Raw genomic sequence first — 71666 nt, forward strand, 5'->3', positions numbered from 1 at the left:
GGGAAACACAGCACTATCCAGGCAATAGCCAACACTTCCTCATGGGACCAGCATTTCTAGTAGGGCAACTAAATTGAGAGAATATCCAGAGTGTGTGTGTGGGGAGCAGGGGGGATATGTATCCAAATCCATTCTCTGTGACGTGGGGCACGTTATTTAATCAGCTCTAAATCTGTTCCCCCGTGTGTTAAAATGGGGATAACAATACCTCCTTTCGGATACTGTAGCACCTCGCACAATGGGGTCCTGCTCCATGCCTGAGGCCTTTAGGCCCTTCTGCAGCAAAACAATAAATTAAAAGGGTACCCAGTTGTGTTTTGCTTAGTTAGTCCTCCACGGGCGGTCTGTATGAAAGGCCTGGAGCTCTCAGTCTACCCCGTCCCAGTCCACCCCATCAGAGCCCAGGAAGAGACAACCTGGAACGATGTGGAGTTATTTCTTTAATACAAATGAAGCTTTTTCTACAGGCTCTGCTTACAGGCCCCGCGTTTGGGACATTGAGCTATGTGAGGCAGGAAGGAAAGTGGGGCAGAGATGAGGTGAGCTGGTGCCGAAGGGATGAGCAGCGCTAAATGAAGCGATGGGGGGGGAGTCTAAAGGTACAACATTTGAATATGTGTCATTTAAGCTGGGACAATCTTGGCTGGTTTGTGTCTCACCTTCTGGGGGCAGCTCAGCAGGAGAAAGCTCTGATGAAGTCATGGTAATTGATCTTGTTCTCCCCATGCGAACACAGGCTGATCAGCTGGAAAAGAAACGGCAGCATGAGGAGAGCAGAGAAGTACAGTCACATTTCTCTAAAGGGTAACTCCAGTGAGCAGCTCCTGTGGGATAGGACAAAGGGCCTCGTTCTTCCCTATAGGGGAGCAACCCACCTACAGGAGAGGAAAACTTTCCCTTATAATAGCCCCATTCACTCAGGAGTAACCTGCCCCATGAAGTTTCAACCCAGCGTCCTCCTCATTCTAGCAGGAAGAAGCCAAATGTTCCCCGCCCTTTGCCTACAGACTTCAGGGGATCCACAAGAACTGAGAGGGACCCACATGGGTGCCCCTTGCTCTGTTGTCCAGACACAGCAGGTTCCACTGACAGCTCCTACGGAACTGTTTCCCTGTGGCAGCAGCTCCCAGCCACTGCCTAAAGGCAGCAGAGGGAACTGGCGTCGGCTATATTACCATCCCTGGGAGCTTTCACGGGGGGAGGTAGAGTTTTTAATGGTGTCTTCTCTTCAACACCTTGGGATTATCATAATTCCTTTGAAAGATTTACTCACCCTTCATCACCTCGTTTGCACGGTCACTTGTGTGATGGATGCATATTTGGTTAATTATTTCTGTTTTGGAGGTAAGAATTAGCTGCTGCTGCTCGGTGCCTATTTTTAGCCTGTGGCTCTGGTATCTAGACTAGGGATCTAGGCACTTTATGTATTACACAGCTAGACTGGAGGGGCGGTCCTGGGGCTAAGGCCCTGGCTTGGGACTCAAAGCTGGGTTTAATTCCTGGCCTTGGCCGGGGTGACCTGGGGCATGTTAGTTAATCTGCTCTGAATCTCAGTTCCCCCATGTGTTAAAATGGGGATAACAGTCCCTCCTTTCTCCCATTATATCGGGTATGGTAGGAAGAGTCTCCTGCAGAATCTAATGCAGCAGGGCCCTGGTGATGAAATAACCTTGTTGCCTTTGTAATACCAAAGAAACAAGTCTTGCTCAAATGCATTGTTTTAAATCGGCTTGATCCCTTGGCTACCATCCAGTCTAATTTTCGCCAATTTTATTAAGAAAATGGGGGACATAGTCCCCAGGTTTTATACATTTCTTCAGATGGAGAAGTTTTCTGCACTTACAACTCTAACAGTTTATACTGAGGAAACCCAAGTTACCATTCATGTTCAACTATGTTTGGTTTCTTCTCTCACACACGTCGTTCTCGGTCCTGTTTCCTACAAGGCAGACTGTGATCTCTGCTGGCTTCTGCTCATGGCCCCATAGCTGTATTGCCATTGACCCTTATTAGCTAAGCCCATAAGGTTATCCAGCCTTAGCGAAAGCCTGAGGTGAAGATGGTGGAGATGCCATGCAGGCTTGGGCTTACTGTACCTTCTCGGCAATTCAGCTGGGATGTGGTACGCAAAGGCAATTGGTGATCAGAAGCTGCCCTGCAGGAAGCATGACTGTGGTGCCCACGACAACATAACCGTGGAGGGAGGCTAGTTACTTGGCTACCAGTGCTATCTTGGGGCCTACATGGAATTGGATTCCCACCTCCATCCCCCAGCTTCTGTTTAACCCACACAGGGGTGAAGTGGTTTTCACCTCAGGGTTTGAAGGAATTTCTCCCACCTCTTGCTAGTCCCACTGCCAGACTGTATGTGTGGGTCTCCTCTGCCTCTGGGGCCCTGAGCAGGAATGCTCCAGGAGGAGGGGGGATAGCACACAGTCTAGTTCATGGCATTGCCTGGGGATGGGGCACTGCCAGCAATGGGGCTTGGCTGCCTTCTATAAATGGACAGGGCAGCTCCTTTGGAAGAGCTAAGGCAAGAGAGAGAGGACAGTGCTGTTTGCAATATTACGTGGCTCCCAGGTCAACGTTTCAGCTAAAAGCCAAACTCCGCACATGCTAACCATGCTGCCTCCTGACCTTGTTAACTAGGGCATTGCTGACCGGCAGGTTGAATCGGTTGCAGAGGGCAAAGAACTCTGCCTTCTCGAGGAATCCGGAGCCGTCCTTGTCGTGGTGAAGGAACGCCTCCCGCATGCTGCTGTTACTTAAGTAGTTATGGTGCTTCAGCTGCTCTTGAACCTGCTTCACTAGCTCCTCCAGTTCCTGCCTGCCTGTCCCCGCGGCTAATTGGCTGTGGAGGAAGGAAAGGAGGAAATGACTGCATGCAGAAGTCACGCTTGACACAGCTGAGCTAAGTCCTTCTCTCATGTGTTCCATCAACTAAAATCTATGGGGGCCAGTCATGTTCCTGGGTTGGCCAGCTGTTCTTCCTGAATATATACAGGCAGTCCTTGGACTTACGACACAACTGGTTCCTGAATATCGCGTCTTAAGTCGAAAACATCGTAACTTGAATTTCCCATAGGAATGATGCTGGATCGAGCATTGTAAAGTCAAAACAGATGTCATAGTCAAAACACAATGACAATTTATAAACGTAAGGGCCGTTCATCGTAACTCCAATGTCGTAAAGTCAAGGACTGCCTGTAGTAGGCTTCTAAAGACACACTCCTTTTGAAGAACAAGGCCATCTGCTTGGTGGACAGGACATTGGGCTGGAAGGCAGGGGCCAAAAAGCCTCTGCCCAGCTCTGCCCCTTCCCCCTTTGCCTCTGTTTCTCTTCACTCCTTTTGTCTGTCTGGTCTATTTTGTGTAAGCTCTTTGGAGCAGGGACTGTCTCCTTCTGTGTGGTCATACAGAGCCAAGTGGCCCTATTCTCAGCCTATTCTCAGCTGCCATAAAAATCAGTAGCTGGAGCCCACAACAGCTCGGTGTGGCGATGGATGCCCTCACCCCAGGGAGAGGGGAGGGGAGGTCATATAAAATAAGGCTGAACAAAGCACTAGACAATAGGGTAGGGTCCCGTCCTTCACAGGCCAAGGAATGGCCCAAATGACCTACTAGCAATGGTAAGAGAACCGTCAGGTAGGCTTCTCGTAGCCAGAGTGCGACAAGAGGCGGCTGCTGGTACTGTGAGCAGTCACTATTACCGAGCGCCGCCATCCTCCACAGAAGAAGGATGACTTAACTGCTCCGAAGCAGGGCTGAAGAGAAATCTTTGCTACAGGCCTCAGGGCGGCGCCAATGCTCTTTAAGGAAGATTTCAGGCTCGTGGGCTGTAGTAGCCCCAGCTCAGCAGTTCTTATATAAGCAGCCTTAGTGGTACCTTGCATACACTGAATTCCTTCTCTCTGTGCCCAAGGAGGGGTTCCCAGAGTGGAACAATCAGCTGATCAGTCATTAGCCAGCAGTGGCCAGAGTAAGAGGCTAGAGCATGGTACCATTGGTTAATGATGGTCTATGTAAGATTGCACTAGAATGCACAGCACTAGGGCAGCTACTGCAAATAAATACTAGCCAGTTGACCAGCTAAAAGCTGAATGACTTATTAAGCCCAGCTCTCGCTGCCTCTCATGTGCTCGCCATTGAAACCTACCTCTCAGCTGCCTGCGCTGCCCTTCGGCGAGGGGCAAAGTGATCCCGCAGAGACTGCAGCGTTGCTGCAGGGAAACTCTCGACTTTGCTTTCCATGTAGTTCAAGACGTACTCGTCAGCATCGTTGATGATAAACCTGTGGCCAAATACTGGGCAAGCAACAGCAAACCAAGTGTTACTTCCGTGTGTGGGCGAGTCAGGTTACTGACACAGGAGAAGACAAGATTCCTGCCCTGAGGAACTTGCAATGTCAGAGCCAAATCAGAGCAGTTCACACAGTTTTTTATTGTCTTGGTGTAGGAAAAGATCTCTATGAATTCCATGGGCGTTTTGCCTATGTCAGGAGCCACTGAGTAAAGGCTTCAGGATTGGGCCCAGAGGAATTATACATTTAACACTGTCTACTTTCTAACATGCTTTAGGATCAGGGTTATTTTCCTCCATGGATGAACTGATGGCCCAGGCTCCAGGATTTCATGTGGCCCAGGGCTCCAGCATTAACCCTTAGAATGCTGGCATACCTCAGAACACCAACTGCACAAATGCTACGGAAAATATAGTGCTCTCTCTCTATGTATGGTAGAGACCAGATCACCAGCTAAATGAATGGAACTACACCATTTTCCACCACCTGCTGCATTTTACACTTGATCCAGAACTAACAGTTTGTAGGTGGAGGATGTTGTGTGCAATATCTGTGCAAAAAGGAAGAGTTTGTCTACACTTACTGGGAGATCGAAGCATGGCGATCGATGCATCAGCAGTCGATTTAGCGGGTCTAGTGAAGACCCGCTAAATCAACCGCAGATCGCTCTCCCCGTCGACTCCTGTACTCCATCTGAACGAGAAGCACAAGAGGAGTCAACAGGAGAGCGCCTCCCGTCGACATCACGTAGTGTGGACCCCGTAGAAAGCAGATCTAAGTATGTCGACTTCAGCTATGTTATTCATGTAGCTGAAGTTGTGTAACTTAGATCTATCCCCCCGTAGTGCATCAGAAAACTCATTTAAAACAATGAGCCTGCTCTAAAGAACAGATGCTCTAACGGCTCCATCGAGTTCCAGATCTACCTTCAACTGTGGCACCAATGGTGAGGTCCGCTGGCTCGTAGTAAACGGGGTTATCTGTAGTGGAGCCTGGCTTGGGGACTTTAGTTTTTCCTAAGTATTTGCCTCCAATGATGCCTGAATTGCGGACAGGCGGCTCATAGATGCCGATCATGTCAGTGGAGAGGAAATAGGAGAGAATGAACCGGCGCTTTCTCTCCTCGGGGTTTGGCGATTCCTAGAGAAGGGAAGGACCGGAGTGGGTTGTGTGGTCAGGAAACACATATTTGGACATTCAGGGTTAGCTGCTTTCCTTGGATACTCACAGATTACTCCTATACACCCCCAAGCAGCCAAGGACTGAACCTAGAGCTTTCTTTTTTACGCCTGTCTAAACACCTACAGTACTTGGTTCGAGCCCCTGCCTGAAGAAGGCAAGAGGAGTAACCAGCCTGCTGCACTGTAATAAAACCACAGACTACGTTCAACATCGGGATATCAGTGGCTCATTGGACTACTCCCAGCCCAAACTATTGCTCAGCATGCCTAACCATGGCAGAATCTGGTCCAGAACTACCAAACTCACTCATTACATCCACGTCTACAGCACTCCAGGAGCAAGGCATATCTTGTATGAAGTGACTCATCCCACAAAGAATGATTAGCTGTAGAATTAAAGTCTGTATCTCCGTGAGGTCTGGGCCGATTCCAGCTCCTAACCACAAGACGAAACCCTCTGAGCACTCCACTGGGTTTATGTGCTTAGATTAAAATTAGCTTTGATCTGAGCACTAAATTATGGCCTTCGGGAACGAATACAGCCAACGCGAGAGAACAGCCACAGCACGCCCCTTAGAATGTGGGAGGGGCAGACATCAGCTGACCCAAGGGTAGCATGGGAACAACCACTACATCGCAGAGGCCATGCACATGGCAGCCTCAAAGCTGCTGCTGTGTGAAGAACACAGCTCTCAGCTGGGCTCCCTCGCCAGCTTCCCAGCCTGCAAATTGCCCGACAGTCCTGATGTAATGATCCACAGCTGGCTTCTAAAGCTGGGATTAGCCCCGGGGAGGAGGGGGCAGCGTGCACAGGTGCTGGCAGGTGTTACTGGAAGAAGATGATGTAACGGGGCATGGACATGGGGCGAGGATGGATGACAGTCAGGTTCAAGCGGCAATACTCCTCATATGAGCATTGATCCAACACCTACTGAAGTTAAGGGGAGTCTTTCCCTTGACTTCAATGGGGGTGTGGTGCAGGACCATGTAATATTGTCTGGTCCTGCTTTTATTCTGCCTTACTATATTACTGCTTGTCTTAAAGGCCATACTGGAACATGTGACCATCCTCAAACAGAGGGCTGTTCGCTGGTGGCTGCTGAAGACCTTTCTTGTAGTGTTAGCTCCCTCCACTGCTATCTTTTGTTAACTGAGAACACACCAGTCCCCCAACCCTTCTGATTTGGAGGGTGTAACCAGGTAGCGCTTACTCATGTACCAAGCTCTCACCAGTGCAACCTGATAGCGCAGCACCTTGTGGTCATTCTCTAGCATCTTAATAAAGTTTTTCCTGGGGGGATGCGGCAGTAGAGAGAAGCAGTTCTGCAGGGAGTCTTCGAGGAAGCCGTAACCGTTGTAGGGAGGAATGATCTGCACACACAAAAGACAGGAGGCACATGTGGTTACAACTAACAAAAAGACAGTGGTCAGGAAGCGGCTCCAGGCAACCATTCTCTGCAGCGCGAATTGTGCCAGTTCTGAATACCTTCCCCGCGGGCAGTGCTGTTTTCCCCAAAGCTGAGCCATGATACCCTGGACTGTACATGTAAATCAGCAGGCCTCCCATGACTTCGGTTACAGCAGCTGACCCTGTGTTTTACATACTCTGAAAAGAGGCTCTGGAAGAACAAATCTGAGTTTAAGGCCAGAGGGACCAGCAGGTCATCCAGTCTGACCAATCTCCACTCAACCCCCGCAGCCACCCCCTCCCCAAGCCAACAACCAGCATTAGATCAAAGTATACCAGCCCACAATGGGACAGGCAGAGAGGTGCACCAATCCCCGGAAGCCCCTGCCTTGTCAGGAAAGTGAGGGCATTGCAGGGTTTCAGGTTTATTGTCTTGACTTCAAATCAAATGTGCTCCAGCCAAAATATGTTTGTTTTTCTAGTTCCAAAGCCTGCAAATTCAGCCTCAAGCTCGAGGCTAAAGCTGGGTTCTTTCCTTTCCAAATATCAGGTCCAGGAGTTTTGCAGGCCTGGGGATACCCATGCAACCCTATAATCTTCAAGGGGGTTCACAGCTGTAACTGATTGAAGCCAACTAATCCATTCTGTTGACAATACAGATCCTGTGACTTAAGCTCCTAAATCACTTAGGCCTAATGGGAGTTAGTCTCCTAACTATCTTTGAGGATCTGGGCATTAGCCATCTTGGCAAATGTTACCTATAATCACATTTCAGAGCACAACTGCTCTGTAATATGGTAGCCACCCCGAGAGCAGAGAACATGGCCAAACTGACTCACCAACTCAACTTGAACACCCCGCAGTTTGGAGGTAACCAAGCAACGCAGATGTTTCCTACATGAGCTGTGATGTTAAGCCTTTTCCCACTCCTGGAATGGCATCCCAATGAAAGTATTAGCCTCTCTGGAACTGCCATAGTGGAACAGATCAATGGTCCATCTACTCCTATATCCTCTCCCCATGACTGGCCAGAACTGGACATTCCAGAGGAAGACATAGGCCCCTTCTGCAATAATGTGCCTACTTGTGTGCAAGTCTACAGTGTACAGGGGCTACAAATGTCTCCTTACTTCAGCTACTCACCCAACCCCCTGAAGCCAGAGGGGTGATAGCCCCAGTACTTTTTAACCGTATGTACTCTCCTTGGCCAAAAGCCTGAGCTGTTTGTTCAGTTTTCATGGAGTCTTTAGTCAAGAAGTTAGTAGGACTCCACTCCCATAGAAATGTAGGTCTGGAAGGAACCTCGAGTCCAAACCCCAGCACCAAGGCAGGACCAAGGAAACATAGACCTCCCTGACAGGCATTTATCCAACCTGTTCCGAAAAACCTCCAGCGATGGGGACACACGAATAATTCCTGCTCTGAGTCAGGGCTGCAGAATTTGGCTCTGAGTAGGGACCTGTGGCAACTTATTAATATCAATATCTAATGAGGTTTATTGGTTTTTAAATCTCAGTACTCAAAGCAAATTGCACAAGTCCACTCATCACTGTGGAAAAGGCACCAGGCGCGTTCCAGAGCATTAGAGGATGCATTTTGCTTTCCAGCTGCCATGTCATTCAGCAGTGGAATTAACCTTAGAAGTAGAGAGTTTTCCAGTAATTCACTGCTATATAGGTTAAGACTCACAGCCCTACTGCCCTGGCTGACACACACTAGACTTTCCCTCTGGCGTCCCCTTAATCTGACTCTCTTGAGCAACACCACAACATTAGGAGAAAGTATTTCTAAAAGGCTTACAATAATGGTACTTAGGAGTCCGAAGGGTCTTTGCCTTGTACAGACTGTTGGGTTTCTCCCCCCCTCACCCCGCCCTGTGAATTTTCTCCCAGGACCTGTGGCACTTCCTCTGGTGGCTTCTTCTTTACATCCACTGGCTGGAAGTCAGTGATGCCAAACTTCTCGTAATAAAACTGTCTTGTGAACTCATCACAGTCGTAGATGAAGAAACTGCGCCCCAGGAGGGTGACGGGCTTGCCAACAGCGAAATCTTTGGCAGTGTACCACTCCAGCACCTCCTGATTGGAGATCTCCAGCACGCAGCGGGGGAAGGTTTCTGGGGAAGATCAGGGGTAGAAAAGGCAGCTCAGTGAGCTAGATGTCGTCTTTATTACTGCATACAAAGCAAGAGATGAGAAAAGCCTGTCTGTATGTGAAAGGTATAAACAGCTTCAGGGGGCCGGTGGTGGAATGCCTGAGATGTCGCACTTGCTTTGGCAAAGCGGCAGCAAAAGGTTAAATGTTTTAAAACCAACAGAGATTGTTTCTGTTGGAAAGAAATTGTAAACTCAAGAAAGGTTCCTGGGATTAATTACATAGACGGTATATTTATAATATGAGACACGCATGCCCTGCGTGCATCCACCCATCTATGCTCATGCACACACACAATTCCTACTAACAGAAAACAGGTAAAACCCCAAGCACAGACTCTTACTCATCTTGTCCACAAAGCTTTTGGGCAAGTGCTGGCGTCTGATCAGCACTGGGAAAGGGTCTCTGCCATCGTTGCGCTCATGGAGTTCCCGAACCTCCACCGTGTCGTCCGCCAGGTAGTAATGGATGATGAAAGGCCGGTTCTCACCAAACATGTTCTCGGTGTCGTCCCATATGGCATAGAAGCGAAGGACCTGCAGGTGTTGGAGAGCAAAGCAAGGCCCATGAACCCAACATGACACTAAAACATGCCCTGTCTGGATTAGGCCAGTGCAATTTGCGGGCTGTGTATGCAGAAGGATCCTGCCCTGAGCACAGGGGTGCCAGTCTGCCTGTGTTAAGCACTGGTGAGACTGGCCTTGAAATCCTGCACTCATTTCTGGGTTCTGGTCAGCAAGTCATTGAGGGAGGCAGTTCAGAGAAGAGAAGCAGAAATGGTTCAGCAGCAGGAGGTTTTGACTAAGAGAACCAAACAGAACTAGCTAGGCTAGGCAGCAGCTGAGGGGAGAGAAGACCCAACCACAAATATCTGAAACACTACGGAGGAACAGAAATTATTCAGGTAGTTCAGAAGAAATTTCATCAAAGGAAATATTGGGGAAAATGCCCTAGCACTGAGATGTATCAGTCCCCAAGGGCAGCACTGGGACATTGATATCTAGGCTCAACAAAGTACTAGAGAATAACAAAAAATGCCCTAGCACTGAGATGTATCAGTCCCCAAGGGCAGCGCTGGGACATTGATAACTAGGCTGGACAAAGTACTAGGGAATAACAATCTAGTACTGGTACAATGAGGTGGACTAGCTGATCCAACAGGGCTCGAACTGCGACCACTTCATAACAGAACTTCCTTCCACCCCAGATCACAGGGAGACACAGGTGGCAGGCATCTTGCTCTCAACCATCAGGCTGCCTAAACGCCATAGCTACTCTCAGGTGGGGCTGTGGTTTATTTGCCCCAGAGGTCAAAATAATCACACAGCGATGGATGTTTGCAATGCACCATCATTACCCACTGAGGTAGCAGCTAGCTGCAGAGCTGGGTTATAATGTGCCTTTCATGACAGATGTGAAATCAGGAGTCTTCAGATGCCAAACAGTCACTGCCCCTGATGCACTCAGGCAAGTGGCTGGTTACCCTACCTGGACATAAGGCTTTCTGGAGCAAGAAAGAGAGAGAGGAGGATCTAGAGTGCAACAAAGCCCATTGCCAACTGTGTCCACATATCTATTCAGGGGACACCATCATAGGGCCTAATCACATCAGCCACACTATCAGAGGCTCGTTCACCTGCACATCTACCAATGTGATATATGCCATCATGTGCCAGCAATGCCCCTCTGCCATGTACATTGGCCAAACTGGACAGTCTCTGCATAAAAGAATAAATGGACACAAATCAGACGTCAAGAATTATAACATTCAAAAACCAGTCGGAGAACACTTCAATCTCTTTGGTCACTCGATTACAGACCTAAAAGTGGCAATTCTTCAACTAAAAAACAGACACACACAGAGAACAACCTAACCCAAGGAAAGGCACCTGTGCCCCACTCACCTGCTTGTCAAAGGTCAGAAACTGTTTGAGCTGGTCAAAGTTCGATGGTGTGACGTACATGCGCATGGGCATCTTCCGGAGCTCCGTGTACGGGTCGAAAATCATTTTCTCAGGAGGGTTCAGCTCAATTCCTTGGCTCTCCAGAAATACCTGGGGAAGTGTCTGGGCCATTAATGCTGCGATGGGTTCTTAAGGTCAGGAGGCAAGGAAAGCTCTGGGCTAGGTTTGGGAGGGTATCAGCAAGAGCCTGTAAGCTCACTGTTAGCAGTTGCACCTAGAGGCCCCAATCCCAGTATGCTAGGTGCTGCACAATAATCATAGACTTATCGACTTTAAGGTCAGAAGGGATCATTGTGATCATATCATCATAATTAATAAAGGTTTTTAACTGTCAGTTGCCTCTTTGTTTCCACGGACCTTTCAGACCTCTCTGCAAGCCAGATCTTGAAGTCCTGCCTCAGGTTAGACTCGGGCAAACCTCCCATTGGCTCCACTGCTGGGAGTTTTGCCGGAGTAAAGACTGAAGAAGGACTTCAGGTCTTGTCCCTTTATGTTTCTATTACAAATCAAGAGGGCATGGCTCTCTTTTTTGGTTTAATTTGTGATGCCCCTGGAAGGCGCCAGCTCTGGAAAGCAGAGCCCTATTTCTATACTCACGGCACTCACCCGAGAGAGCCACTGAAGCCAGTGGGACTGCTCGCCTGCCTATGTCACCAAGATTTGGCCCAGAAAACATGCAGCTTGGGAAGCAGCAGCACAAGCTTCCCCATCAGGGAACTGACCCCTGAGCTGGAGAGATCACCACAAGGCCTTAGAAGGAAGGGTCAGGCTGCATGGCTTAGTAGTTCTGGCCCTGAGGATGCCAATTTATGCTAAATATAGTTGCAGGTTTGAAATGGGAACTGGACGGCATCATCAACTCATTTCATATAAGCCACCAAACAACTCTAGAGTAACTTCAGGGACTGGATCTACAGCTGGGATAAACAGGCATAACCCCACGGACTTCAATGGTCATTCAGTTCCAGTTTGCACCAGCTCTATAAAAGAGATCAGTCTACATAACGGGTTCTCAATGTGTTGGCAGAACCCTGCGGGGTGGGAGTGTCAGAAATGGGTGTCAGGGGGTCATGAGTGATCACCTCACCTGCCCCATGGTCTTATGTGGAGTGGGGCCCCAGTATGGAAGAGGATCACCTCACCTGCCCCATGGTCTTATGTGGAGTGGGGCCCCAGTATGGAAGAGGCTGAGAATCCCTGATCTTACTTTTGTGTGCTGGGATTAGTGGGCTGGGAACAGAGCAGGGATTCTAGTGAGCTTTGCCCATCGCTAACTCCTAGGATTCTCTTAGTCGGCTAGTTCCCTGCATCCCTGATGCACCTGTGTGAATGGGTCACAGTCGACTATGCGGAAAGTCTTGCCATAGATGGTGATGTTCATGCCCCGATTCAGGTCTTTCCAGTGGTAATGGTCCCCGCGGTCATTCTTGGGAATCCGCTGGCGTTTGATGAGCTTGCCCTGAGGAATACCAGAGTTCTCCACGATGGGCTCCATGATGGACATGCTGTCGTCCTCCAAGTAGTAAAAAATACCCACTTGGCGGATCCGGAAATGCTCTTCTGTGGATATGGGAACATCTTCCTGGAAATAGGCATCAAACTTTAACACCTGTAATGTGGGGAAGGACCCCGGAAGGAGAGAAGGAACTCACATTAGTGACGGCATTAATCAAAGATCTTGTTAACGTTTGCCATCTGCTTTGACAACATGGGTCACTGGGATTAGTATTTATCATGCCATCGAGGGCCCCAGAGTCTGACCACAGACTGCCTGCAAGAGCCTCAGGGGAGCTCTCATTGCTGGTGGTTTTTCTAGAGCCCAATACTTTGTAAATTTTTCCCTTGTCTGAGGCACCCAGGGACCGAGTGTAAGTGGCTCGAATAAACATAGCTCCTGCCCCCACGAAGGATCTCCAAGCCCTTTACAGCCAGGGGCCGCGGCTGGCACATTGCTGAGCTCTCCAGTTCCCATTGGCGTAGCTTCCTGACATACACGAGCTTCTTTAATATGCTCATCCCCTCAGAGTCAGTGTGGTTGCCGAGCTCCCAATAGGGGAAGCCATTCTCTCGTTCTCTGGCTCCACTACTGATGAGGTTTCCTGTGCTCTACTGGATTTGAGAATCTGCCTCATTCTCCTGCAGTTGCATTTGCCCTGCAGGCTGACAGCAAGAGCCAGCCTGTGCGTGGGGAGGTGGTGGCGAGGGAGGGTCAGGGCACAAAGTGACTGCCCTGGCTTGGGCACCCTGCCCAAGTGCAGCCACAATCACAGTTCCTGTGCTTGGGCAAAGCACAAGGAACGTTTCCTCCATGAGACTCCAGGCTGCAAGGGGTGTAGAGTAGCTAGGGCCATGGACCTGTCTGCCTCTCCACACCAGCCCACAGAGCTGTCCAGGCATGCTATGGGGAGCAGATGGTGCCACCCTAAAAGCTGGCACAGCCTATGCATTCCCCGTTGCGCTCTCCGAGCTCAGAGAGGGATTGCAACTTGCTGGGGCATGATCCCTCCCAAGCTGTGCAAAGGGTGGTGCTGCAGGTTCCTTAAGGACACAGTCTGGCTCGAAGCAGACACGCTGACGACGACTAATGCAGGAAGTCTATATGGGGCAGTACAGGCTTTAGGACGCTGTGGTGATGAGCACGGTATAAACTCCCAGATGACAGCTCGACAAACAGGAGATGCCCCCTTTGCATGGGACCTTTAGGTGCCCGGCTCTGTTGCAGTTCCAGCATAATTTTGCAAGGAGAACATGAGAGGGTGGGACTTACCAGGGGATGGTTGTAAAGTGAAGCATCTAGAGTTCATCCGAGTTCTCTTTTAAACTACTGGATATGTCCTTGCGTAGCTCGAGGGGAATGCTTTATAATGTTTACTTACTGTAATCCTCTTCGCAAGCAAAGAAAGCCTCTTTCAATCCAGACATCAGTTGTCTATGACTAAGGACTACGGCAGCTGGAAAATACATTCTATACTGTCTGTGTCCCCGCACCCTGGCGTTCACAGCTCACAGCCCTGGGTTTGGCTAGCAATGCTCCTGAACTAAGGCTTTCTGTACCTTTTTGTCGAAAGCCACATGTGCTGGAATGAAGTCGGAAGGTGGGGCCTGCTTGGCTTGCCCGTAGGTCAGCGTGGGTCTCTTGTTGGACAGTTCATCTAATTCAGCCTGGGACAGCTGGTTCACGTAGAGTCGCTCCCTGCCTATCCCCATCGTCGGTAGCCGCAAACAGGCAAAGCCATTCCTATAGCCCAGTGTCTGGGAGCGATGGAAAGCCGATTTCTAAGGAAAGCAATTCAACCATTAAATACAATCTGGCACCAGCTAGATCTTGATATATGAAGCAAATTCTTTCACCAAAAAACAGCTCAAGGTGTCAAATATCCTGAAAAACGACAGTGCATTTTATTGTAATTTCTCGCAACAATTATTAATTTAACCTTTCCTGGTCCCACTTAGCCAAAGGAGGTTGCAGAGAGAACAGGTGTTTTGGGGAGCTGGCACTGGATTGGAAATCAGGAGATCAGTGTCGATAGATCCTCCTGCTCCAAAAGCTCATGCCAATCTAAAGGAGAATCTCAATTTGTTCTTAGCAGGATAGAGCCTCTGACACACTGTTGAGCCATTCTCATTCCATGCTATAGAAGGAGGTGGGAACCAGCACATTACAATGCATGGAAAGAAAACGCCTTCCGCACCCCGAATTTGCAACCAGTTCAGCCTTGAGCACGTGAACAAACAGCCCAGTGGTTAAGACTCTAATCCTATTTATAATCCCAAGGCACCAATGGCATTCCAAGTACTTGCCCGTTTTTCCTTAAACCCAAATACAGCGGCCTCGGCCAGTGCTGCTCAGGACAGAGCAGCAGTGAAGCAAGCTGGTTTTTTAAGGGAAGTTAATAGCCAGTTGCACAAATATTATACTTGCCATAGAATAACGATTTCCTGGTGGTAAATAAATGCCAGGGCGAAGCAGAGGTGGTTGTGGGAAAGACAGCTGAGACAAAACCAAGATGCTTATCTATGAAAGCAGGGGCCAGCAATCCTGTGACAGAGTAAACTGCAGTGTATTTGGGCCCGATCCTGCAGCCCTTAAAGGCATATAGGCAAGCGCCTAGGTGCCGACTGGAATTTTCAGAAGTGCTTATCTACGTCTTTAGACCCCTAGGTGCCTTTCCAGATCGGGCCCATAAGGACTCCCAGTGATATTAACAGGACCAATCAAGTGAGTCTGGCTTCCAGTTCAGGACTCTCCTACCAAATGACTGACGTGAATGTAAAGAGACAGCCCCAAATGTAAGCTATTGCATCTGGTCTCAGCTACGCCAGCATGTATCTGAAGGAACACCATTGACTTCAACGCAGTTCCTCTGTTTGCTGGTTCAGAGCCCATTCTCTCCCTCAATGAACACACCAACCACCTTTCGCCTTCCTCGTGCAGATTGCTGACACCAGCTCCGCATTTTTGAGCAACCCTTTAATAATAGCCCGACTAGGCAACTCCTGCTCGTGGCGGATGGTTTTGCTAGAAGATACGCTCCAGTTCAAACAAATTAATTCAGCAAAGTTCTCTGGCCTGTGCTATAGAGGAGGGTAAGCTAATGACCACAATGGGCCCTTCTGGCCTTCGACTCTAGAAGTCAATGTGAATTACACCAGTTGTCCTGCTAATGTCAATGGAACTACTCACATGAGTATGGCAAGCGGGATTTCTACAGGCCAGAGGAAAGAAACATTTGGACAAGGAACTAGATTTGAGGTTCAAACTTTCAAGGGGCTATAACCAATGGTGAGAAAAAATATTTAAATAGTGACGAGCTGGGACAAAGCCCTTTTGATAAGTGTGGGGGCAAGGAGGGACAGCTCTTCACTTCTCACTGGCTTGTCTGGCTGATTGTGTGCTTCAGAATGCAACTGGCCAACAACCAGTGTTAGAGTATAATTGGAAGAGTATCTGGGGAACATGAGAGCCCATTGGGGGACATTGGGTTCCCAGGAGGGTACAGAGCTATCAGGCCCCATGGGGCCCAGAGGTACCTAGCCTGGGGATATCAGATTCTCATGGGGGTCCCATCCCTATTAAGGAGGGTGTGAGGTCCATGGGGGGCTGATGAGACATGGGACCACTGGTTCCAAGAGTATTGGGTACCAGATCTGGGGGAGGGGATTGGGTCTCAGGGTCAGGGGTATCAGTCCACGGGTATCAGGTCCCAGGGGGGATGGGGTCCAAGGGCTGGGGAATGAGGGGAGGTATCCGCTCGCAGAGAATTTGTGTCCCGGAGGGGTAGGGGTGGAATTGGATCCCAGGGTTGGGGGTATCAGCCAGGGTATCAGGTCTTGGGTGGGAAGTATCAGGTCCCAGGGGCTATCGGTTTGGGAAGGGATCCAGTTCCAGGCTTAGGCGGGGGAGGGAATTGGCAGAGGGATTGGGTCCTAAGTGGTATCTGGTCGGGGGGGAGGATTGGATCCTGATGGGATGGGGCAGGGGATTGGGTCCCAGGGAATCGGTCGGGGGAGAGTATCGGGAGCCAGGAGAATCGGGTTCTGGTGGGAGCTTGGTCTGTGGAGGGGAAGGGAGATCGGAATCGGGTCCGGGAGGGGGGGATCGGGTCCCGGTGGGGGCTCAGGTGGGGGGGAAGGAGGATCAGGGCCCGGGGGGGGCTCTGTCCGGGGAATGGGGGGTGGGAATCGGGTCCCAGGCAGGCTCGGTCCGGGGGGAGGGGAATCGGGTCCCAGGGAGGGGCTCGGTCGGGGGGGAAATCAGGTCAGAGGGGGGATCAGGTCCGGGGGGAGGCTCTTTTCGCGGCGGAGGGGAATCGGGTCCCGGGGGGCTCTGCCCGGTGGGGGCAGGGGGAAATCGGGTCTGGGGGAGGATTGGGTCCCGGTGGGGGCTCAGGTGGGGGGGAGGGAAGGAGGATCAGGGCCCAGGGGACTCTGTCCGGCGGGTGGGGATGGGAATCGGGTCCCGGGGGGAATCGGGTCGGGAGGAGAATCGGGTCCGGGGGGGCTCTTTTCGGGGGGGGAGGGGAATCGGGGCGGAGGGGGGATCGGGTCCCGGAGGGCTCTGCCCGGTGGGAGCGGGAGGGGGGGTTCGGGTTTGGGGGAGGATCAGGTCCCGAGAGGCTCTGCCTGGTGGGGGCGGAGGGGAACCGGGTCCCGGTGGGGGCTCTGTCCGGGAGGAGGGGAATCGGGGCGGAAGGGAATCGGGTCCCGGGGGGCTCTGCCCGGTGGGGGCGGGAGGGGGGGATCGGGTCTGGGGGAGGATCGGGTCCCGGGGGGCTCTGCCCGGTGGGGGCGGGAGGGGGGATCGGGTCTGGGGGAGGATCGGGTCCCGGGGGGCTCTGCCCGGTGGGGGCGGGAGGGGGGATCAGGTCCCGGGGGGCTTTGCCGGGCTCGCGGGCCCGGCTCTCCTCACCGTGGGGTCGCTGAAGGCGCTGCCCGGCAGCAGGGGCAGCCCCTGCACGGGATGGGCGCTCATGGCCAGCGGGCGCCCGGCGCGGCGGCTCCGGTCCCAAGCCTACCCCGGCGCCAGGCAACGCCGTCACCCCTGGCAACCGTAAACATTCCAGAGAGCGCATGCTCGCCAGGAGCGCCGGCGGCGAGGGATGCGCCGCCTCTGGGCATGCGCGATGGGGGTGTAGCCGGCTCCTGCCGCGGGAGTCGGGGGCTCGTGCGAGTGTTTCCCGGGGGGGGAGGGGCTTTGCCCAGAGAGCGCTGCCAAGCCCCACCTGGGCAGCCCCCCCCCCACCCCGCCCGCCGTGACAGGGTGCGGCGCTGCCAGCACGGGAATGGGCAGGGACTCGCCGCACCAAGCCCCTGCCCCTGCCAGGGCCCCTTCCACCTGCTGGGCTGGGGGTCCCCTGCCAGGGCCCCTTCCACCTGCTGGGCTGGGGGGCCCCTGTCCCCGCGCTAGGGCCCCTTCCACCTGCTGGGCTGGGGGGCCCCTGTCCCCGCGCTAGGGCCCCTTCTACCTGCTGGGCTGGGGGTCCCTGCCCCCCTGCCAGGGCCCCTTCCACCTGCTGGGCTGGGGGGCCCCTGTCCCCGCGCTAGGGCCCCTTCCACCTGCTGGGCTGGGGGTCCCTGCCAGGGCCCCTTCCACCTGCTGGGCTGGGGGTCCCCTGCCCCCGCGCTAGGGCCCCTTCCACCTGCTGGGCTGGGGGGCCCCTGTCCCCGCGCTAGGGCCCCTTCCACCTGCTGGGCTGGGGGTCCCTGCCCCCCTGCCAGGGCCCCTTCCACCTGCTGGGCTGGGGGTCCCCTGCCAGGGCCCCTTCCACCTGCTGGGCTGGGGGTCCCCTGCCAGGGCCCCTTCCACCTGCTGGGCTGGGGGGCCCCTGTCCCCGCGCTAGGGCCCCTTCCACCTGCTGGGCTGGGGGTCCCTGCCCCCACGCTAGGGCCCTTCCACCTGCTGGGCTGGGGGTCCCGTGCCCCCCGCGCCCTACGGCCCCTTCCACCTGCTGGGCTGGGGGTCCCTGCCCCCCTGCCAGGGCCCCTTCCACCTGCTGGGCTGGGGGTCCCCTGCCCCCGCGCTAGGGCCCCTTCCACCTGCTGGGCTGGGGGGCCCCTGTCCCCGCGCTAGGGCCCCTTCCACCTGCTGGGCTGGGGGTCCCTGCCCCCCTGCCAGGGCCCCTTCTACCTGCTGGGCTGGGGGTCCCTGCCCCCCTGCCAGGGCCCCTTCCACCTGCTGGGCTGGGGGTCCCCTGCCAGGGCCCCTTCCACCTGCTGGGCTGGGGGTCCCTGCCCCCCTGCCAGGGCCCCTTCTACCTGCTGGGCTGGGGGTCCCTGCCCCCCTGCCAGGGCCCCTTCCACCTGCTGGGCTGGGGGTCCCTGCCCCCACGCTAGGGCCCCTTCCACCTGCTGGGCTGGGGGTCCCGTGCCCCCCGCGCCCTACGGCCCCTTCCACCTGCTGGGCTGGCGGGGGGTCACACACCCTGGGCCGGCCAGCCCTCTGCCCCACTGGGAGTGTGCACCAGTGTGGGGGAGGTCATGCTACCGAGGAGTAAGCGGAGTCGGGAGCGGGGGATAGTTCCACTGTTATGAGGCACTTTCCTGGCTTATACACAACCCCGGTGAAATGGGCTAGTAAAAGGATCTGAGTCCTCGCTGCCACTTCCTTTACCCAGAGGCCTGCCTGACCTCGAGGACTCCCACTCTCCTGTGTGGTCCTCGTAACCCCGACAAGCCTGGGCCCAGGATTCTTGAGGGACTGAACCCCCAACCTTGTTGTGGTCACTTAGGGCAGGGGCTAGGGTGTCCCCACTCCTGGGTGCTCTCTCCGCTCTGGACGCTTCCCTGGCTCACTGATCATTACATATAGTTCAAGCAAATACAATTTATTAAACAGCAACCAATTTTTAAAAAAAAAGGAAAAATGGGAAAGGTTAAAGGAAAACACATCACCCTGCTCTGTGGCATGAGGATATCACACCCAGCCATCTCTGGAACATAAGGGCAGTTCATAGTTTGTTCCTCAGATGTGCCAGGCCTCCCTTCCAGGCCCTGGCTGTGCTGCAAGGATACTGTGGGGTCGGACACTTGCTCTCGCGGTGGCCATGCGCCTTCAGGCTCTAGGTGGGAGAGTCCTTCTTCCCAGCTTTCCCCTCCCTTCCCCCCCCTTCCCCCCGTCGCGGTTATGATCCCCTCCAGGTTTGGCCTGCAAGGCCTCTTGGCTGGGGGTGTCTCCATCTGTGGGGCCCGCTGCCCAGGGTCCTCCCTCGTTTTCCCCCCACTGCTCACTGCACCTGGCGCCAGACTGGTCCAGCCCCATCACTGCTGCTGCTCCACCCCCGGTGCAGCTCCCTGGCTGCTCCTCTGGCCCCTCTAGATCTGTTTGCTGAAGCTCTGCTCCCAGCACAGCTGTCTGGGCTGCTTCTCTGGCCCCTCTGGCTCTGGCTGGTGTGGCTCTACTCCCAGCACAGATCTGCTCCCTAGGCTGCTTCTCTGGACCCTCTGGCTTTGGCTGGTGAGGCTCTGTTCCCCAGGTGAGTCCAGGTTCCTGCTCTCTCCTTAGCTCGGCACAACTCTGGCCCATGCAGGCAGCTTTAGCCCACACAGGACGGGACCCCTGGCCTCCTCACTCCCTCATTAGCCTGCCCACCCTGTCAATCAGACTGATCTGGAGCGTTGGCCTCTCCGCATTGTCCCTGGTTTCCCATCGACCCTTCCCCTTACTTTTGGTACTGGGAGTTGTCCAACCAAACACCACCCCACACTAAGTTTTAGTAAGGGGGCAACAGTCCCCTTACACAGGCAGCATTGCAGCCACACACTGTGGGCTGGCCAGCACCTCTGTCCTGTTGACACCCTACCCATCCCTCCCAAACCAGGACCCAGTGCTGCCAACTCTCATGACTTTGTCTTGAGTCTCATGATAATTATTGTTTTCCTTAAAGTCCCCACTCCTAGAGTCAAATGGACAGGTGATAATTTCAGCCTTCATTCTTAAAGAAAAGGCACATTTCTAGCCTGTGTGGCTGCAGAGACAGTTTCAAAATGTGGGCCCAGTGCACCCTAAAGGCTCAGAACGCAAATCAAATCACCAAATCTAATATTTTTACATAATCTTATGATTTTTAGTGAGCCTGACTCATGATTAGGGCCCCACCAAATCCACAGCCATGAAAAATGCACCACGGACCGTGAAATCTGGTCTCCCCCACCTCGAAATCTGGTCTTTTGTGTGCTTTTACCCTGTACTATACAGATTTCATGGGGGACACCAGCGTTTCTCAAATTGGGGCTCCTGACCCAAAAGGGAGTTACAAGGTTATTTTAGGAGGGGGGTGTCACAGTACTGCCATCCTTACTTCTGCACTGCTGCCTTCAGAGCTGGGTGGCCAGAGAGCGGCGGCTGCTGGCCAGGCACCCAGCTCTGAAGGCAGCACCCTGCCAGCAGCAGTGCAGAACTAAGGGTGGCAATACCAGACCATGCTACCCTGAAAGCAGCGCCACGGCCAGCAGCTGTGCAGAAGAAAGAGTAGCAGTACCGCAACACCCCCCCCCCCCCAAACACACACACACACAACTCCTTTCTGGGTCAGGATCCCTACAATTACAAAACCGTGAAATATCAGATTTAAATAGCTGAAATCATGAAATTTACAATTTTTAAAATCCTCTGACCATGAAATTGACCAAAATAGACCCTGAATTTGGTAGGGCCCTACTCATGATTTTTGAACGTTTGGGACTGGCCATACTGAGGGCCATTCCAGAACCTCCCCCGCATTTCACACACTCTCTTCATCCCCAAACAGCATCTATGCAGGAGTGGCCAGCTCTTAAACAGGGACAGCTGTGGCGTGGGTAGGGCCAAGGGGGTGCATCCAGGAGGGGTTTGTTATCTAGGGTAACAGCCTTCCATGTCCCATACACACACAAAGTGAGGGGTCAGGCTGGCTTGGGGCCTCCTCTGGAGGGGCAGGGGTTGGTGGGGAAAGCCCCTCCAGAGGGTGAGGGTGGGGAAGGCCAAGTGACAACATGCAACCATTCTGCCTGGGAAGGTTCTGGGAAGTGCACAAGCCCACAGCCTGCCTGTCGTCCGTGTCACCATAGCAGTCAGCTAATGGCTCCTGCAGGTGGCTAGGCTGCAAAGGGTTAGAAAACCCAGACAAAATATAACAGGGACACTAGGACAGGACTGGGACATTCCTGTTTTTCAAGGACACAAGGTCACCTTAATGGTCCGCCCGCAAAACCTGAGAAGGCCCACGCCATTGCTCTAATAGTGCAAATAACTAATAAAATGCAGAGACACTTAGAAATGCTTCTTACTGAGCTGCACTTCATGTATCTTTATCTACTGCCTAGTGTCCTTCTCACTGTAAAACCCACCCTGGCCTGTGTTACAGCAAAAGATAAAACACTGTGACGGAAAGGAAGGATTTTCTGCTATGTATGATTTTGTACCATAAATAAAACATTCAGGGGGGAGGGGAATGGCAGGTTGACTTTTAAAAAACAATCTGGCTCCTGTATCTTTCATGCCATTGTCCTTTAATTCCTTGGAAGGCCGGTGGCCACCTGAACTGTGCACCATCGTTTTTTTCACAACATCAAGGCGGCAGCAGGAGCTATCTGTCTGTCCATCTTCCTCAAATATTTCAAAGGCACCTATCACCATGACATTTAGGCCTGGGACAATTAAAGGTAGCATTAAATGGGCACAAAAGGGCTCTGGTCTCTCCTCCTTCCACCATTACCATGTGCCCCCCACTCCTTCCCCCTCGTCCTTTATTCTCCTCCTCCAACTGCTCTTCTCTCGCCTGAGACATCTTTCTTTTCTGAGAACACTCAGATCCTCCTGCTTTCAAATCACAGGGTCTACCTGAGCCACAGGAGAATCACCATTCACCTTTAGCACTACAGACTCTATGACACACCACTGAGCAGTTCCAATTGCCATTCTACAGCAGTAATATGGATACACACTGACCACTTCATTGAGATATTCAGGAGCACATTGTCAGCCACAGGAACAATGGATTTGCTGCATTATCTTGTACACAGCTGTTGTTTATGTTGCAAGTGTACATCATAATATGCCACGGGGTAAGTGACTGCTGGACCACTGCAACTTAACATTTCCTAAACTGGGCCTGGTTCTGTTCCTATTACAGACAAAACTCTCATTGGCTTCAAAGGGAGCTGGGATCAGACTCTGGTGAATTTTAACTGTGAGCTTTGCATTTTACCCTGAGGTTTGTTCCCTTCCTCTGCACATAATTTTTATCTCCTTTAAAAAGATGCAGTAACAAGGGAGTGGAGAGACCTTCAGAGAAGATGGTTGTGAAGAAAGCACTCCTCCATCCCCAAATCCTTGAAGCAACAGACAGCGGAGGTGTGGATCAGTCAGCAAACTGAATTATTTTCCTGCTGCCTTTCTTTATCAGAAAACTACAACAAAGGCCATGCTGTAGCGTGCGAGCGGGCAGTGGGACGCGGAATTCTGCAAATGGAGGTCGGGCAGGGAGAGACACAACCCTGGCCCTCGAGTGGGAGAGAGAGCAGAAACCAGCCGTGGTGAGATAAAAAAGGGGGCGGATGAGCTTGGAAAGTAAAATGATAGATTCAAGGCCAACTGGGCTCAAAGAGAGGAGATTAAAGAGAGGCACAACCAGCCGCTGGGCCTAAGCTATCACGCTAATGTATTTATCCCCATGTGAGCACCTCACAATCTCAAATGGATTTATCCTCACCATACCCCTGGGAGGCAGGGTAATGCTATTATCCCATTGTACAGATGGGGAAGTGAGACACAAAGGCCCAGATTCTCAAGTCAAGATTTAGACTCCTACCTCCATTCATGTCAATGAAAATTAGGAGCCCAAATACCTTTGAGGAGCTGGGCGCAAATGCCTTTCCCCCGGCCATATAGGAAAGCTGCCGCAGAGCTGGAACCTGTGCTCACCTGGTGGTGAGTCAGTTAATCCCTTCTTGCCCCATGCTCCCAAAACATTCCTATCAGGTATTCTGGGAGGAGTGGGACCGTTCAGAAAAACCATTTAATGACTGCAGTAAAGCACAAAAGAGGAAAAATGGTCCTGTGGGTAAGGCACCGGCTTGGGACTCCGGACAGCTGGAGTCAGTTCCTGCCTCTACCCTTTGTGTCCTGAATCAATCTTCCTGTGCCTCAGTACCGTATCTGTAAAATGGGGATAGTAATGCCTCCTTTGTCTCTCTCGTCTATTCAGATTTTAAGCTTTTTGGAGCAGGGACTTAAAATGTGTTTGTACAGCACCTAACATCCTGGGACACAGATCCTGATTGGAGCCGCTAGCTCGTCCCGTCACACAGCTACTGAGTAACACTACAAAGAGGTCAGACCTGGTGAACATTCAAGCCACAAAAGGAGTGAGTAGGCTTCCCACATGAGCTACTTCACTATGTTCCATTGGCTGGTGCTGCATGGGGTTAATTTAACAGCAGCCACCCTGTGATGTACCATGACCTTGTTTCCCCTTCTGTGAGCAAATCCCTACTAGCTGATAGCCAGGTAATGGGAAGGAGTGATTTTTAGTGCTTTCTTATTTCCATCTAGGGGCATTTTCTGTTAGAGTGATAGAAAGTCTGTCTTATCCAACCTCAGCCAGAACAAAGCAAAGAGCTGTGAGGTCCTGGACATTGGAGATGGCTGCACTGTTTAAGACCACAAGGAAGGGCTTTGGAGTTGTAAGCTTCAGATTTAAAACACTTATGGCCTGATTTTCAGAGGCAATGAACATCCACAACTTTCACTGAAGTCAATGGGAGCTCCAGGCAGTGATGGACGTTGGTCCAGCTGGGACACAGGGAATGAAATTTTCTCCTTTAACGGGCTAGTTGGCTGTGGAAAGAATAAAATGAAGCCAGCATAATTTAAACCCATTTCCCAATCCCTGGCCTAGTTAATGCATGTTAACAAGAAGCTTCAGGAATAAGACCAGATAACACTTTTGAGTCACGGCGGATGCTCATTACTGCAGTATCTGGGTGCCCCAGGTGAAAAGTTATGCATTCAATAAAATCTTCCCCACTCCTATTAATAATGCCAGAAGATATTAAAAAAAACCCAAACTTTAAACCTCACTGTAATTTTCCCCCTTGATGTTGTTTCACTCTTTGCACTTCACTCAGTTTGGGCTGGGTTAGTCAAGTCCACTTTTTTTCTATTTACAGTCAGTTTCAGGTTTTCATGCAGCTGTTTCTAATATCACTGAGATGTATAAATAAAAAACAATCTCTCCTCTCTGCATCCCAAAAATCCCTATCGTCGATTTTTTTTAAATCCTCTATTCTGTTTTGTAAATTTCCCATCCCCTCAATTTTGTATTTTTCAAACATTTAAGATTTGAGCCTAAACTGCCCATTTAAAAGCTTGACTTTGTAACTTCCATGACGGATAACACTTTAAAGAAAGGAATCCCCTGCACTGGAATACATCTATTAAATAAGAAGTATCCACACTGCACGGAGTTGATACCGACTCAAATTCAATCTTTTTTTTCCCTTAGATCATTTGGAAGTTGTTGTTTTTTTCTGTTTAAATAGTTTCCTCTTTATTGTAGGATCTGGGGGGAGGGCAGTTATGCAGATACTGCATTCGTGGCATGAAGAAGCATGCTTTCTGCTGCTGAGGGTGAGGAAATCTTGCCATCTGGTGGAAGGAAATGCAAACACAGTGCAGTAGCCAGGGGGCACAAACAGACTCACATGTTGTTATATATGAAAGGCCAAAAAAACTAAAAAAACTCGGTAGTAGAAGGAGGAAATATTCCCATCTCAGATTCCTGGAGACAACCTGTATAAGTCAAACTTTCCTCCCAGGGTTTACGAGCTCGCTGGAAAACAGTGTGTAGTTGTAGGTGACCAGATGGCTATAGCCAGGAGGAACAATGATCAGGAGTTCTGACCTTAACTCAGCAAAGCACTTAAGCATGTACTTAATTTTAAGCATGTGATTAGTCCCATTGACCGTCAAGAGCACTACTCTCCTGTGCTTAACTTTAAGCACACACTTAAGTGCTTTGCTGAATCAGGCCCTGCATTCATAGCTCTGCCACTGATGCATTGTCACAATCTCTCCAGCTAGTCACAGTTAACCACTTTGTGCTTCATCTGTACAAGGGAGATAATACCTACCTGTTGTGAGGTGTGAAAAGTGCTTTGAGATCTACAGATGAAAGACAAGTAAAGCACATTCATTATTATTATTTATTGTCATCAACTTTTTAAGGCCAAACTTTCTGGTGAACAACTTACAGCCATGACCATCACATTCCCCCTCCTGTTGGTGGAGTTACAGATTTTACGTTGCACCCCTTCGTCTTGCTTTTATAGATTTTATTACTGAGGCTTTTGAACAGCTGTCAATACAATACAAAGTTTTCAGTGGTCTCAACAATACAAAGTTGGGGGACAAATGAGGGAGGGTTTGTGCATAATACTTACACCTCTCCCACACTCCCAAAGAAAAAAATGCAAAACTCACTACTCCTGTTCAGTAGGAAGCGATGCTTTTAAAACCCAGCCAGCACGAGATGTAAATACCAAGGCACATGTGTAGCCTGAAGCATGCACCCCAGTTCTGCTACATGAAGCACTCAAAGTAAATTCATGGTTAATGACCCCCTCTGCCTTTACCCTCAATACCAAGACAGCTCTCTTGGTAAAAAATCAACCAGTAAGTGTAATCATGAGGCTACAGATGGCAAAGCTGCTGCTTCTAACCTGCTCATTCCCAATGAGCAAGTCCGAAGAGTGAGCAGCATAATACACACTGGATCAGATCCTCAGCTGGTGTTAATCAGCACAGTTCCAATGGGAAACACTGATCCACACCTGTTAAAGACTTGGCCCTTGGTCTCCATCTGAGGGTCATGTCCCCCAAGGAGGTTTGTGACCCTGTTTCCCGTAGCCAACCTACCGAGGTTGATGTACTCAGCCTCTTGCGACCAGGTCATCATCAGATGCCACTGCTGGCTGAGCTTCTCGTGGGAGGCCCCAGATCTGGCGCAAAGGACTCTAGGAGCAGGAGGAAGACCAGCTGCAAATGGCCGTGCGAGAGCTGTGGAAGGAATAACAGGCTGACAGCCGAACATGACGGCATTTACGTCCTCTTAGGACCAACCCTCAGCGAAGTCAAAGGCAAGACTCTCGATGACTTCATTGGGTTTAGAGTAGCACTGTCAGCAACCGGCAGCCAGCCCAGGAGTGCATACACAAAGGTCCACATGAGCAATCGCCAGCCAGCTGTGTAAGGCACAAGTACAAGACGACTTGGGAAGAGGGAGGGTTTGTGGTCTGGTCTGAGAACAGACAAGACTGGCTCGCTCACTGGGAGAAGGACGGCAGGGATGGCACTAACTCCAGTGCTGATGAAGCACCCTGTGTCCTTAGGACGTTATCTGAAAAGCAGCGTTGGTCAGTACTTCCCTGCAAAGTCAGCTCCATCATTCCCCGAGGAGGTCAGTTAGTGGTCACATTTGCAGGTGTGAGCGGGGGTAACTGCTCAGACTGAGAGTTAACATGGGAACACCGAAAAAAACAACCCAGGAGGAAAAAATTAGTTGATTTGTGACACCAGTAGGTGGCGATATAGTGTCACAGAAAGCACCAGGCTTAGTCCTGCCATTAAAAGCGATACACATTCTTGTCCCCTGTGCTTTGCAAACACTTGCGCTGAGATGGCATGGGTTAGTGTATCCTCCTCTGTTGGGACACAGCCTAGTTCACATCCTTTGGAGGAGCTACGCTTGGTCCACACACAGATTTTGTACCAGCATAACAGGTTAGGTTAGGGATGTGATTTTCCCCCCCGCTATAGTTATACTGGTACAACTTCTAGTGTAGATGCAGTTATATTGTACAAAGGTGCTTTATACCAGAATACGTTATTTCCATTCCTACACAGAAACACATTCACACCACTATAATTGCATCCACACTAGAGGGTTTGTACTGTTTTAACCCAATGCAGTTACAGTGGTTCAACTTTAGTGTGTAAATAAGGCGAAAGAAGAAAATCTGCTCTGACGGACTCTTCCCCAAAACTGACAAGAGCAATTTTACAATTACACAGGCCCCTGAGCAGCTCTCTCATATAAACGTCTTTTTATCGCTACCAACCTGGGCTGAATTTGAATCAGGAATGCAGAGTTCACAGCCTCTGTATCCTATTAGCAATCCCTTGAGCCAATCCCCTCCCCGCCACCTCCGTAAATGTATTTAACTTGTCATTAAGGCCAGTAGTTTCAGATTAGGTTGCCCAGATGTAGGCACTTATCCACAGAGAGGCACCTAAATTAGTGGCTTGGTTTTAGTCCAGGCATCCACAGCTGCCATTGTCTACTCCTTCTCTCCACCAGCGAGCCATTTCCCTCCCTGGCTGACCTTCACCCGGCAAAAGGGTTTGCTAACATCAAAGCAAAACAGAGCCCTTCTGGCAGTTGTAACACACACAAAAGAGAGGTTTCAGAGAAAATCCCCCAAACCAGACCGAACACTAAAGCTCAAGCTTATAGTGACTGAGTTTCGGTCACATCTCTCAGCCCCACCTCCAAGGTCAGTTTCAACTCACTCAAGTAATCCAGTTTCATTTGGATTTGATGGGCCAGATCCTCTGCTGGAGTAAATCAGTGTAGCTCCACTGAAGTCAATAGGGATTTACACCTGGTGAGGATCAGACCGTTCGGGTGTGGAGATATTGCACAGGACACATGGGTAGTGCAGTGGTATAGTCAACCACAAGGGAACTGGGATTTAACACTGGGAGAGGACAGAATGGACAAGACAAGAACTGCTTACAAGTTAGGCCTGTGAGGACTGTACCTAGGCAGAGCCTCCTCGACGGCTGATGTAAGTGCCACTGACTTCAGTGCAGTCACTCCAATTCACACCAGCTGGGGATCTGGCTCATAGCCTCCAGTCACCTACTTCCCACTCAGGTAGACAGAAGGGACTTATCCAATTGGTGAATTCGTTCTAAGCAACCCAAACCTTTGTAATTCATTTGGGATGGTAGAAGGGAATGACCCACAACCATCAGCATGAAATATTTAACTGTCTCCTACCCTCATCTCCATATTACAGGAGGGCTACACTACAGTGTCAGGGTTACGCACTGCCCTAGATCCATATGCAAGGCTTCCGCTGACAGCTCGCTCCCGCAGCAGAAGGCAAAGGCCTATTACACCAGCCAGTCCATTCCTCTGCCAGGGTGGGATTGTTCCTTATGGTACGTCCACTCCACTGGCATCAGTCAGAGTCGAACATTCAATAGAAATCTGCAGTTCAAGTGGAAGAAGAATTTTGCTCTGAGTACAATAGACATTGGGGGACATCAGGCGGGATCATCGAAGGGAGAATGAGGGTACAGTTTGCTTCTTCCCCCCCTTCCCCCTCCACTGTTTTTTCTCCAATTATTAAGTTTTAATCTCTAATGTTATTTCGCTTTGATGAAAGTTTGATGGCAGACTCACAACCTTGAAGACCTCTGTTTACCCTCATAAGTACAACACAGGCTACAGCAAGTGCCAGCTTCCCCAAAATGCCCATTAAAGAGCACTTCTCCTGGCCAGAAGGGGACTGTCCCTACAGTGAAAGGTCTTTGTTCTCTTTACTCCACCAGTAACTCAACTACGAGCATAAACGCGTTTGATGCAGGCCACCAAACAGTCACTGGCATCACTACCGACCCAGCCTGGATTCAACAACAGGAGAGGAGGGATAGCTCAGAGGTTTGAGCATTGGCCTGCTAAACCCAGGGTTGTGAGTTCACTCCTTGAGGGGGCCATTTAAGGATCTGGGGCAAAAATTGGGGATTGGTCCTGCTTTGAGCAGGGCGATGGACTAGATGACCTCCTGAGGTCCGTTCCAACCCTGATAGTCTATGATTCTAAAGATCTACTAGGGAAAGGCTCCATATCCCATTACCAGCCCCTGAGACAGTCCCCTCATTGTTTTAAATTTTTATGAGCAGCCCTGGTACTGGATTTCTATAAACACCCATGCTAAAATCTCTCAGTGACAGAAGAGAGAATTTCGCTCACATCACCACTGGGTCAGGTGTCTCCTGGAAGAAAACCTGGGTCAGAGTCAAATAGTGAAGCAGAGATGGGCCCGAGGCACGAAGTTCTGATCTGGTCTGGAACATCCCCAAAGTCTGGGGATCGATGAATCTAGAGTTTTGGTCCAGACCCATCTCTACAACAAAGATTTGGCAAAGTCATCCTAAGAACCTGGTACAATTTATTTCAGGAGAGCAGAGTTGAGAGAACATGAGTCACTAGAATCTAACTTGGAGATATATAAAGGGCTTGTGCAGCTGTAAGCTATATATCACTGTGCCACCCAGACCTCCACAGCTACACCCTGAAAATTTAGACTCATATGGCCCAATCCTGCTGCTGCTGAAATTTTGCTATTGACTTAAATGGGAGCAGGATCAAGCCCACATATAGCAGAGATGGAAAAGACCTAGTAGGTCATCTTGTCCATGCCCCCTGCCAGTACAGGACTGATCCACACTGCTCAGTCTCCTGTGCTTTGTAAAGTCTTAAATGACTCTAGCCATGTGCTTCCCCTAGGAGACTGCTCTCCAGTCTAATGTCCCTTAGGAAGGTTTTCCTGATATTCAATGTAGTATTCCCTGCAGATTTACTAGCATGGAACAAACTAGAAACCTCTGCCTAATCCAAGCATCCTTGGTTAAGTACCCCAGTCTGGCTTAAAAAACACCCCTGCATTGCAAGAGGCAGCCACTCAAGTAAAAACGCTTTAGACGGAAGGGCTCTTGTACAGCGACTCCAGCCTGCGACCCATCCCTCAGTTATAAATTAGAAAAACCTGTTATGCAAACAAACCAATTTGTTATGTCTCTATAAATTATCCTCCGCTGGTTTCCACCAAATCGGCACCAGCCAGTCAGGGTCTAACTAGTCTTCGCAATGGACTCTCAGGAATCTCTTTTAGCCAGCCCCGCTTTGATCCTGCACTGCAGGAAGTGAGCAGTGATGGAGCTACAGGCCACCAGGCCGAAGAAAGAGACACAGGACAGGTAGATGGAGAGGGGTCCATGCCTACTCAGGAAAATCTCCTGCCTGATCTTGTAATCCAGGAAGATGGCCTCCAACTGCGAGAGCGTGCAAAGGGCCAAGAACATGTGGAAGATCTGATGGGCGTGGCCAATTATATCACAGGAGCCCGGGAAATACTTCTCGGGGACCGGGCAGGAGAAGAAATAAGCACTGATTAGAAAGAACAGTATCTGGAAGGTGTGATACCAGGCAGCCTGCTCCTCGCAGCCCCCCAAGTGGCACATGACCACACGGTGTGCAACAGGGCTGATGTCCAAGACGAACGCCAGCCCTGCTGGGATCACCTGACACATCTTCCTCATGAGGGGATAGGGTCGTCGGTACCGGTACTTGGCGTAGCAGCAGCCAGCACAAGAGAGCCAGCCGCAGAAGGCAGCCGCGGGAAGGAAGAAGAGCCAGAACTTGTCGTACCAGTCTTGGTCCGAGCTGTAGTAGAAATGGGCCAGGGCGCTGCCGTATTGGTAGACGCTGACCCCGACGTAGTCCATGAAGTAGAAGGTGTAGTGAGACAGCTCCGACTTGGATTGCAGTAGGTGGGCCAAGAGGCTGCAGGTTAGGTAGGTGAGGGAGGACAGCACAAAGATGAACAAAGGCAAGGATGAGACGTCCAAGGACAGCTCCTCTGCTTCTGCAAAGGCCTTGAACCTCAGCAACACAGCCAAGGCCGCCAGCAGGTGAGTCCAGACGTTGACCACCTCGTTGTGCTTCTGGAACAGGCTGAAGAAGTAATAGCGCCACTCCTGGCCGGTAGGGCGGTACCCCGTCTGGATGTATGGCTCCCGGAAGAGCTGGGGCACATCGGATTCTTCGACGGTGCAGGGCATCTTGGGGAAGCCTTCCTCCAGGAGTTTGGGGAGGCGGCGGAGCTGCTGCCCGCTGACGGACAAGGTGCTGATACGCTCGAGGATGGCCGTCATCATGCTCCCCACGGCAGAAGGGAGTCTGCAGACGGGTAAAGCCAATCCCTCGCCCTGCAGTTAGGAGAGAAATGGGAGCAGTGAACAGCAGGATAAAGCCGGAATGGAACCAGGGAACGTGAGGCAGGGTTACAGAGGCAGCCAATGAGGCGCAGCAGCCTCTAGTGGCCAGTGCTGAGAGCAGCAGTGCTCTCCCCGTCCCCAGGCCAAGCTGCTCAGGGCAGAGGGGTACTCTGGGTGGGGTTGGATCTGGGAGGGTTTGCCCTAATTATGGGGAGAGTCACTGCACAACAGCAAGCAAGGGCCCGCACTGTGCTTTGAGCTTGCAAAGTGCTACGGATTTCCCCCGTGGGCGCTGCGATACCACGAAGCACAGCCCGAAAGGTGAACAGAGCTTGAGTTCCCAACGCCGGGAGGTCCCAATCTTAGCGGGGGGCCTCTAGCGGTGTGTCTACACAGCTCACTAAGCCTGGGGCTGTGGAAGCCTGCATTCACAGACCGTCTGACTCAGCTCTGTGGCTTGACCTGCCTCCACACTGCAAAATGACAGGGCTTGGACCCAAGTCACAGCGGGACTCGGGCTCTGAGCCATCCCTTAGCAGGATCTGGGTTTGGAGTGCTTGCTGACAGAGTCAGACTGATTTGGGTGTGGACCGAAGGAGGGGGTGGGCTCAAAATTGAGTCAGAGCCCGGGCTTAGTGCGCAGCAGCTGCTGTAATAATAATTAGCAATGCAGGCTGAGCCACTTAACTTCTGAACCAAATGCACACCTCCTCCTGGATGGGGAGCACTGGGCTCCGCCGGAGGGGCCAGACCCCTCTCCACTACTGAGCAAGCTGCTGTTTCAGTTGACATTCCAGCCTTCTCCCTTCACTGGCAGCAGTTAAGCAGCTGCAGGCCAAGGGAAGCTCTGTACCAAGGAGCCGCCAAAGAGATGTTGTTTTCAAGAGAGGTGATCTGATGCAGGGAGTGCTTAGCCTTGCCAATCCCGTCTCCTCTTTCTAGGACCTGCCTTGAAACGCAGCCATGTGGCTCCCATTGTTATAAGATCCAGTCAGTCAGGCTTGGGGAGACATGTACTTGGACTTGCAGAAAGCCTATGATAAGGTCCCTCATCAAAAGCCTTTAAGCTAACTAAGCAGTCAGGGATGAGAGGGAAGGTCCTCTCATGGGTCACTACCTGGATAAAAGATAGGAAATAAAGGATACGAATAAATGGTCAGTTTTCACAATGGAGAGAGATAAATAGCAGAGTTCTGCCAAGGATCTGTAAAGATAGTTAAATCCAAAGCTGACTGCAAAGAGTTACAAAGGGATCTCACAAAACTGGGTGACTAGAGAATAGGGATGTAAATATCGTTTAAAAAGTTAACCTTTTAAACTATTCAAAACTATTTTGCATAAACGGTTAACTGATTAAAGGGCCGGCAGGTTGGCGCAGCTGGGGCCGGGGCCATTTTGGCTGGGGCAGGCACAGCTGGGGATGCTCTGGCCGGTGCAGGGACATTGGGGCCAGCTGGCACAGGGTCGGGCCCAGAGGTTAACAGTTAAGGTGGGTTAGCCGGTAAGACTGATACTTACCGATTAACCATTTAACATTTTACATCCCTACTGGGGAACAAAATGGCAGATCAGATTCAATGTTGATAAGTGCAAAGTAATTCACATTAGAAAACATAATCCCAACTGTACATATAAATTAGCTGATACCACTCAAAAAAGAGATCTTGGAGTCACTGTGGCTAGTTCTCTGAAAACATCCCTTCAATGTGCAACAGCAGTCAAAAAAGCAAACGGAATGTTGGGAATCATTAGGAAAGGGATAGATAATAAGACAGAAAATATCATATTGCCACTGTCTAAATCCATAGTACACCTACATCTTGAATACTGTGTGCAGTTTTCGCCTCCCCATCTCAAAAAGATATATTAGAATTGGAAAAAGTACAGAGAAGGGCAACAAAAATGTTTACATATGAACAACTTCCATATTAAAAAGAGTGGAACTGTTCACCTTAGAAAATAGATGAGTAAGGGGGGATATGAGAGAGGTCTGTAAAATCATGAGTGGTGTGGAGAAAGTGAACAGGGAAGTGTTATTTATTCCATCACATAACAAAAGAACCAAAGGTCACCCAATGAAATGAATAGGCAACAAGTTTAAAACAAACATAAGGAAGTATTTCTTCACACAACGCACAGTGAACCTGTGGAACTCCTTGCCAGGGGATGTTGTGAAGGCCAAAAGTATAACTGGTTCAAAAAAGAACTAGATAAGTTCATGGAGGATAGGTCCATCAATGGCTATTAGCCAAAATGGTCAGGGACACAACCCCATGGTCTGGGTGTCCCTAAACCTCTGACTGCCAGAAGCTGGACAACAGGGGATTGATCACTTGATAATTGCCCTGTTCTGTTAATTTCCTCTGAAGCATCTGGCATTCGCTACTGCCACAAGACAGGCTACTGGGCTAGATGAACCATTGGTCTGACCCAGTATGGCCGTTCTTATGTTCTTACATATAACCTGACCCTCACAAGCCCCAGTGGGCTGGCCTTCCTGGCCCCTAGAAACAGCCACCGCTCCGAGGCACTGGGGTGGTGTGTGGTTGTGAGAGGGTCAGAGCTCCCCCATCATTCGCAAGGCCTGGGAGCTCCAGACACATTTCTGCAGCAGATGGAAACCTGCAGCATGAAATCGTGGGGTCTGCAGCAACCCAAGCAGTACCATCCCCCACCACGGAGGGCTGCACAGGTAGCACCCTCCCAAGGGGTGGTGGAACAGGCCCACTCCTCCTGCAAGGTGGGCAGCAGCACAGCGGACTTCCCTAAAATGCAAGGCCGCCTGAGGCTCCCTGGGAGGTGATGCAGCTCCACACAATTCCCATTGCAGAGCCGCACCTAGAAGGCACAGTCTTAGCCCTCAGCTTTTTCCCTGCGGTCTGGAGAAGGAGGGCTATACGGCCTGGGAAAATCTCCCTGTGAAAACCCACAACGCCACTTTCCTTAGAACTCCCCTTTGCGGCAATGCCTATGATGCCCTCAGCTATGGCCAGGCAGCTGACATGCTCTGACCGCTCTCTGGTATACTCAGAATGATCTTACTAAGTGCATTGCCATAAATGCTGTGCAAACCCATAACAGAGAGACGGTCCTTGCCCACAAAGAGCTTACAATCAGCTCTCCGGTAACAACGAGACGATTTTCCCATCGGTTTGTTGTGTCCACCGCTCATCCCCCATTTTATTCTTAGGCTCTAAGGGCATGTCTACATTACAACAAAGGACCTATAGCGTGGCTGCGACCGGTCCAGATCAGATGACTCGAGCTCGCAGGGCTCAGACTGTGGGGCTAAAAATGGCAGTGCAGCCATTTGGGCTTCAGGCTCGGGCTGGAGGTTGGGGTCTGACGCCCTCCTGCCTTGCGGGATCTCAGAGACCAGACTGCAGCCCGAGCCCCAATCTCTACCCTGCAATTAGCCCCATAGCCTGAGCCCCGCAGGCCCAAGTTTATTGACCCAGGCTCTGAGCCACAGGGTTTTTATTACAGTGTAGACAGCCCCTAAGCTCTCTGGGGCAGGGACCATCTCTTTGCTATAGGTCTGTACAGTGTCTAGCGCAGGGACATCCTCATTCCTAAATGGGGGCCTCAAGGAACACATGCATTGCCAGACTGGATCAGACCCACGGTTCTACTAATCCACTCTCCTATCTCTGACAGTGGTCAGCACCAGATGCCTCAAAGGAAGGTGTAAAAACCCCACAGTAGGCAGATGTAGGGTAACCTGTCCCCATGAAGGTCTCATCTTAATCCCTTAGAACTTGGCTGAAACCCTGAAGCCTAAGGGCTAATTTCCTTTCCAAAACTCTTTTAGTTTAGCATTTATTATTACAACTCTGGGTACCACTGTTGCCTGTAGACACTAATGTAATACAAACAATAATGACAAGCTATGGACCCAATCCTGCAAACACCTATCTATGCTTGTACTTTATGCATCTGAGTACTTCCACTGACCTCATTATAGAATTCCTATTCCTCAGATATGTAAAGAGAAACGTGTGCATCTATGTCTGCAGGGTCAGTGCCTATCTCCTGACATGCACTGAACAACCACCGTCGTGGAGACGGTTCATATGTAAGTAAACACAGAGGAGAGTTTGGTTTGGGGGCATGAATTATTTCAGGGGTGGGCAAACTATGGCCCGGGGACCGCAACCAGCCCTTCAGACATTTTAATCTGGCCCTCAAGCTCCGACCGAGGAGCAGGGTCTGGGGTTTGCCCCACTTTGGCGCTCCAGTTGGGGAGCAGAGTTGGGGGCTTGCCCTGCTCCACGTGGCTCCTGGAAGCAGCACCATGTCCCCCTCTGGCTCCTACACGTAGAGGCAGCCAAAGGCTCCACATGCTGCCCCCATCCCAAGTGCCATCCCCGCAGCTCCCATTGGCTGGGAACCGCCTGGAGCCTGCACCCCTGACCTCCTCCCATGCCCCAACCCCGTGCCCAGCCCTGATCCCCCTCCTGCTATCTGAACCCCTTGGTCCCAGCCCAGAGCACCCTCCTGCACCCCAAACCTTCATCCCCAGCCGCACCCCAGAGCCTGCACCCCCAGCTGGAGCCCTTGCCCTCCCCCCACGCCCGCACTCCTACCCCCTGCCCCAGCCTAGACCACCTTCCTGCACACTGAACTTCTCATTTCTGGACCCACCACAGAGCCCACACCCCCAGCTGGAGCCCTTCCACACCCCAACCCCCAATTTCATGAACATTCATGGCCCCACATACAATTTCCATACCCAGATGTGGCCCTCGGGCCAAAAAGTTTGCCCACCCCTGAACGATTTCCTCCTTCCTCTGAAGCAACAGACACTGGCTATTGCCCGAGATGGGATATAGGGCTTGGTGGACCCACTGTATGATCTGGTATGGAAAGGCATGTTAACTAATGGCTCCACAGATCCTCCCAAAGCTACGTCACTCAAACACAAAGGGAGAGAAGGCCGGGAGATGGCAACCACCACAGGAGGAGATCCACATTTGAAGCCAACGCCCCTGAACTAAGAAGTCCTAGAAGAGCCAGAAATGAAGGTTCTGAGCCTGATTTTGCAGTGACCCGGCATTCCCCACTTCCTCCAACAACCCAACCAGTCCGTAAATAGAGATTTGGGTGGAACTTCCTGCTTTCAGCAGGCACTGTTAAGATTGCAAAAGAGTTTCTGGCAGAGCACCCGGTTCTTTTGCTTTCTGAAAACAACACCTCGTGGGGCTGTCATTTCCCATCTTTGGCAATGGGGGAACTTGTCTGCTGAGTCTGACTCAGTCCCCATCGGTCACTTCAGGAGGGGAAATTTACAAAATTCTTTTGGTTTTAAACAGGGCACTGGCAAAAAAAAACCCTGAAGCGTGAAAGCCCTTTCAGACAGTGTCCTCAGTAAGGGCTGTGGCCTTGGCACAGTTTTGAAAGAATTGGTTTAGGACGGCTCAGAAGGGTTCACATGGGAGAGTCCTTCTGTAAACTGAAGCCACGACAACTGTGTTGTGCAGTGCTCCTGTCGTCACCCGCTGTTGCGCCGGTTCTCCTGTGAACATTGTGGCCCAGATCCTGGCCTGTGGCAGAGCAGCATTTGGTGCAGCTCAGGAAGGGCAGCGCAAAAGGGTTTTAAGCCACATTTGGGTCCCATTCCCCTTCCCTGTCCCCCAATCCTGGAGTTATGTGAGTGCTGGGCCACTCCCTGCCAGAAGAAGGAGCAGCTTCAGGACTGCTCCGTTTTACGCTGGCTGCCCATGCTGCTGTCCTGGCAGCCGCAGATCGTCATGGCATAAGGATGCACCAGCCACAGCCCTTTTTCTCCAGCCATGCCCCCTGTGTCAGCCGCCAGGAAGGGCCAGTTCAGTGGCTGCCACCGGAGGATCCCCCTGCAGAATGAAAACCCTCCAGTGGCTCCGTCTACCAGAAGAGCACAAAGAAGCTCTAATAGACTGGAGGATCTGGCTCTCTCTATTCAGCTCCCTTCCCTATTTAGCTTTAACCTTCCCTCCTATCCCCAAGGATGATTGACCCGAGCTCAGCTGCATCAGGGAAGGTGCAGAGATTGGAGCCAGATCTGTGCTTCTCTCCCACAGGAAGCTGCAGCATCCGGCTAGCACTGCCTGGCACGGAGCTATCATGGCTAGCAAACAGCGAGGAGAAGCAAAGCATCATGGGGAAGGAGGGGCCAGAGGCTAGCAGGGGAGTGGGGTTACAATGCTAAGCAGAACTCACTCAGAGTATTTTGTCTCCTGGTGCCTTGGATACACATAAAGGGCCTGATCCTAGAAGCTGCTGGGCACCCACAATTCCCACTGACGTTCAGCTCAGCACCTGCCAGGATCTGGTCCAGTCGCCTCACATTAGGTCCTGCAAAACTCCCACTACAGCAAGGCTGTCTCGGGCCCCGGGTTGAGGGAGAGTGCAAAGAAGCTGCCTCTCCTTGCACGGCGGTCACGAGCCTGACACTCCCTCCTGTGCAGGGGCAGCAAAAGGCCTAGGCACCACTTAAGCCTCCGAAATAGAGCTTGACGTGGGAGTTAAGGATGCCTCAGCCTCGCGCTGGCCCTCCACACGGGGGTTGGCGGGGGGTTTCACCACGGCAGTGCTGGGGCTGCACAAGACTAACTATGAGGGTGGTGAAACTATGAAAACTTTCACTAGGAGGGTGGTGAAACACTGGAATGCGTTACCTAGGGAGGTGGTAGAATCTCCTTCCTTAGAGGTTTTTAAGGTCAGGTTTGACAAAGCCCTGGCTGGGATGATTTAACTGGGAATTGGTCCTGCTTCGAGCAGGGGGTTGGACTAGATGACCTTCTGGGGTCCCTTCCAACCCTGATATTCTATGATTCTATCTCCTGCAGTAGCCCTTGCCCCTCCAATGGGCAAGGGCTACCGCAGGGCCTTGCTTCCCTCATTGGGCCACCCAGCACATCAGACCACGCACTGCAGTGAGTGTGTGCTGCACCTCAAGGCCAAAGCAGCAATCACCTTCCCACATGCCTCCTTCAGGAATAATCCCTCCCACAGGTCACACTGGGGTGTGCAGCTCTGCGCGGACCCCAAAGCGGGGCTGTGCGGTAAGGGCACAATAAAGCCTGTAATATCACAAATGTGGCGGAGGTTTTCTGCGTGGGATTTATGGGATATCGGCTGCTCCCGGCATAGTGTGTCATTGGTTCCTTGTACTCCCCGTTTAGGGCTACTCCAATACAAATAATAATAAAAATAACGCTCTGGAAGGAAAACACGTCCACGCATCTCACAGAGCAGATGGTCTCTATTGTAATGTAGAGATCCCATTGTCTGGTGTCTCTAGCTGACAATCGAACAGTCCATGGGGTTTGCATTACGCTGACCCTGTGCTGGACTGGGCACACCAGCTGGTTATGCAGCCTGACCTTGCACTCCCCACTGGGCTCCCAGTCCCTGACCTGCTACATCCCTTTTTAATTATTATTGAGCTTTGATGCTGAAAACTCAGTTGAAGCATTTTAGCCTCCCTCAATGCCCTCCATTCCCACACGCAGGGAGCAGCCAAACACGCTCCTCCCCGCACCACCGCCTCAGGGCTCAGATGACTCTGAATTATAGCAAGGTGAGGGCCGGTCAAGCCCCAGATTGGATTTCCATCCCAGTGGCACTCTCCAAGATCACAATCCAGCATCGATTGTCCCCAACAAGGTCCAGAGGCGAGGGTCACCTGCTGGGAATGTCCTGCACCAGGCACCTGATGTTTAAACCCGGGCACTGGGTGCTCGAGCACATCAGCTGGCCTTTGTGGTCATGGGGAGAGAGGCAGTCACAGCACATAGATCACTGAGGGCCAAGCCACACGGAGAGAAAGTTGTGTAGCAACTTCCTGCGACAGCTGGAGCTTCCATGTGCAGGCACTTGGTACTCACCTTTCAGCGTACCATCAGCCTCTCTTCTGTGGAATCATTGCTTGGGGGATGCCCACTAGCCCATCCCAAGGGAGATGGTGTGTAACCAAAGCACCATGCTAACCCTTCCCCATCTCTCCTTTAAGCAAACAGCAGCCGGGAATTCAGCCCTACCACGGAAAAGCTGGGTGGTAATCGCCAGGCTACCAGTGAGCACAGGTCATACCAGAACAGGGAGGATGGAATGGGTATCGCTAGCTTGAGTGACAAGACCTAAGGCCCTTGTTCACCCTTTGGAGCCTGCAGACCCGGCTCTACACAATACAAACCTGTTTATCTGAAGGTCTTGGGGCCCAAACCTCCTGGGTGGCCCCGGAGTGATCACTGCAGCTGCTTTCACTGGTGTCAGAGGATGGCACTGGGGCTTTGGTTGGAGTTTAAGTTAACCAAAGCTCACCTGAACGCTGTGGCATTGACATAAGAGGATCCAGACTGCGGCTAGCACGTAGCTGATCGGTTACTACGCTGGTGGGCGCAATGTATAAATCTAGGTAGGCAGATGGATTAGACAGACACAGGTGTGATGGCCCTTCTCCTGCAAACAGGGCACTAATACACCGCCAAAGCAACATGATTGTGTGGTCCTGAAGCCTGGTTCAGCCTATGCAGGGCTCCTTGCCCATTCTGCTCAAAGGCTGGGGGAGACCGTGCAGAGGGGTTGAGAGCAGATCAGGCCGTGCTGGTACTATACAACCCTGGCTCCCTGGTCACACCTGTTAGAGCCCCTTGGCACTGCAAGTCACAGAGGACATTCAGAGAGGTCTCTGCAACTTTTGGTAGTAACCAGCCAGCCAGCGTCTGTACTAGACTAGTACTGGCTACAATTAGTACGGTGTGTGTCAAAGTGTAGGACATCCAGAATCTACATAGGGCCTGCTTTTCAAAAGTGCTGAGCTCTCAAGCTCCCATTGGCTTCAAGTGTACCTGCAAACACTTAGCTAATGATAGACAGAGACTGACACTCCAAGCAATCATGCAGTTAACGGTCTGGAAAGCGCTAATGTTTAAAGGGATAGACCCCGGCTAGACATTTTAACAATAATATCCTGATATTAAAAAAAAAAAAATCACAAGAAACACACTTGAAATCTGGATAAACAACCCTAAGTTAAGAATCTCCCACATGGCTTATTTTAAACAGAGCCCATGACGCTAGTGAGCAGGAACCAGTTGGCAATTTCCAGCAGTCATGTGGTGAACAAAGCAACAAGCAATTAATGTTACAGAGAAAAGAAATCCACGGTCAGCACTGCCTGTTTCCCTTTCACAGAGCTTCTATTCTCTCCCTTTCGCGGGGGTATAGCCTCAGCTGAAAGCTGCATTCATTTGTAGGGCATCTATTTCAGAATCTGTCCTCACCCCGCTCTCTGGAGGATTCAATTATTTTGGCTGTTCCCAAACAACAGCAACCAAGTGTCATTTGTTTGGGATCTGAGAAAAGGGAAAGACTGAGGGGACCACAGCCAAGTTGTGTCATTACAAGCCCAGTAAAAATGTGCAAATTGAAGGAGAATGATTCTTTTTCCCTTTTATTAATGCCACAAAACAGGTTTAAAAGAGTTAGCAAACCCAAACCATTTCCAGACCTTTACTTTTGGTCTAAGTCTAGTGGAGAGGTTTGAATGAGGAAAATCTGATGCTATGTGACAATTCTCTATTTCCCCATCACTTTGGCCTCAGAACTGAGAGACAGAGATTGTACTGATCTGATATGTTTACTTGCAGTATGTTATCCAGTCAGTCACTAGATGTCTTTGTGTGATACCTGGTAAAGAAGAGTGACAAAGCTGGAACTGTAGCTGCATAGAAGTCTGTTTGTTTCTGCACTTGCAGTTGTTTTCTTTAATAAATGTCTCTTGTTTAAGAAAGACCGTGATTCTCTATAACGTGACAATAGCAATGGTGAATGATCTCCTCCTAGCAACCGTCCAGGTCATTACTATTACCATTTATGCAGTGCTAAAAGCATGCTTGCCACTTGTGGCAAGATTCTAGTGCCATGGGCTACAAGGTTTTGTTGACTTGCCTGCAGGCTTTTGTGAGGACGGATGGGGTGGCCCTTCAGCAAAATCATTAGAGATTGTTGACATTTTTTGAAGTACAAAGTTTTTTTAGTTGAAAAAGGGCCATTTTTAAAAATCTAAATATTTTTGCAAAAACTATCGATGTTAGCTAAATTGTTTGCAAAAATTTTTGAAGCATTTTTCTTGGGCATCTTTATCAAACATCATTATGGAAACTTTTCATTTACAAAACAAGGTTTTTTGGCAAATGTAAAGTTTTGGTAACAATTTCAATTCACAAATATGTTGCCAAAAGTTTGTTAAAAATGCAAAGTGGGCCCATTTTGAAGCCTACACACAAAACAACTTAGGAATTTGTCATAAAAGTTTTCTCCCTGACTAGCTCCAGAATTCCTTCTCCTCAAAGAAACTTTGCCTTCCGTCTTGTCATCCCTCCTGTTCAATGTGTATGTAAAGCCACTAAGGGGGACAGCAAATTATTTTGGGGCACAGATTTATTAGCTGACACTCAGCTCTATGTCTCCTTTGAATTAAAGCTAGGTTCTGCTGGCTCATTACCTTCCCACTACCCGGCTGAGACTGGGAGCTGAGAGGAAGTGATCAAACCTGCACAAGATATGCCTAGTGCTTGGTGGCAGTGTGTAGAAGAATGGGCAGGCCAGTAGTTGAAGGGTTATGTTTACCAGTCGTCGTGATGGCTAATGGCCTCCCTCCCTGTTGGAACCATGGCTGCCCAGATAGCAGTGGGGGCCACTGCTTCCTTTCATTCCTACTATCTGTAGCTGGCCAGAAGTTGTGACTATTCCTCTCTAATGTGGGCCGCACAACAGCCACACACATGGCTGTCATTTCCAGGCTCAATAAGCATAATGTTCTTGAATTGAGATGAACCTGATAGTTCCCCTAGGACATGAGCGGATGCTGAACGCAGCTGCTTAATGGCTGAATGAGGCAGGTCACAAGGGGTATGTCGACACTGCAATGTAAACCCATGCTTGAGCCCAAGCTCAAGGCTCAACCCCCTTATGTCCACACTGCAATTGAGTTTACCTAGTCCTGAGGGTCCGAGCTCAAGTCAAGCTGGGAAACAGGGTCCGATCCCTACTGCTTTGCAGTGTAGCCACAGCCGTGCTTGACTCAGGTCCCAGGAGTCATCTGCAAGTATCCCACAATTCCATGGGACAACTTCCTTAGTCCTTTCTATCCCAACAATCTGCAATCCACTCTATTGAAAACGGAAGCCACCACCCATTGGCAAAGGTCAACGGCTCAGGTCGGAGTTAACCCATTCTCTTCTGACCACCGATCTGCAAGCACACTATCAGAGAGCCTCATGAATTTGCAAAGGAGAGCAAACTTGTAACGTGTAGGGAAGGCAGTTAAGTTTCCCCACAGTGCACCATGGTCTAGAGCGGCAACACGGGAGGGAGGGACACTATGGTCTCTGGGATATGGTTACTTTGACTCAGGTCTTCCAGTGCAGACGCCAGAGCCCAAGGTTTGAGCAAAAACTTAACTAAGGGTTTAAATGCAATGTAGATGCTCAAGCCCAGGGTTCCCTAACACAGGCTAGCTGACTCCATTCCCACTAACCCTGGGCTTACACTGCAGTGTAAACATTCCCTAGGAGCACATAGCTCTGGTGACTGAATCTCTGCTCTGGCTTCCGGTTGCAGTTCAAGGTGCTGGCTGTCTTTGGCTTCTCTGCGACAGTTATCAGAAAGAAACTGCTCCTTCTCAGCAGTGAAGACCAGTTGGGGGAGACTTGCTGTCAGTTCCTTGGGCTAGACACTCCCAGACAATGGCAGGGCTTTCTCAAGTGAGGAGCCTTCCTGCATCTCACCTGAAAGGCACCCACTAGGAACTAGATTGAGAGCACCACCTCCCATCACCTCCCACCAAAAAGCCACCAGATGATCATGTCTTTGGGTAGCTACTGAGCTGAGTTTGAAAGGATGTAGTGAGAGATGCACTCACAATGGACTTGATCCAGAGTCCACTGAACCAGGAGTCTTTCCACTCACTGCTCTGCATTTCTGCTCGGGCCCATTGCCCATTTGCATTCCCCAGTCAAATCACCTTAGAACAAACTCACTCCTCTACAATCGTAGAAGTAACTTGGTCTAGAAGCAAATAGCAGAGGAGAAAAAAAATGGAACTTACTTTGAAATGAGCACCCTAGCACGACTGTAAATATTTCCCAGCCCCAACCCGTGTGACCATTGGGAATTACTACTGCCCTTGGCTGCAAAACTGAGAGAACATAACATACTTGTTGTTAGTAGCTCCCTGCACTCTCACTCTTCACTTCCTTTTCCTGTGGTACATAAACCTGCCATCTTCACATTTCCTGCCAACTGCTACAGCTTGAAGATGGCAAGCGCTGTGCATTCAGATAACTAAAGGACAGATTCTGATCTCAGCTACGCTTGTGCAAATCCAGACTTCACTTGAGTAAGTCTGGATTTACACTCACGTAGCAGAGCTCAGAATCAGTTTCTGTGCTTGCACTGTCCACGTAGTAACATATAAGAGGGCAGATTCAATGAATTTACACCAGGGATGAATTTCACCCAAGGTCTAATAGGTGGCAGTAAAGGATCCAGTGATTTTTTGATCATCTAGGCTCCAGTTGTCAGACATGCTGAGCACCCACACCTCTAACAGACAGGAACTGCTGTAAAATCAGATCCCAGGCGTCTCACGCTGGGCATCCAAAAATCAAAGCACCAACATTAGAGGACACAACTGGGAATATGTTTCTTAACTGCTCTGTGTCTCGGTTTGTGAATCTATAAAATGGGGCTAATAATACCTACCAGCTTTACTGGTACATCCTTGTGTTTGCGCTTTGAAATCCTTGGACAGAAGGTGCTCATGGTGCTGTTACTACATCATATATTAAATAGGTATGTTTTATTTCTACACAAAGGAGCAATCTGGGACCCACTGAAGTCAGTGGGAGTTTTGCCATTGATTTCAATGGGGCCAGGATTTCACCCAAACGCCATTTGATTTCTATCAGTCAAAGGATACATTCAAAGCACTCACCCAAGTGGGGGACTGAATGGGTCAGGACATTAGAATTGGACTATGGAACCTTTTCCTTCTAGGTCACACCTTCAAACCCAGACTAGGCAGAAACCAAAAGCTATTCCTACCTGCTAGTTACTTAGTTCTCCATAGTGAGTTGGTGGCTCCAATCTGGTTTCCATTAGCTGGCAACCACCTCAACCGCTGGGTCTCTCAGATGAGAAGGGAAGGACGTAAATAGGCACATTTCATAAGCCCGAAAACTCACTTGGGCCAAAATGCTCTAATGCGGGGGCTGTTGGGCACCTATATTAAAGTAGTTAAGTTTCCAGAGTTTGCTGGCCCCACAAATCCTATCAAAGTCAACAAGGTGCTCAGGCTGCTTTTACTTAGGGTCCTAAATGATGGATTTAGGCACCCACGTTGGAACATTTTGGCCTGGCAGTTTCAAAAGAAAAGGTATTTTAACTAGGGGCAAAGCTCTTCAAATCTGACTTTATAATCTCTCCGGCTAGAGCATCTGTAGCACAAGCACTAAGCCTGAGGTGTGTGGAACTGGGAAGGGCACTACAGAATCTTATGGCAACTCCCACGTCCTTTGCATCTGCTTAGATTTGCTGCTTAGGAGGCCTGGCTGCTGTTCTGTGTTCAGCCCCTGGGCTGTGAACTCAAAGAGTACATAGGGCACGAGGTGGAAGCGTCTAAACCCTGAAACCATAGCTCAGTGAGACAGAACAATACAGGGAGAAGATTGCAAAGGGCAGAGCTGCAGGGGAGAAGGCTCTTGCACCAACAGCGATGAGAGTGTGTGAAGTGAGGAGGTGGTGGAGGGCGCAGGAAGTGATGGAAAGAGAGAAGGTGCAAGAGAAAAGACGGGAGCAAGTCTGTGGAGGCTTATAAAAAAAGAAAATGGGTCTAATTCCACCTTCAGACACACACATGTACAGCTCCAAAGGGAGCTGAATACAGGGAGCTGAAGGCAGGATTTGTCCCCATATGTATTAATCCGAGAATTGGCATCTCACAATTTACAGAGATTAGCCATCAAAAATGACAAGAGCTGGCGTCACCATTTAAATCCTAGGAGAGTCACCGGAATGCCAGGTCTCGCTGTTTTCTGGCCTGGAGGCAGGCTCAGGTGTGCTGAGCCATAGTACTTCTCAACACCGACACTGCATGGTCTGTCAGTTGTGTTGTCTCCAGCCAGTGAGAGAGCTGTGCATCTTGTACAATGAACAGAGCACGAGGGCCTTGGATGAGGGCGAGTTATGACAAAAATATGCCAGGGCATCGCCAGACAAAACATCAATGATCCTGGAGCTCCAACACAGGGAAAGGCAGTTTGCAAAGTCCAGCCAAGATGAGATGTGCCGGAGCAGAGGGTCTCAAACTGTGGTCCGCGGTCCATCAGTGGTCTGCGAGCTCCGTTCAGGTGGTCTGCGGATAGTTCCCTCTAAGGTGTGTACCTGGGCAGCCGCACATGAGAGAATAAAGGGCCACCCACCTAATTAGTGGAGCCCGTGCAGGCACGGCTCCACTAATTAGGTGCTTGGACCCTGGAGAAGACCCACATGTAAGGTGAGGTGGTGGCCTTGGGAGGAATGGGGGTAGGTGGGAGGGGCAGTGGGGTGAGAAGAGAGGGTGGGGGGAATTTGGGACGTGCAGGGCTGCGGCGGCCAGAGAAAAAGGCGATTTTCCTCAGCTCCAGGGCTGCAGCTGCCAGGGAGAGACGGCCCTTCTTCCCAGCCTCTGCCTTGTGATGGGGGAGAGATCCCCCCTCCTTCCCAGCCCCACCTCGGGAGCTGCTGCAGCAGGGAAGAAGGGCACATCCACAGAATTAGAAAGGTAAGGTACTGATATTAAAATATGAGTTGTGTGTTTTTATTTGTACAACAAAAAAACTTTTAATTATTATTAAGGGGTTTTTTTATATAGCGCTTTTATCCAAAATGTGTTACAATAGTTAGCTAATGGTACAAACAACATCTGGAAAGATCATTAAGTGGTCTGCCGAGACCCTCAGCAATTTTCAAGTGGTCCGTGAAAAGAAAGGTTGAGAACCACTGTGCTGGAGAATTCTTCATGGGGTTTTTTTTGGTGCCTGGGGGACAAGAGCAGATAAGTAGATTGAACTCATTCGTAGCTGTGAGCCAGGAACTGAGGTCTAGCCCTGGCTGCTGACTCTGCCCTCTATGCCCTGGGGAAAGTCACTATGTCACACAGTTTTAACCCTGGATACCTTAAGTTAGACATCTAAATACGTGGCCTGATTTGCAGAGGCACAGAGTTCCCAGAGCAACTCCTAACTTGCTCAGTATCTCTGAAATGCAGGCTATGGATTTAGGTGTCTCACTTTAGGCATCTCAAATTGAAAATTTTGGCCAGAATCTTTCTGTCGCAAGATGCTATCGCTCATATGTACAGTAGGGGGCGCAGTCCTAACCAAATTCCAAATAAAGTCACTCTCTGCCTTCCCAAATTGCAGTTTCTTTGGATATAGGATCCTTCTTCACCTCCTGTCCCAAATCATTGTGCAGTGTTACTACGTACTCCAGAGGTGGCTGCATTTCAGCGCCGATGCACATGTATAGCCTGCAAAGCAGTTTGTAAGAGGTCATCACCACCGCCCTTAGCCCCTGGACAATGCCATGCACCTTCAGCATCTGCCAGGGGTTGGGCTGGGCATACTGTGGAAATGAAGTAGGCCAAGGTCAGCTATGGATATACATTACACCGGGTGGGAGCAAAATTAGAGCACAGGCTCAGCATCATTAACAGTTGCTATGACGGGAATCGGTAACTACGAGCGTGAAAAGTCACAGAGATGCTTCAGAGCAACCACAGCTAGGAACTACCCTCCTGGACCTGGGAGTTATAAGAACATTTTAGAAGGCAGTTCCCGACTCTTTGGATACCCTCCATCTGTCCATTTCCTCACTGTAGCCTGAAGGCCTGTTGAGCAGGTAACCCTTTTCCTGAATCAGTACAGGACCAATACCCACGTATGGGGTAGGGGGTGCTATGCTCCTGGGGGGGGTATAGGTTTGCTATTGTAGATGCAGAATCAGGAATCAGTACAGCAAACCCTTCCTCACACAGGTAGATCAACTGACTTTGTGGAGATGACTCATGTGAGCAAGGCCCACTCACACAAGAGTTTGACAAATCAGGCCCTCAGAGAGGTCATTTGATGAGAGCTAAGAAAGTGCTCTTAGATCTGCTACCCAGACCAGTGGGGGGTTACAAGTGTCCTGCACTGCGTGAACTGTGCTCCCAACAGCATGACATTTAAATTCTGGGTGGGATTTTTGTGATCAGGTGACCATCTGCAGCATGCCAAACAAACAAAATAAACCTGTGAGCCCACTGTGAAAAGCAACAGGGCGGTTGCCAAGAAGATCTCCCACAGCACGTCCTGCTGGACTGATTTAATTTTGCTATAAACATGTCGTCACCACAAATGCACAGAAAAACTTTTAAGGCTATGAATTCTGGTGCCACAGTCGTTAGAAAAAAATTTACACAAATTATTAGCCAGAATTAAAGATTAATTTTTAATTAAAGATTACGTGATGTGATGAAACCTCCAGGAATATGTCCAACCAAAATTGGCAGCCCAAGCAGTGCGAGGTTCTCAGTCCTACCCTAATTGCCTAGAGCTGTGGATCTTTTCCACATCAGGTCTCATTTACATACTAGTACCTCCATCCCCCACTCTCCTCCAATCTAGCAAGGAGCCCTTTCCCATTTAGCAATATGAAAAGGACAAAGTGATCACAACCCCTTGACACCTGTTTGCGACACCCCTCCCCCCCGTCCCCCCCCAGAGTCACAGCCACAGGCGAAGAAGCCCTGGCTTAGAAACTGTTCAAGGAAACTTGTAACTCTTGGAGAATTTATTGAGCAATTATGAATACTATAATTCAAGGGCTAGTAAAGGTTGCAGGGAGAGGGTTCCTGACACAGCTATAGCTAAACCTTGTAAATTATTCAGAAACATCAAGCTGTGCACGAACATAGCTGCTTGTGCAACCACATGATCTCACATTTTAGTCTCTAAGGTGCCACAAGTACTCCTTTTCTTTTTATGATCTCATTGTTACCCTCATCCTCCCTCATCTTCTCCCCTCTGTTATTTGTTCAGTTCACTTGCTGCACAATGTTGCAATCAGACTGTAAACTCTTTGAGACAGGGTCCATTTATCTGTGCCTGCCCAGCACCTAACGCAAAGGGGCCCTGATCCCGATCAAAGCCATTGGGCACAGTTTCAGTGGAAATATTAAATAATAATAAATGATGCACAGGGTATTTTTAGAGTCTGAACATTCTTGCAACCATATGGCAAGGGTGGGAAACACCCTTAGCAGCAAACAGGAGTAAATAAAGAATGTTTTTGTGGTTTGGCTTGATTTTTCTCTGTGTTTCTAGGAATTGTTAGACAACATCTGGATAAATTCACACTGTCCCTTAATGATAAAGCAGGCGCACTACCTGTTTATATAATCCACTGTTACGTTTCTCTCCCATATACAAAGAGGTAACCATATACTTTCAGTCTGAATGATTTTTTTTATATTCGATTTAGGGAAACAATCAAACAAGAAGGGACTGGAGTGATGTCTCCATGAGAAGGCACAGCACGTGTGCCATGTCTGTAACATGATTCACTGAACAGCAGCTGCCCTCTAGGCAGGCAGCCTTGTTAGAAATGGAGAGGAGAGTACACAGAAAACAAGCAATACTAGCTACAGAGCTACCAACACCACATTTACCTGGTATTGTGTTTTTCATAATTGTACAGTACTGGTAAGCGGCCTTTTTTACAAACCCAGCAACCATGTTGTCATGACTAATGATACTTTGTGTGCCTAGAGCTCTTTTTCAGCAAAGTACTTCACAAAGGTGGGTGAGGGTTACTGCCTCCATTTACAGATGGGGAAACTAAGGCACGGAGAGGTTAAGTGAGCTGCCCAAGTTACTTTATGAGATGGTGGCAGAGACAGGAATAGAGCTTAAGTCTCCTGCTGACTATCCATTAGATCAGCATTACAAATCACAGCTGTGGGCCTTTGAGAAGCGGAGAGTGCAGGAGGGTGTGTCAGAGGGCCATGTAAGTCAAATATATGTTAAATCTTAATCAGTCAAGGTAGAAGACGTGCAAGCTGTGGCTCTCAAACTGTGGTTTGTTTTCACTGCAGAGTTCATTCAAGTTTTCTACCCTCAAGTTACTTCTCTTGAGTGAGCCTAACTAAAGTGGTCTCTGGAACCCTCTCTGGACAAAACATACTCAATGCCAAGTGGCAGAAGGAAGTGGTCTGCAGAATGAAATCAATGATGAACCACTCATAAAATCAGAGAAATCAGAGATGGCAGAGACCTTTTAGTTCACGTATCAGGTACACTACAGCATGTTTGTATACTACATGCAACTGAGTATATGTGTGTAAAAATTAATACACAAGGGGCTGAGATTTCACCTTCAGTCCCACTGGAGTGAGCCCCAAAGGAATCATAGAATATCAGGGTTGGAAGGGACCTCAGGAGGTCATCTAGTCCAACCCCCTGCTCAAAGCAGGACCAATGCCCAATTAAATCATCCCAGCCAGGGCTTTGTCAAGCCTGACCTTAAAAACTTCTAAGGAAGGAGATTCTACCACCTCCCTAGGTAACGCATTCCAGTGTTTCACCACCCTCCGAGTGAAAAAGTTTTTCCTAATATCCAACCTAAACCTCCCCCACTGCAACTTGAGACCATTACTCCTTGTCCTGTCCTCTTCTACCACTGAGAATAGTCTAGAACCATCCTCTCTGGAACCACCTCTCAGGTAGTTGAAAGCAGCTATCAAATCCCCCCTCATTCTTCTCTTCCGCAGACTAAACAATCCCAGTTCCCTCAGTCTCTCCTCATAAGTCATGTGTTCCAGACCCCTAATCATTCTTGTTGCCCTTCGCTGGACTCCCTCCAATTTATCCACATCCTCCTTGTAGTGTTGGGCCCAAAACTGGACACGGTACTCCAGATGAGGCCTCACCAATGTCGAATAGAGGGGGACGATCATGTCCCTTGATCTGCTCGCTATGCCCCTACTTATACATCCCAAAATGCCATTGGCCTTCTTGGCAACAAGGGCACACTGCTGACTCATATCCAGCTTCTCGCCCACTGTCACCCCTAGGTCCTTTTCCGCAGAACTGCTGCCTAGCCATTCGGTCCCTAGTCCATAGCTGTGCATTGGGTTCTTCCGTCCTAAGTGCAGGACCCTGCACTTATCCTTATTGAACCTCATCAGATTTCTTTTGGCCCAATCCTCCAATTTGTCTAGGTCCCTCTGTATCCTATCCCTGCCCTCCAGCGTATCTACCACTCCTCCCAGTTTAGTATCATCCGCAAATTTGCTGAGAGTGCAATCCACACCATCCTCCAGATCATTTATGAAGATAGTTATGAAGGAGTTACTGTTCTCAGTCACACAGGAGTCAAGTGTGACCAAGAACAGAATTTGGCCATGAGATTTTAAGCAGTGCTTAAGGTAATGGGAAGGGCAGAGGACACAGGCCCAGAGGAAAAAATTGAGCCAAGTTGCTGATAGACCCCTCTACACCCACTTCCAAACCACTGTTAAGTCCTGGTTACAGAAGTTTAAATTATAAAGTATAAAGGCAGAGAAAGTAGCCAAAGGAAAAAGCAAATTTGGGCTCACTTTCCCTTAAGTGCAGGGTTCTTGTTTTTCAAATACTAGTAAAATATACAAGCAACAAAGGACCTGATCCAAAGGTCATTGGAATCAATAGCAAGACTCACATTGTTCGACTTCAGTGAGCTTTGAATCAGGCCCACAGCTAATATACACCTTGCAACTGTATGTGATGTAAAACAACACAACCCAGAAAAGACACAAACAAAACAGTGCATCCTGAGAAAAGCAGATCAGAAATATGCCCAGCTGATGTACTAATAGTGGGCCAAATCCTCAGGTCCTTACTCAGTTGTTAACCAAAAGTTTTGCTTGAGCAAGGGCCCGCTGGTTTTGGCCCAGGGATCTGAAAGCCTCCCAGGCTTATGCCCTAAAAACTGGGCGGCCATCCTTCCTTTCATACCACCAGGATCGACCCCATGTGGAACGTAGTACAGGCAGAGCTATCTCTGTGGTTGGGCAAAAGGTGCCCAGATGCTGAGATGTCCATCTCTGGAACCACCAAGGTACCAATCTATCCTTTGCGAGTGCAGGGGGTGTTCAATCTAGGCACTCAGCTGTGTGGGAGGGAGCACAATGCTATCTATCTATGCTGGTGTAGACCGGGTGCTCATAGCTGGGCCCTAATTGAGGGGGGACAGACAGTGGTGTTGTCGGTGTGCCACTCTGGGTGTGCCCATCTCTGGGGGGGGACACACAATGGCTGCCCATCTATCTCTGTACAGGTGGTGCCCACCTCAGGGGTGCAAATGGGGGTGCCATCTATTTCTGTGGGGGAGGTGCTCATTTCAGGGGGGATGCATGGGGGTGCCCATCTATTTCTGTGGGGGGGTGCCCCTCTCAGGGGGGCAAATGGAGGGTGCCATCTATTTCTGTGGGGGAGGTGCTCATTTCAGGGGGGATGCATGGGGGTGCCCATCTATTTCTGTGTGGGGGGTGCCCCTCTCAGGGGGGCAAATGGGGGATGCCATCTATTTCTGTGGGGAAGGTGCTCATTTCAGGGGGGATGCATGGGGGCTGCCCATCTATTTCTGTACGGGGGGTGTCCATATCAGGGGGACAAATGGGGGGTGCCATCTATTTCTGTGTGGGGTTGCTCATCTCGGGGGGGGGCACACAGGGGGTGCCATCTATTTCTGTCCGGGGGTGCCCATCTCGAGGGAGGAATGCATGGGGGGTACCCATTCATTTCTGTGCAGGGGTGCTCATCGGGGGGGTGCCATCATTTTCGGGGGGGTACCCATCTCTGGGGGGGCACACGGGGGTGCCCATCTATTTCTGTGCGGGGGATGCCCGCTCGGGGGGCCCACGGAGCCCCCCGGACTGGGAGGCGCTGCTGCCCGCGCCCCGCGTCCCCAGCCCGCGGTCGGGGTCGCTGCAGACTCACCGGGCCTCCAGCAGCGGCAGCTCCCCGCGATCCTGGAGCGCGGCAGCGGCAGCCACGGCCCTGGGGTGCCCGGGATGGAGCCGCCGGCCGGGGCTGTCCGCAGGCGGGCGGGGCCGGGGCTGACGGGGAGCCCTGCCCCGCGCATGGCCCTGCCCACGGCGGCCGCCCGCCCGGCGGCTTCGCTCGGCAGCTGGTACACGCCGACCCCCAACTCCAACCTCACTGCCCGGTCCATACTGAACCCCCCCAACCCCCCAGTGACCCCCCACCGCCCGGTACACGCCGACCCCCAACTCCAACCTCACTGCCCGGTCCATACTGAACCCCCCCTACCCCCCAGTGACCCCCCACCGCCCGGTACACGCCGACCCCCAACTCCAACCTCACTGCCCGGTCCATACTGAACCCCCCCAACCCCCCAGTGACCCCCCACCGCCCGGTACACGCCGACCCCCAACTCCAACCTCACTGCCCGGTCCATACTGAACCCCCCCAGTGACCCCCCCACCGCCCGGTACACGCCGACCCCCAACTCCAACCTCACTGCCCGGTCCATACTGAACCCCCCCAACCCCCCAGTGACCCCCCACCGCCCGGTCCACGCCGACCCCCTACTCCAACCTCACTGCCCGGTCCATACTGAACCCCCCCAGTGACCCCCCCACCGCCCGGTACACGCCGACCCCCAACTCCAACCTCACTGCCCGGTCCATACTGAACCCCCCCTACCCCCCAGTGACCCCCCACCGCCCGGTACACGCCGACCCCCAACTCCAACCTCACTGCCCGGTCCATACTGAACCCCCCCAACCCCCCAGTGACCCCCCACCGCCCGGTACACGCCGACCCCCAACTCCAACCTCACTGCCCGGTCCATACTGAACCCCCCCAACCCCCCAGTGACCCCCCACCGCCCGGTCCACGCCGACCCCCTACTCCAACCTCACTGCCCGGTCCATACTGAACCCCCCCTACCCCCCAGTGACCCCCCACCGCCCGGTACACGCCGACCCCCAACTCCAACCTCACTGCCCGGTCCATACTGAACCCCCCCTACCCCCCAGTGACCCCCCACCGCCCGGTACACGCCGACCCCCAACTCCAACCTCACTGCCCGGTCCATACTGAACCCCCCCTACCCCCCAGTGACCCCCCACCGCCCGGTACACGCCGACCCCCAACTCCAACCTCACTGCCCGGTCCATACTGAACCCCCCCAACCCCCCAGTGACCCCCCACCGCCCGGTACACGCCGACCCCCAACTCCAACCTCACTGCCCGGTCCATACTGAACCCCCCCAGTGACCCCCCCACCGCCCGGTACACGCCGACCCCCAACTCCAACCTCACTGCCCGGTCCATACTGAACCCCCCCAACCCCCCAGTGACCCCCCACCGCCCGGTCCACGCCGACCCCCTACTCCAACCTCACTGCCCGGTCCATACTGAACCCCCCCAGTGACCCCCCCACCGCCCGGTACACGCCGACCCCCAACTCCAACCTCACTGCCCGGTCCATACTGAACCCCCCCTACCCCCCAGTGACCCCCCACCGCCCGGTACACGCCGACCCCCAACTCCAACCTCACTGCCCGGTCCATACTGAACCCCCCCAACCCCCCAGTGACCCCCCACCGCCCGGTACACGCCGACCCCCAACTCCAACCTCACTGCCCGGTCCATACTGAACCCCCCCAACCCCCCAGTGACCCCCCACCGCCCGGTCCACGCCGACCCCCTACTCCAACCTCACTGCCCGGTCCATACTGAACCCCCCCAGTGACCCCCCCACCGCCCGGTACACGCCGACCCCCAACTCCAACCTCACTGCCCGGTCCATACTGAACCCCCCAGTGACCCCCCCACCGCCCGGTACACGCCGACCCCCAACTCCAACCTCACTGCCCGGTCCATACTGAACCCCCCTACCCCCCAGTGACCCCCCACCGCCCGGTACACGCCGACCCCCAACTCCAACCTCACTGCCCGGTCCATACTGAACCCCCCTACCCCCCAGTGACCCCCCACCGCCCGGTACACGCCGACCCCCAACTCCAACCTCACTGCCCGGTCCATACTGAACCCCCCTACCCCCCAGTGACCCCCCACCGCCCGGTACACGCCGACCCCCAACTCCAACCTCACTGCCCGGTCCATACTGAACCCCCCCAACCCCCCAGTGACCCCCCACCGCCCGGTACACGCCGACCCCCAACTCCAACCTCACTGCCCGGTCCATACTGAACCCCCCCAGTGACCCCCCCACCGCCCGGTACACACTGACCCCCAACTCCAACCTCACTGCCCGGTCCATACTGAACCCCCCCAGTGACCCCCCCACCGCCCGGTACACACTGACCCCCAACTCCAACCTCACTGCCCGGTCCATACGGAACCCCCCAGTGACCCCCCCACCGCCCGGTACACGCCGACCCCCAACTCCAACCTCACTGCCCGGTCCATACTGAACCCCCCTACCCCCCAGTGACCCCCCCACCGCCCGGTACACGCCGACCCCCTACTCCAACCTCACTGCCCGGTCCATACTGAACCCCCCTACCCCCCAGTGACCCCCCACCGCCCGGTACACGCCGACCCCCAACTCCAACCTCACTGCCCGGTCCATACTGAACCCACCTTACCCCCCAGTGACCGCCCACCGCCCGGTACACGCCGACCCCCAACTCCAACCTCACTGCCCGGTCCATACTGAAACCCCCCTACCCCCCAGTGACCCCCCACCGCCCGGTACAACGCCGACCCCCTACTCCAACCTCACTGCCCGGTCCATACTGAACCCCCCCAGTGACCCCCCCACCGCCCGGTACACACCGACCCCCAACTCCAACCTCACTGCCCGGTCCATACTGAACCCCCCCAACCCCCCAGTGACCCCCCACCGCCCGGTACACGCCGACCCCCAACTCCAACCTCACTGCCCGGTCCATACTGAACCCCCCTACCCCCCAGTGACCCCCCACCACCCGGTACACGCCGACCCCCAACTCCAACCTCACTGCCCGGTCCATACTGAACCCACCTTACCCCCCAGTGACCGCCCACCGCCCGGTACATGCCGACCCCCAACTCCAACCTCACTGCCCGGTCCATACTGAACCCCCCTACCCCCCAGTGACCCCCCACCGCCCGGTACACGCCGACCCCCAACTCCAACCTCACTGCCCGGTCCATACTGAACCCACCTTACCCCCCAGTGACCGCCCACCGCCCGGTACACGCCGACCCCCAACTCCAACCTCACTGCCCGGTCCATACTGAACCCCCCCAACCCCCCAGTGACCCCCCACCGCCCGGTACACGCCGACCCCCAACTCCAACCTCACTGCCCGATCCATACTGAACCCCCCCAGCCCCCAGTGACCCCCCCACTGCCTGGTACATGCCGACCCCCAACTCCAACCTCACTGCCCGGTCCATACTGAACCCCCCCAACCCCCCAGTGACCCCCCACCGCCCGGTACACGCCGACCCCCAACTCCAACCTCACTGCCCGGTCCATACTGAACCCCCCCAACCCCCCAGTGACCCCCCACCGCCCGGTACACGCCGACCCCCAACTCCAACCTCACTGCCCGATCCATACTGAACCCCCATACGCCCCCCACCGCCGGGTACACACCGACCCCCAACTCCAACCTCACTGCCCGATCAATACTGAACCTCCACTAACCCCCCCACTGCCTGGTACACAGTGACGCCCCCACACACACACCTCCGGGTACACACCGACCCCCAACTCCAACCTCGACTGAACCCCCACTAACTCCACTGACCCTCCCACCGCTGGGTACACACCGACCCCCAACTCCAACCTCACTGCCTGATCAATACTGAACCCCCACTAACCCCCAGTGACCCCCCCTCACCGCCTGGTACACAGTGACACCCCCCCACACAGCACCGGGTACACACCGACCCCCAACTCCAACCTCGACTGAACCCCCCACTAACCCCACTGACCCTCCCACTGCCGGGTACACACCGACCCCCAACTCCAACCTCACTGCCTGATCAATACTGAACCCCCACATTAAGCTCCCAGTGAGTTCCTCACTTCCTGGTACATGACCCCCCCCACACTGACTCCCCAGGGAGCCCCCTCCCGCCTGGTTCACAGTGACCCCCCCCCCAATGAGACCCCTTCCCACTGCCAGATATACACTGACCGCCCCCCCCCCCCCACACACACACTGACCCTTTTAATGAGACTACCTCCCACCTGGTACACACAGACCACCCACCCACACACTGATTCCCCTTCCCCACACAGCGAGACCTCCCACTGCCTAGTACACACTGATCTCCTCCCCGTAAAACTTCCCAACTGCCTGGTACACACTGATCATACACACCCCTGAGACCTCCCTCCAGTGCTTAGTACACACTGATGCCACACACGCTGACCCTTCCCCACTGCCTGGTACAGACACTGATCCACACACACACCCCCTGGTACACACACTGACCTCCACACACTGCCTGGTTGCACACTGACTCCCTCCCCCCTACACCCTGGTACACACACAGTGCAATCCCCCCTCAGAGTGAGCCCTCCTCCCCCCTGGTACACACACTGACTCCTCCAACAGTGCCCCCCCTACCCCTGGTCCACACACAGTGATCTCCTCACATCGCCTAGTACACACACAGCCCAATCTCCCCCCCACCCCAGTCTGGTACACACAGCCTGATTCCCCCACACAATGACCCTTTCACAACTCCTGGTACACACACAATGACTTACCCCACACTGCCTGGTACACACACAGCCCAATCCCTTCAACATAGTGACTTCTTCACGCCCACTGATACACACACATGGCCCGGTCTCTCCCTGACACAGTGACCCCTCCACACCCCTTGATACAAACACAGCCTGATCTCCTACACACAAAGTCACCCCTCCACACTCCCTGATACACAGCCCAATCTCCCAAGTACACACAGTGATCTCTCCACACCCCGATACACACACAGCCCAATCTTGCCCCCCCACCTCATAGTGACCCTCCCACACTCCCTCCTATACACATAGTGACCCCTCCACACTCCCTGCTATACATTCACAGGCCCATCTCCCGCATACGCACAGTGACCCCTCCACACCCCTGATGCACACACAGCCTGACCCACCCCCACACACAGTTACCCCTCCACACTCCCTAGTACACACACAGTGACTCCTCCACGTCCCCTGACAGACATTCAACCCAATCCCCCAACATACACAGTGACCCCTCCCACACCTCCTGGTACACACACACAGCCTGATCCCCCCACATAGTGACCCCTCCACAAACCCTGATACATGCAGAGCCCGATCCCGCACCACACGCAGTGACCCCCTCCACACCTCTGGTATACACAGCCTTATCCCCGCAACATCGTGACCCCTTCACACCCACTGAAACACACACACAGCCCAGTCTCTGCCCCACACAGTGCCCCCTGGATACAAACAGCCTGATCTTGCACACACACAGTGTCCCTCAGCACCCCCTGATAAACACCCAGCCCAATCTGAAATACATACCAATCTCCCCGCTCATATACACAAACATATATTGACCCCCCCCAACACACACGCACATAAGCACACGCATTTTGACCCTCCCCCCATACCTTGACACCCAGGAATCACATTCACATACACTCTTTAAAACACACACATACACAGACCCTGATGCACAGTCACATAAACACACGCAATTTAACAGTCACATTCACGTGCATACACCCACCATGTTACTTAGAGGCGCACACACAAAAATCACATAAAAACCCACATTTTAACACAGACACACATTCACATACACACATTGTCACATGGAGACACACACAGTTTAAGACAGACACACACACACAGTCACATACATGCAGGCACACAATGACCTGGGTGCGCCCACCCCCACTTTAAACTGTGCTTCCTGTAGAATACCACAATATACCCAGGGAGGGGTGGAATCTCCTTCCTTTGAGGTTTTTAAGGTCAGGCTTGACAAAGCCCTGGCTGGGATGATTTAGTTGGGGATTGGTCCTGCTTTGAGCAGGGGGTTGGACTAGATGACCTCCTGAGGTCCCTTCCAACCCTGAGATTCTATGAATATAATACTCTATAAACCTTTATCCCTGCTGTCTTCCCTACTTTACTAATCTACATTATTACCTGTTACTGACAAAAATCAGCAAGCCTCAGCTCTAGCCACCAGCAGCAGAAAGCCTATTCACATCCCCTATGCAAAGGTTTGATCTCTTTCAGATGATTGCATTTTCAGTAGTATTTCCAGACCTATGCATTCTGTTCTGGCAATGTATAAAAGAGGTGACATTGAAACACGCCATTTTCTGGAGAGGAAGAACTCACAAGATCCTTGTTATTTTCATCTTCTGAGATGGAATCTGAGTCACACCATGATATTGCAAAATCACCACGGCATTTCTGTGACGGCCCCAAACCATGGTGTTTCTGGCCCGGCCCACAGCTCAGAGTACACGTGTATGAAGCGTTCATATCCTAACGGTAGTTTTATGGGGCACGGAATAGACGGTAAAAAATCAAGCATCTCCTGTGAATTTTGAGGGGGGCTAGATGGCAACCCAGAAAAAAGTCTTGCTCCTCTGGAGCCATTCAGACACTCAGGCTCCAGTCCTGGAGGATGGACGACGGCCCTTGCTTTGGTTTCAGTGGGGCTTCTGCTGGGAGTGACTGTCCCACTGAAATCAGTGTAACCCCAAACAGGTGCTTCGGTCCAAGAAGAAGCTGGAGGATGAGTTCCTACAGCTGTATTGATACCCGGCTTTTCCTACTCACATTTGCCACTGCTGAGGCCTCCAATACAGCTCCACCAGCAGCTGCTGCCATTTTATTCACCATGTCACGGAAACCTGTTCACCCAGATATGCAACATATACACAGTCTGGATCCCGAATAATTTTCTTTGCTCACCATGGACCAAATTCTGTCCTGCTCAACTCCAGGGGCTTTGATGAGAGTGCATGGGAGGGAAGATTCTTTTGTCTTAAAAGGGGAACTGGTTTGCAACGGCTCTGATGTAAATACAGTAGATTAGGAAGTTAACTAGTTTCACAGCTGCTTCTATACTAAACTTTCTGCATCCTCCGCTGAGCTGCTGTTTTGTAATTTCCGACACGGGGAGACAGTTTATTGGATCAGATAGCCCTGTTTCTTAGCATGACTGTACTCACACATGACTGGTTTCTTCTCTCTTTAGTGGTTAGAGCAGCAGTTCTCAACCAGGGGTCCAAGGCTCCCTGGGGGGCCACAAGCCGGTTTCAGGGGTCCACCAAGCAGGGCCGGCTTTAGACTCCCTGGAGCCCAGGGCAGAAAGCAGAAGCCCCGCTACCCCAAACCCCAACACCCGGGGGTGAAGCCGAAGCCTGAGCAATTTAGCTTCACGGGGTCCCCTGTGGTGTGGGGCCCCAGACAATTCCTTGCTTGCTACCCCCTAACTCCGGCCCTGGCTTTTATACAGGGGCACTGGAACAATTTGTATAATGGGGGCGCTGTGAACCACTGAACCGAACTGTAAACCCTGTATATGATAGAAACCATTTCAAGCCAATGGGTGTGGCTGCACCCCCAGCACCCCTAGTTTCAGCACCTATGCTTTTATATGCAGAAAACCAGTTGCTGTGGCACAGGTGGGCCCTGGAGTTTTTATAGCATGGGTGGGGTGGGGGGTCAGAAGAAAAAGGGCAAGAACACCTGGGTTAGAGTATTATCCCATGCTGGAGGGGAATAACCTAATATTCTAAGCACCAGGGGCATGATCCTGAGAGGTGCTCAGTGCCCTCATTGCCCACTGGAGTTGAGTGCTCAGCACTTCACTGAGTCAGGCCCACAGTTGGGAAGGCAAACATTTTTTTGCACCATAGGTTCAAATCCATTCAGCTTCCCAAGGGAGACAATAAACTGAGTTCCACTCAGTGCCCTGTGTGTGTCTTCATAATGAGTTCCTGTTTGATCTCTGGGTGGACAAGCAATGGGGCTATGCCCTGATGCCTTTAACTAACATTTTCCCTCCTGCTCTCTTGTTCAGCGTTCTGTAAGCTGGTCTCCTCCCCAGAAGTGGGCCCATGTATAGTTAATGATCCTTTTTGAGAAGGGAGATGTATTCATCCCAGGTGCTATTTGGTGACGTAAACTGTGCTGAATCCAGCATTTGTCTCCACACTGATGCCATGTCACACACAGGGCCATAGCATGCCCTCAATCCCTGGTTGTAACCCCCATTGACATCAGTGAAATTCCCCATGTGGCTCAAGAGCAGCACAGAGCTTGTAAAGTGTAGGCCTAAAAATGGACATGAAACAAAATTCAGCACATGTTAACTCCTCATGCTTAAACAACGTGTTCCACCTTGCATTTAGTCGTGACACCCTGAGTACCTTTCTCAGACCTGAAGAAAAGCTCTGTGTAAGCTCAAAAGCTTGTCTCTCTCACCAACAGACGTTGGTCCAATAGAAGATATTACCTCTCCCACCGTGTCTCTCTAATATCCTGGGGCCAATGTGGCCACAACAGCACCGCAAACAGAATTCAGTAGGTGTCTGTATTCTGACTGATAAACTCCCGTGTTTCGGTCTCCTAATTATTCACCCTTCTTACGCCCTCATTCCTGGGTGCTTGCAGGGATCCTGGCCACTCCAGTCCCACTGGCTCAATGGTACTTCATGTGCATTCGGGTTGGATCACAAACACATCAGCATCTAAGAGCCACTTGGGACTGTACAGCCACAGATTGTGCGATCCAAGGAGGTATATCCGTAGGAGGAATAGAAAGAAATTGAGCAGGGGAAACTGAGGCTGAAAATTAGAAAAAAAAAATCCTAAAAACAAGATCTATTAGCTTGTTGGGAAAGTGGTGGAACCCCTGCGGCCTGAGTCATTGAGTTGCATGATTGCACAACGCAGACCATAGCATAGGGGCAGAGCTACAGAAGCAATGGTTGTGGACTAGGTAACCTAATTGGTCTTTTCCAGCTCTGATTTCTATGGTTCTATGGTGTTTTATTTATAACATACCTTCTCTTATAACTCTAATTACTGTTATGTATCACTGCCAAGGTGCTAAAATCAAGGCATTTAAAAATGCAATGAAATAACCTTTTGCACAAGTTTAATCCTTGTTGTTCCCCCTCCCCACTTCCAGCCTAAATGCATCTTGGTTTGTTTATGAAGGGTTGCTCATGATGCCTAGCACAGTGGGGTCCTGGTCCATGACTAGGGCTCCTGGGCGCTACAGTAATAAAAAAAAATTAATAATAATAGTAAGAGCACTGAAGTGTTTGTTCTGGGAGAGCGGAGGAGACATATATAAAGAATTATATGCAAAAATAGGAGGAAGAAAATATGGCCCCATTTTGAGCCTACCAACCTTGCAAACAACCCCCTGAAGGCTTCAGCCCATCTTTCTAAGCACGCATGTGTCTGGCTGGCTGGAAGCTGCCAGCATTCTGTGAATTAACAGTCACATGGCTTTAGCCTGCGAGATACAATTGAGTAAGAACTCAGAGCTGGTAGTGAAGGGGACCAGAGGAACAGATCTCCTTGACTGGCTGTCAGTAATGTTATAACCGTGGCAATAATCCTTGCTAAATGGCAATTCATAGCCCACTGAAGTCAATGGAAAGACTTGAAAGAGCCGAAGGCTGGAAATGCCTGCTAGCAGCATGCAGGAGCAAGCAAGATCCTTGTGAGTTTCCCTTCAAGGATGTACAGTCTCTGGATGGAATTTACTTTTCCTTTCCTCGCAGCAGGGAGTCCAGCAGGGTGGCCAGGATGAGCTGGTGCCTATGCTTTATCCGCAGTGCGGGCACCAAAGGGCATATCTCCACAGCCCATAGCAGCGAGCCTCCCAGCCCAGGCTCTGGTTTGGGGGGTCACAGGCTCTGGTTTGGGGGGTTCACGCTAGCGCTCTAAAAATAGCTGTGTAGACAGCACTTTGAAGGTACGGTTTGGAAGGTGCAAAATCTATGCAGCTATTTTTAGCAACATAGCACAAGCCTTGTGCACCCAAGTCTGTCAAGCTGGGGTGGGAGGTTCACTGCTGTGGGCTGGGTAGATGGAACTGAAGGGCCAGAAAGGAATAACTGAACAACCCAGTAGTGTGGTTTAGTGGATAGAGCAGTGGACTGAAACTCAGGAGACCTGGCTTCTATTTCTGGCTAGGCTGTGGGCCTTCTGGGTGACTTTAGGTAAATCAGGTCATGTTGTGCCTCAGTTTCCCTATCTGTAAAATGGACTTAATGTAAAGAGCGTTGAAACCTGATGAAAAACATTGTGTAAGGGTGACGTGTTATTATAGTCTACAACTTCCCAAATGGTAGCGCTTTGCAAATTAAGGAGTATCTGCTTAACTGACAGATTGAGGCCAGAATGAATCTGTAAAAAAGTACCATAAACAGATCTACGGGAGAACGTAGACTGGGCTTGGCCATCCTGCTAGAGGACCTGATTTGTAAAGCCTATACCAGGTTTGCCCTCTTGTATGGTTTGTGATATAGATTGCTTTTCCCCATTTATCTTAAAACAGGCCTGTGAATAGTCTTTGAGTAACCTTACCACAGCTCACTGCAATGCAGTCCTAATTGCTCTCCTGAGCCGGGGGCAGTCAGTTTGTTTTCATGCTAACTTCTGTTGATGCTGAAAAGTGAGACCTGTGGCAGTGTTTAGTACATTTAATTACCTGATTTCAGCTGAATGTCCCAGGTATGCTAACACAGGTGCCATGCTACTGAGTGCTTGATGATGACCTGCTCTGTTCATTCCCTCTGGGGCACCCAGCACTGGCCACTGTCGGAAGACAGGAGACTGGGCTAGATGGATGCTTGGTCTGACCTAGTAGAGCCGTTCTTATGCTCTGGGTACAGCCCCATAGAACACACCAGCTCTGCTACAGGTACATATGGAGAGAGTGCACCCAGAATCCTGCTGAATATGCCAGTTTAAGCTGATAGAAAACCCCTGCTGTGATACTCAATGCTATAGGTATTTTCAGGAAGATCACACCTGCCCTGCCGACAGATGTTCTTTAGGTAGAATGCACCTGTCATGATGCCGACTGTTCCAGGCACATCCAGGTAGAACGTATCAGCTACTCTGTCAAACACAATACAAAGATATACCAGGTAATGAATGGTCCAGAGAAGGCAGATCTGGCACTTTTATTCACCTTCCTTGGAAGCAGCTGGTGCTGTCCACTGTTGGAGACAGGATGCTGAATTAGGTGGACCTGATCAACTCCAGTCTGGCAATTCCTATGTTCCTAATTATGTGATATGATAACTCGTAATTCACACAACCATCTCTCAGCACACAGCAGTTGTAACATAAATGGTGTTGCTCTAAGGAGGTGAGACTATCTGAGGCAGGCACTGTCTTTCTTTTTGTGTCTTATTCAGTGGTGAGCACATTGTGACTACTAGACAGCAAATAATTATTGTTACTCTACAATTATTATTATGGCTTAAAGAATTACCCAGCCATGTTTCTGACATTTACTCTTTTTCCAGTGCTGAAAATAGCTCATGGAAGTGGCCTGGGAAATCCCCCTCCCCCAACAGATTTCCCATGCCCGCTGGGAGCTGATCCTGGAGTGTGCTGTTGCTGAAGCAGGGGGCAGTTTTTGATATGACTTAAAGAAAATCATGCTTTAAACACAGATCAATGATTTTTACTCTTAAAGATAAGCCATTGATTTTGAGAATTAACCAAAAGAAAATAAAAATAGCTGCTTAAAACCTCAGAGGCTCCATATACAGAAGTGAATCCTGGCAGGGGATCCGCCTTCAGTGCATAGAGGTGAAAGGTGACACATACCTTACGTACACACACTCTGTCATCTATGCTATTGAGAGTTTTGTTGATCCAGCCACTCCTCAGTTTCTGTTTGCCATGGTGGTGACATTTTTTTTTTTTATTGCTGTTTTATTCATTGTCCCAGACAACCTGGAAATAAAAAAGCAACAATCCCAACACATACACCCCACAGCAACATCTGGATGTAGCATGTCCACCCATGCATTAACAACAGGGTTCGAACCAGAACAGGCCAGGATATAGGATAGCATTGTAGTATGTACCCAAGATCACTGATGCTTCAAAAAACTCCCGCATCCCAATCTGGGTCTATGCTGGTTATGTACTATGTATGTATCTTGTGAACCTTGTGAGAGATACCTGTAATCTCTCATAACTCACGCCTGCCCCAGATGTACAGTACCTTCCTTCTTAACTTGTGTAAATTTGATTTTAAACATTAGCTTTAATAAAAATTTTAAATCTGTGCACTTCCTCAAGCATTTCAATACAGAAATACCGATAGTAGTCTCCTGATGGTGTTTTATTTTCTTCCCAGTCTGTAGAGGAAATAGCTAGAGACTAAGGCTTTGTCTACACTGGAACCTGAACGACAAAAGGTTTGTTGTTCAGAGGTGTGAATCCCCTGCCTCCCGAACATGAACGACAACAGTTTTACTGATGAAAAGCGCTGGTGTGAACAGCGCTGTCGGCAGGAGTAACAGCCGTGTTAGTCTGTATTCGCAAAAAGAAAAGGAGTACTTGTGGCACCTTAGAGACTAACCAATTTATTTGAGCATGAGCTTTCGTGAGCTACAGCTCACTAAGTCTGCTGCAGTTTCCACGGTATGCATCTGATGAAGTGAGCTGTAGCTCACGAAAGCTCATGCTCAAATAAATTGGTTAGTCTCTAAGGTGCCACAAGTACTCCTTTTCTTTCTGTCAGCAGGAGAACTCTCCTGCTGATAAAGCTACTGCCGCTCGTTGGGGGTGGAAGCATTTTGTCAGTGGGAGAGCTCTCTCCAGCAGGCAAACAGTGGCTACACTGAGTGTCTTTTAGCAGTATGGCTGTAGAGGCATGGCTGTATAGGTGCATAGTGTAGACATAGCCTAAGAGGGAGAATGGATGTATTGTGTGTGTGATGCAAATATTGAGGGAAAGCAAAGTCAAAGATGCTTGAACTGGATGTAGGAATCACTGGGTGGAATTCCCTGGCCTGTGTTACATAGGACGTTGGCCTAGTTAGTCATAATGGACTCTTCTGGCTTTAAAATCTATTGAACAAGTTTTGCACAGTCAGATCTGTGATAATTCTTCTCTCTTGCAGGAGCGCGTTCCATAGTCTGAGTCCAGTTCATAGAATCATAGAATATCAGGGTTGGAAGAGACCTCAGGAGGTCATCTAGTCCAACCCCCTGCTCAAAGCAGGACCAATCCCCAATTTTTGCCCCAGGTCCCTAAATGGCCCCCTCAAGGATTGAACTCACAAACCTGGGTTTAGCAGGCCAATGCTCAAACCACTGAGCTATCCCTCCCCCCTCCTGCGCTTCCTGCACTCATGAGCCACCCCCAACATCTGTGTACAGTTCTGTTGTGTACGTGGAACATGGCTACCATGAGAAGTTGCTCTGAGTATGGAAGATTCAGCAAAGACAACTGGCAATGAGGATGGGAGTGAACATGACCCAGAGTAGCTCTTTCCTTTTTGTCCAATTGACCTTTACTGTAGATGAAGGGAAGCCAATCAAACAAGAAAGAACACAGGTAAAGACCAAGATAGTGCTTGGTGTGGATGTGTCTCCTTCATAACAGGTTGCATCTGAACCCAGCGCAAAATGGCAGATGTCTCCAGGTCACTGCTATAAATTTAAAGGCACAGCACATAAAAAAATAATAACAGTTATATGGCTATATACACTGAAGAAATAAACACACAATTAGGACTCAAAGAAGCTGTCCCACCGTAGATCAGGATTGAGGCACATTGGATGCAGCTGCATAGGGGAAGCTTCCGCACCTGCTTCCTGCGCTGTACCTGTGCTGTGGCTATGCTAATAACTTTGTTCTCCAGGGCTGGCAGGCAAGTACTTTTCAACCTCTCCACTGCTCCCTTGTCTGTTTTGTTAACTGAAGTCAAATCGGCCAGCACCTTTCAACAGGGTGACATAGACTAATTCAAACCAAAAATGTTAGCAATCCTAGGAACGATGCATCAAATTCTTCTCTTGTTTATGCTAATCCACCTGCGCCCAGGGCTTTGCTTTTCTGTGTGTACAAGGCTTGCCGGATCTCTCTCTGGGAGCATTCTCAGAAGAATGAGGGGGGATTTGATAGCCGCTTTCAACTACCTGAAAGGGGGTTTCAAAGAGAATGGATCTAGACCAGTGTTTCCCAAGCTTGGGATGCCACTTGTTCAGGGAAAGCCCCTGGCGGGCCGGGCAGGTTTGTTTACCTGCCGTGTCAGCAGGTTCAGCCGATCGCGGCTCCCATTGGCCGCAGTTTGCCTCTGCAGGCCATTGGAGGCTGAGGGAAGTGGCGTGGGCCAAGGGATGTACCGTCCGCCACCCGGCCCGCCAGGGGCTTTCCCTGAACAAGCAGCATCCCAAGTTTGGGAAACACTGATCTAAACTGTTCTCAGAGGTAGCAGATGACAGAACAAGGAGTAATGGTCTCAAGTTGCAGTGGGGGAGGTTTAGGTTGGATATTAGGAACAACTTTTTCACTAGGAGGGTGGTGAAGCACTGGAATGCGTTACCTAGGGAGGTGGTGAAATCTTCCTTAGAGGTTTTTAAGTCAGGCTTGACAAAGCCCTGGCTGGGATGATTTAGTTGGGGATTGGTCCTGCTTTGAGCAGGGGGTTGGACTAGATGACCTCCTGAGGTCCCTTCCAACCCTGAGATTCTATGATTCTGTGACTGATTCTATTGCATGTCCAGAGATCATCTGTTTGAAAGCGGCCAGGTTCAGTCCTGTAAGTCCGATTCGCCTGCTGCATGGTGACCATTTGTCCCTTCTGTTCTGCACATACTTGGATGGACACATTTTTATTTCTCAGTGGAAACTCTTGGAGGCCCCTTTTATTGCTCTTTAAGCCTCCAAGTTGATTATTAACAGCTCTAGACTACAAACCACACACCATCAGCTTGTTCCAATACAGGTTCTGCTCACTGGAAGGCCACTGTTTATTTTCACTCAAGAGCTTACATTAGCCACCAAGGGTCAGCACTCCAGGGGTAGCAGCCGACCTGAGTCTGTAGAAACAAAGCCCCTTTTCCATGCTGTCCCAAGGGATGGAACACTTTCCCACAACCATTTTTCCAGGCTTGGCCAGATGCCTCCTTAAAACTCATTTCCGCTTCAATGCCTATGAGAAGTGAAAAAATGAAAACAAAAAGGGAAGGGTTCCTGACCTAACCAAAAAGAAAAGGAGTACTTGTGGCACCTTAGAGACTAACCAATTTATTTGAGCATAAGCTTTCATGAGCTACAGCTCACTTCATCGGATGCATCCGATAAAGTGAGCTGTAGCATCGGATGCATCCGATAAAGTGAGCTGTAGCTCACGAAAGCTTATGCTCAAATAAATTGGTTAGTCTCTAAGGTGCCACAAGTACTCCTTTTCTTTTTGCGAATACGGACTAACACGGCTGTTACTCTGAAAGCTGACCTAACCAAGTCACTGCTGCATGACCTTATTGCTGCAGCCCCAGTCAACTCCCCTTCTCTTCCCGTCTTCTTTGATCTTGCCCTCACTGGCTGGGTCGTGTCTAACTCCTAGAACACAAGGCTACAGTGGGTCAGACCAATGGTCCATCTAGCCCAGTAGCCTGTCTTCAGACAGTGGCTGGTACCAGGTTCTTCAGAGGGAATAAACAAAATAGGGCAATTTCAAATGATCCATCCCTTACTGTCCTGTCCCACCTTCTGGGAATCAGAGGTTTTGGGACACCCGAAGCATGGGGTTGTGTCCCTGACCAACTTGGCTATCAGCCATTGATGGATCTTGAACATATCTAATTCTTTTTTTAACCCTGTCATAAATATAAAGGGAAGGGTAAACCCCTTTGAAATCCCTCCTGGCCAGGGGAAAGCTCCTCTCACCTGTAAAGGGTTAAGAAGCTAAAGGTAACCTCGCTGGCACCTGACCAAAATGACCAATGAGGAGACAAGATACTTTCAAAAGCTGGGAGGAGGGAGAGAAACAAAGGGTCTGTGTGTCTGTCTATAGTCTGTCTTTGCCGGGGATAGACCAGGAATGGAGTCTTAGAACTTTTAGTAAGTAATCTAGCTAGGTATGTGTTAGATTATGATTTCTTTAAATGGCTGAGAAAAGAACTGTGCTGAATAGAATAACTATTTCTGTCTGTGTATCTTTTTTGTAACTTAAGGTTTTGCCTAGAGGGGTTCTCTATGCTTTGAATCTAATTACCCTGTAAGGTATCTACCATCCTGATTTTACAGGGGGGATTTATTTATTTCTATTTACTTCTATTTTTATTAAAAGTCTTCTTGTAAGAAAACTGAATGCTTTTTCATTGTTCTCAGATCCAAGGGTTTGGGTCTGTGGTCACATATGCAAATTGGTGAGGCTTTTTATCCAACATTTCCCAGGAAAGGGGGGGGTGCAAGTGTTGGGAGGATTGTTCATTGTTCTTAAGATCCAAGGGTCTGGGTCTGTAGTCACCTAGGCAAATTGGTGAGGCTTTTTACCAAACCTTGTCCAGGAAGTGGGGTGCAAGGTTTTGGGAAGTATTTTGGGGGGAAAGACGCGTCCAAACAGCTCTTCCCCAGTAACCAGTATTAGTTTGGTGGAGGTAGCGGCCAATCCAAGGACAAAGGGTGGAATATTTTGTACCTTGGGGAAGTTTTGACCTAAGCTGGTAAAGATAAGCGTAGGAGGTTTTCATGCAGGTCCCCGCATCTGTACCCTAGAGTTCAGAGTGGGGGAGGAACCTTGACAAACCCAGTTATACTTTTGTCTGTCACAACATCCCCTCATAACAAGTTCCACAGGATGACTGTGAGCTGTGTGGAGTACTTCTTTATGTTTGTTTTAAACCTGCTGCATATTAATTTCATCAGGTGATCCTTAGTTCTTGTGTTATGTGAAGGGGCAAATAACACTTCCCTATTCACTTTCCCCACACTACTCATGATGTTATACACCTCTATCAAATTCCCTCTTATTTCCTCTTTTCTAAGCTGGAAACTACCAGTCTTTTTAACCTCTCCTCATACAGAAGCTGTTCCAAACTATTAATTTTTGTTGCCCTTCTCTGTACCTTTCCCAATTCTAATATATCTTTTATGAGACAGGATGACCAGAACTGCATGCAATATTCAAGGTGTAGACATACTACAGATTTATATAATGGCATTATGATATTTTCTCTTATTATCTTTCTCTTTCCTAATGACTCCTAACATTTTGTTAGCTTTTTTTGACAGCCACTGCACACTGAGCAGATGTGTTCAAAGAACTAGCTATGATGACTCCAAGATCTCTTTCTTGAGTGATAACAGCTAATTTGTACCCCATCATTTTGTATATCTAGTTGCGATTATGTTTTCTAACTTGCATTACTTTGCATTTATCAACATTGAATTTCACCTACCATTTTGTTCCCCAGTCACCCACTTTAGTGACATATCTTTGTAACTCTTTACAGTCGGCTTTGGACTTAACTATCTCGAGTAATTTTTTATCATTTGCAAATTTTGCCACCTGTTCACCCCCTTTTCCAGATATTTTATCATTTATAATCCTATACTGTACATCAAGATCAGCAACCTTTGGCATGCAGCCCATCAGGGAAATCTGCTGATGGGACGGGACGGTTTGTTTACCGGCAGCATCCACAGGCTCGGCCGATTGCAGCTCCCACTGGCCGTGGTTCACCATTCCAGGCCAATGGGGGCTGCGGGAAGTGGTGCGGGCTGAGGGATATGCTGGCCACAGCTTTCCGCAGCCCCCATTGGCCTGGAACGGTGAACCACAGCCAGTGGAAGCTGTGATCAGCGGAACCTGCGGACGCTACAGGTAAACAAACTGTCCTGGCCCACTAGCGGATTTCCCTGATGGGCCACGTGCCAAAGGTTGCCGATCCCTGTTGTAAGTACTTCAGGGCAGGACTACCTGTTTCTTCTGTGCAGTGCCTAGCACACGCTTGGGCATAGCACCAATCATTGTGCTCAGTCAGAAGGCCTGGTTTCTGTTCCTACTTCTGACACAGACATTTTGTGCTTTTAGGTGAGCCAATTAATTTCACTGTGGGGCAGATTGTGCTGTTCTTACCATCTCCAACAATGGCCAAAAAGAGCTGAAGGTGCAAGGAACCCTGAAGGAAGTAGTTGTCAAATAACCTGTCCGCATGGAAAATTTCCTCCTGACTCCCAAAATTTAGAGATTGGCCTAAACCCTGAAGCGTAAGGGCTTATATCCCCACCCAAACTCTTTATTTTTATTATTGACTATAACTCTGGGTTTTCTTGGTATCCATATAAATGTCCATTTTTAAAAATCCTGCTAAGCTCTTAGCCTCAAAACATCATGTGGCAGTGGGTTACACAGGCAAACTGTGTCACTCAGAGGGGGTTTGTGAAGCTTCATTATCCCGTGTAAAGTGCTCTGAGATCTATGGATGATCAATGCTATATAAAGGTAAAGCATTACTAATTATTAATTATTATTATTAGATTGGATAGTAGGTTAGTTTGTATGGTACCATGGTGATCTCTGAACCTGCTCTGGGATTGGAGCACAAAGTAATAGGAGTCAATTCCATTATCCCTGCTCTCTCTGTCTCTTTTCATTCCTAGGGACTGACTTGCTCAAATAAATTATTAATACAACTGCTGCCATGGGGCACTGTCACTATTTTTAGCCATCAACCTTGTTATTTTGAGGCTTGGAGCCATAGTCCTTTCTGACTTCTCAGGTGCTCTAGCTGTTGTGTGCTTAGGGTGAGGAAAGATGTTTGTATTTGTTCTTAATGTCAGAACAAAATCATAGCCACTAAGGCTTTTATAGGTTCCCCTTGCTTCACACCACAACCTTTACGAGGTTCACTGTGACAACAAGGATAGAACTCAGATCCTACTACTCAAAAGCACAGGACCCCACCATTTAAGCCAGAGGAGACTTTCCCTCAGCTAACAGTATAGGGCTTATGATGCTCAATAGAGCAGTTCTGAGTCAACCCACTACGGGGCAGTGGTGCCTAA

General features: G+C 50.6%; 2 protein-coding genes across 2 annotated transcripts; both read right to left on the minus strand.

Annotated features, from left to right (window-relative positions):
* Positions 1-654: 654 nt before the first annotated feature.
* On the minus strand, positions 655-17479 carry EFHC1 (EF-hand domain containing 1). The gene is made up of 11 exons (XM_077811514.1): positions 17417-17479; positions 14062-14283; positions 12329-12616; positions 10948-11097; positions 9387-9579; positions 8785-9005; positions 6712-6852; positions 5227-5440; positions 4157-4304; positions 2638-2851; positions 655-745 (listed from the first exon to the last, which is right to left on the minus strand). The coding sequence occupies exons 1-11, from the start codon at positions 17477-17479 to the stop codon at positions 674-676; spliced, it is 1926 nt and encodes a 641-aa protein (XP_077667640.1). The 3' UTR covers positions 655-673.
* A 12717-nt stretch (positions 17480-30196) lies between these two features.
* PAQR8 (progestin and adipoQ receptor family member 8) lies at positions 30197-52674 on the minus strand. The gene is made up of 2 exons (XM_077811515.1): positions 52600-52674; positions 30197-31543 (listed from the first exon to the last, which is right to left on the minus strand). The coding sequence occupies exon 2, from the start codon at positions 31490-31492 to the stop codon at positions 30431-30433; it is 1062 nt and encodes a 353-aa protein (XP_077667641.1). The 5' UTR covers positions 31493-31543; positions 52600-52674; the 3' UTR covers positions 30197-30430.
* Between the last annotated feature and the right edge of the window lie 18992 nt (positions 52675-71666).

Source organism: Eretmochelys imbricata, chromosome 3 (genome assembly GCF_965152235.1).
Source record: "Eretmochelys imbricata isolate rEreImb1 chromosome 3, rEreImb1.hap1, whole genome shotgun sequence".
Taxonomy (NCBI): domain Eukaryota; kingdom Metazoa; phylum Chordata; order Testudines; family Cheloniidae; genus Eretmochelys; species Eretmochelys imbricata.

Coding starts and splice junctions, on each gene's coding strand:
- EFHC1 (XM_077811514.1), bottom strand. CDS start 17,479: ATGAGCGCCCATCCCGTGCAGGGGCTGCCCCTGCTGCCGGGCAGCGCC. Junction 11,098..12,328: donor ACTGTGACCCATTCACACAG/GTGCATCAGGGA, acceptor ACACTTCCCCAG/GTATTTCTGGAGAGCCAAGG. Junction 5,441..6,711: donor TGCGCTATCAGGTTGCACTG/GTGAGAGCTTGG, acceptor TCCCTTCTCTAG/GAATCGCCAAACCCCGAGGA.
- PAQR8 (XM_077811515.1), bottom strand. CDS start 31,492: ATGATGACGGCCATCCTCGAGCGTATCAGCACCTTGTCCGTCAGCGGG.